At 41.0% G+C, this 72089-nt stretch overlaps 1 protein-coding gene and 1 pseudogene across 2 annotated transcripts; both read left to right on the forward strand.

Moving 5' to 3' along the window:
* Positions 1–9189: 9189 nt before the first annotated feature.
* On the forward strand, positions 9190–38886 carry Stk17b (serine/threonine kinase 17b). 2 transcript variants are annotated; one of them, XM_055616647.1, is made up of 8 exons: positions 9190–9309; positions 17162–17320; positions 21996–22208; positions 27485–27629; positions 29317–29443; positions 30996–31044; positions 32105–32284; positions 36627–38886. In XM_055616647.1, the coding sequence occupies exons 2-8, from the start codon at positions 17199–17201 to the stop codon at positions 36907–36909; spliced, it is 1119 nt and encodes a 372-aa protein (XP_055472622.1). In that variant the 5' UTR covers positions 9190–9309; positions 17162–17198; the 3' UTR covers positions 36910–38886. The 2 variants fall into 2 exon arrangements, with proteins under 2 accessions (XP_055472622.1, XP_055472623.1); XM_055616648.1 differs by lacking the exon at positions 9190–9309 and adding an exon at positions 9761–9829.
* A 20734-nt stretch (positions 38887–59620) lies between these two features.
* LOC129684090 (small nucleolar RNA SNORA17) lies at positions 59621–59740 on the forward strand (annotated as a pseudogene).
* The last annotated feature ends 12349 nt before the right edge of the window (positions 59741–72089 follow it).

Below are 72089 nucleotides of genomic sequence, written 5' to 3' on the forward strand. Positions count from 1 at the left end.
GTTTGGATACCTCCCTTCATTCCTGTCATGCTTTTTCACTAAGGTGGGCTGGACTGAGTCCCCACTGGGTTATTAAAATACTCGTTAGATAACAAAACCAAGAGCTGGACTATTTGTTATTTTATTGAGCTTCTCCCCTCCCCTGCTTTCTCCTTTAATCTTAGAAACTGGTTATTTCTACCTTTAATTCCTGATTCTATAGTTCTCATATTTGGGTGTATTAAAAAAAAATGGTAAATGAGATATTTTAAACAAGCCATTTTGAAAGTCATAGCCCGCTAGACTTATTGCAAATGTAGTATAGCGGTTCTGCATGCTCGTGACCAGTTTCCCTATGGTTGTGTGTGTTTGTTACATCCAACGCACCAACACGAATTCATGGCTATTCACTCTGGCATATTGTTTATTCAGATGCCCTTGTTTTGTTTTTTTTTTTTTCAATCTCATTTTCCCACACCAGGATTCCATGCCAAATGTCACATTCAGTCCTGCCCTCCCAGTTCCTCAGATTCTCCTTACCTGTGGCCATTTCTCAGGTGTTCCCTGCTTTTGATGTCTTTAACTTTTCTGAGGTTCATCACTTGGGTATATTATAAAACACTCTCTCACCAGTCAGGGCTATGACTTTAAAAAAATATATATATACTTTTTTAATTTAAATTTTTATTTTTTATATGAATTACAGTTTATTCACTTTGTATCCCAGATGTAGCCCCCTCCCTTATTCCCTCCCACTCCCACCCTCCATCCCTCATCTCCTCCTATGCCCATCTCCAAGTTCACTGATAGGGGAGGTCCTCCTCCCTTCCATCTGACCCTAGCCTATCAGGTCTCATCAGGACTGGCTGCACTGTCTTCCTCTGTGGCTGCTTCCCCATCATGGGGAGGTGATGATCAAAGAGCCAGCCACTGAGTTAATGTTAGACACAGTCCCTGTTCCCCTTACTAGGGTACCCACTTGGACACTGAGCTGCCATGGGCTACATCTGAGCAGGGGTTCTAGGTTATCTTCATGAATGGTCCTTCACTGGAATATCAGTCTCAAAAAAGACCTCTGGGCCCAGATTTTTTGGTTCTCTTGCTCTCCTTGTGGAGCTCCTGTCCCCTCCAGGTCTTACTATTTCACACTTCTTTCATAAGATTCCCTGCACTCTGCCTAAAGTAGAGCCACAAGTCTCAGCATCTGCCTCGATACCCTATTAAGTAGAGTCCTTCAGAGGCCCTCTGTGGCAGGCTCCTGTCCTGTTCCCTGCTCTCTCACCTTCTGATGTCCATTCCATTTGCCTTTCTGAGTGAGGACTGATCATCTTACCCAAGGTCCTCCCTCTTGCTCAGGGCTATGACTTTTAAGGTGGAAGGCTGTAGAGGGCAAGGACCATAAATATCATGTTGTAATAAGGAACACAAGTTATCACTGTGATTTCACAAGTGTCCTTGACCTTGATACTTACCTGGTTTGACATACTGCTCATCAGTTTTCTCCACTGTACTGTTCTCGCTCTTCTATATATGAAGAAAGTCATGGACAGATCACAGCTAAAGAGTGACAAGTTACATTCTACCAAATTAAAGGTAGAGTAGCTACATATACCACTCCTAATTCTTCTGCCTGGAAAACACTATTTTTCTTTTCCCATTTATTGATTCACTTATTCATTTTTATTAATACCAACCCACAGATATGTATCTTATACGTGGTTGGGTTGCTCAAATTTCGCCAGCCTTGGCCACTCAGAGCACTTTCACTTAGCTCACAGTGCCTTGAACATCCCACTATTGTGCGATGGCACTTGTCTGTCTCTGCTACCTTCTCAGACTACATAATAACTCACTCCCATCCATCTACCTCTGTCCTCTCTACAGGCTAGCCACATCCATCAGGAGCTTTGGCTCTGTTTACTGGAGAATAGAATTAGAAGCCAATGCGATTGGTTCTTGGGTGTAGTATTTTGAGGCATCATTAGCTGACAGTCTGAGGAGAGGCATGTGTATACTAGTCTATTAGTTTGTACACATCACCAGACATTTGTATTTACAGAGGTAAACATCTATCTACATGAAGATAACCATGAATTCATACTGATGTGTCTGCTCCATTGCCACAGGAAATATTCTAACCCCTATCTCTTTCATTTTTGCATAGTTGTAACATTACAGGAACTCCAGGGACAGTTGTGAATTATTTATTTGCAGTGGTAGCAGCTGAACCTGGGGTCTTTCATCCATTAGACCAGCACTGTTTTACCAGCTATACTCACAACACTAAAGAGAGGTTAACACCCAAGCAGTGTGTCTCTGTGTAAGCAGCTACAGTTAGCAGCTATCCCCAGAAAAAGGTGATGGGATTGAATCCTGGATCCATGTAGGAGTACTTGAATTATGTGGGTAGGAGAGGCTCCTCCTCTTCTTTATCTTCAAAGAAGGGGAGGCTAACACTTTAATTCATGAGAACATGTGAGTGGCTAGTGAATTAACACAGGCTGCACATTTAGAATTGCCAGGCTCATTATCTGTGAGTTGTTACACACTGTGGGGCAAGTGTGTTATTACCTTCATTTTACAGATGAAAAGACAGAGGCATAGAAATTTTCTGTCTTGCTCAAGGTTTCTTTCCCAACTTGTAAATTAGAGAGCTACTTACCCATAAACTGTGATCTTTAAAGGGTTGCTGAACATGTCTGAGCTTATTTCTCTTTCTATAAAAATAACGTTATGAACTGCTGCATTCTGTGTCTCAGAGTAGAATTCACCACCGAAAAGATGTGGACTTTCTTCATGTCAGAGAGACCATGACAGTGGCACTAAGGGACACAGTGAGTAGACTGCCTTCCTCAAAAACCAGGTGAGACAAAGGTCACTCCATAAGAAAGGGCTTGGTTAGAGGTGGCTTCACCTCAGCTAAACCTGTTACTGCCTGTTTATGAAAACGTAGCGAAGGAAGCTTGGTTATTATGTACCCCAAGAAACAAACAGGACACCAGGTCATGTCATGGTACATGTGTTGGTAGACAAAGTCTCTTAGGAACATGAAATGGAAGATCTGCAGGGGAGAGCTGGTAGGGCATGATCTAGCATCTCAAATCAAATTGATGACAGCTTTACAATCCACTCTTGCAGCTTTGCTCCACGTGTATTTGCTTCCCTTGAGTCCTGGTGTCTAATTTCTTTATCTCACATAGCCCCTGGGCCTCCCCATTTACTGAGTTTACAGCTTCATTCTGCATATGGTACCTCAGCCAGCCAAACACTAAAAGCAACCCGCTCCCTTGCCCCTTCACTCCCCAGGGACTTACTTGGCTGTTGGCCCACCCAGCCCGCAGCGATCTCTCACAGGTATTAGATGTATATTTATGTAGTACCTCCTATAACTCCAGCATTTCATAGTTACAGGTAGCAATGAGTTGGCAGGGAGCCCTCAGACCTTTGGAAACTATATGACGTGATGTAAGCCTCCATTTAATCTTGTCAGACATTGTTCTGTGTTCATTATCACTCTTAACTTTTGCAGAGGTTAGATGGTTTTATTTCCATTTTAATAAAATGGTTTTATCTCCACTAAAACAAAACAAAACAAAACAAAAAACAAAAAAAAAAACAAAAAACCGAGGACTTTCCAAAATCACACAGAAAATGGTAGATGATGCCACACCCTGACCCATGTCATGTATGGGTCCTCTTCCTTTTTCACACTTCTCATGGGTCCAGTGTATTTGTGGCTGTGATCGCAGCTCTTCTGCAGCTTTGCTGCAGTTTCCAGTAAGCACTTTGGTTTGCAAATAGAAAGAAGGCTCTGAAGCACGACCTTAAGCAAAGTGAGGCTGACAGCTGGGAGATGGACAGCTGCAGAGAGAAAAATGTGGCCGGATGCACTGGGGGTGGGTGGATGCCTATGCAGTCAGGTGACTCCCAGAAGAGGAAGCAGGGACAGGCTGAGGTAAGGGGCCTGCGAGGATCAGCCGCCCTGGCCTCAAACTACAGTGCTAGCAGGTACCGTAAGTGATGGGTCAGTGACCTTTCTCAGGCTATAAAACTGCATTTAGGATATGTACTGCTTTTCTTTGCTCACATTATTTGCTCTGTTGTGCAAACAAACTTCATATTTTCCCCCTGAAGCTTATATCTGATACAAGAAAGATAAAGTATCTTGAGATAAGAAACAGGAGACATAGGACCAGTGTACCCAGCTTGATGGTTCAGTGCTGGTTACAAGGCCCTGAGCTTGATCTTCTCTATCGCAAAATGCAACATAAGTAAAAATAAACAAAAACATTATTTAGAAATTTGTTGAGGTATACAGTAATGATGGGTTTAGGTTTGTGATCCTTTTCAAGCCCACATCTTTTCTTGCTCCATTTTTTTTCCCCCTTTCTCAACCAAGAAAATTGGGCTATTGCACTTAATGATATCTGAAATTTCCAAATTTTTCTAATACTATAATTTATTGAAAGCTTGTTTTACCTTTAGCACTGAATTAGATACTTTGAGATTTAGACCTATTAAAACAGTGCATTTACATTTTTCTAGACCTATGTATTAAAGCAGCCACTAATATGTATCTGCAAAGCAGGGCTAGTGTGACTGAATTTTCATTTTATTTCTCTTGATTTAAATTTTAAATAAAATGTGGATACTACAATCATTTATTTTAAAAATTAATATACTCGAAATAGCTTAAGTATGAGAATCTGTTTTATTCCATGGTAAATATTGTGAGCTAGAAACATATTTAATGGCGGAACTGGAAAGTGCTATTGAGTGTAAAATAAAAACAAAAAGAAAGCAAAATTTCCCAATAATTCATTCCATGTTGAAATGGCGATACATTAGATATACTAAGTTCAAACAATGTAGGATCAAAATTAACTAAATTTATTTTTTCAAAAATGGCTAGTAGAACACTTAGGATTGCTCATGTGCACGGTGTTTCTCTCAGATGGCCTTGGAGGTCCTCCCCCGTAAACTCTAGTGGATGGTTGGATTGGCATAATGGCCCTAGTCCCTCACAGATTGTGTCACCATTTGGAGCAGACTCCTGAATCATCCTGAGTCACACTGTTCTTAGCTAGACAGACTCGTCCCAATTACTTCTGCCAACAGGGTCTAGGAGAGCCAGGGGATCTGATATAGTATCTTTGGTTCTAGGGGCTGTCCCATTTGTGATGTTCGTAAGAATTGTGGATAAAGCACTCTGGTGTCCTCATGTGACATCCTGTGCTTCAGAGGAGGTATGTCTTTGAAGGCCTGTACTCCATCCAACCTCAGTTCCTTTATTGGGTGGAGGTTCATGCCACACCTCTACAGAGTGGTTGAGTCCTCTTATGTCTGGCCACAAATGTCTGGAGTTTTTAGCTGTGAACAGGTGTGGTGGCTAATTTTATGTCGCCTTGATTCAAGCTAGAGTCATTATGAAAGAGGGAACGTCAACTGAGAAAATGCTCCCACCAGACTGGCCTGTGGTCCATTTGCTTGACTGATGATTGAGGTAGGAGGGCCCAGGGCACCTTGTGTGGTATCGTCCTTGGACAGGTGGTCCTGAGTGCTATAAGAGAGCAGGCTGAGCAAGCCATGGGAAAGCAAGCCAGTAAGAAGCACTCCTCAATGGCTTCTCCATCAGTTCCTGCTTCCAGGTTCCTGCCTTGAGTTCCTGCCCTGCCTTCCTTCAGTGATGGAGTATGATATGGAAGTGTAAGATGAAGTAAATCCTTTCTTCTCCAAGTTGCTTCTGGTCATGGTGTTTTATCACAGCAACAGAAACCTTAATTAAGAAACAGTTAAGAGTGATTTTTTTTTCTCTCTTCCCACATATATTGAACTCTAAGCCCTTAATATATAAATACTGGTAGGCATTCTAGGCATTATTTTTATGGAGGATGTGTCAGGAGTTTGAGTTTGCAGCCTTTTCTCTACAGAACACCACTCCCTACCCCATCTGTGGGCTTTAAACGAGATCAGGGAGAATCACTTTCTCTGGTCAATATGTGGTGGCTCACCTGGTCGGACAAAGAAAGATTATCTGTCTTGGTATGGTAGACAGTGGCGTGATCAGAGTAGATGGGCAAACATTTTTGACATGGGCATGATTAACTACAGTGAACAGGAAGGACAGCCTGTTCCTCGTCAGCATGTGAGTTCTCAGCTGGAGTATTCAGGGAACAAAACTCTATTCATTTGCAAGGACTGCCTTGACAGATACCAGAGTGAGTAACTTAAACAACTGAAATTGGCCTTCTACAGTCTAGAGTCTTGGGTTAAGGGGGACTGAGGGTCTTCTGAGGGGTCTCTGCTCAGCTCACAGATGGCTGCCTTCTTACAGTATCTTTACATGATTGTCCCTAGGCTTATCTGTGACCTCTCCTTTTCTAATCAGGACGTGGATCATATTGTATTAAGACCTTCTCATATAACCTCATCTTACGTTAACTGCCTATTTAAAGGTCACATCTCTGAATCGTCCTACTTTAGTATTCATAGAAGGTGCAAACGATTCGAGAGAATCCAATCAGTCTTTCACCACCATTCCTGGTCAGCGGCATCCAAAGATGTCAGCTCCATAGGGCAGAAGTAAAGACAGCAGAACAGCCCAGGAGGATTTCCTCTGCAAAGGAACAGCAGGGAGAACATATGTGGCTATGACTGCACTGACTCCTGAATTTCCCTGAGAGATTACAGTGGTCCAGAACAGGAAACCCCCGTTACACACAGTACCAGAGACCAAGCAGATGCGGAAGTCTCTGGAAGAACATAAGTCGGATCCCAAGCACAGAGTTATAGGACTGCAATGGTTAGCTTTGTTCGTGTGACCCAGAATCCACTAAGAGGTTCACGAGAGACTGTCTACATTGGGTTGGCCAGTGGACATGTGTGTGGGGATTATCTTAATTAAGTTAACTGGTGTGCCAGGCCAGCGTGGGTAGCACCATTCCCTAGGCAAGGGTTCCTAAACTGCTCAAGAGAAACTGAGCCAAGCACAGGCAAACCAGAGTGTGCATTATGTTCTGTTCTTGAGAGCGGATGTGATATTACCAGCAGTTTAAAGTTCCTGCCTTGACTTCCCCTCAATGATGAAATGTATCTGGGGTTGTAATAGAAACAAAACTCTTCTCTAAGCAGCTGTCAGGATCCTTTTTTTTTTTTCTTTCTTTTTTTTTTTAAAGCATAACAACAAAAATGAATCTGGAACAGGAGCATAAAGGCCACACACAGGTCAAATGTCTGCTGCACACCAACGTACACAGGTTGACCACGCTGGAGGTGCAGAGCACAGCCCAACAGTGAGTTCTGATAGTTGGAGGAGGCAACGAGCTCACAGTGGAAAAAGAAATAAAATGTAAGAAGACTGCTTAAAAGCCGGTGACGGGAAGGGGTGGCAGAGAAATGACTCGTTGGTTAAGAGTGCTGGCTGCTTCCGCGGAGGGCGAGAGTTCAGATTTTAGTACCCATGTCAGGCAGCTGACAGCACCTAAGGCCAGCTCTGGGTGGACACCTGGGGCAACACCTCTGGCGCCTGCCCTCTTAGGCACCCCCTCACGGTGCATGAATCATTAAACTGTTTGTTTTTTAATGTTGGCAGTGGGCTGGGGAGATGTCTCAGTTGGTCAGAATGCTTGCCACGCCACCACAAGGACCTCCGCACGGGTCCCCATGTAAGAAGCTGGACACGGCGCCACCTGCACCTGTCAGCTGTAAGCCCAGTGCTGGGCAAGTGCAGACCGGTGGGTGGATCCCAGGACCACACTGGTCAGCCGGGCGAGACCGTCTCAAAAAATAAGGTGGAGAGCTAGTGAGGCTGACGCCTGGGACCTTAGCCTCCAGCTTCCACATACACGCACACAGATGTACACAGCCCCACGCAAACGCACGCAACACACCCTTCCACACACAAAAGCTGGCAACCAAGACATTGTTGAAATTAAAACGGTACAGTTACACACGCATACACCAAGAACCTCAGGAAGGTACCGGCCCAGCCTTGGTGCTGAGATTTTGGGATGCAGCTGCTATTTCCTGGAAGAAAATTCGCAGTCTCATTGGTTTGTAGACACCAGACGAATCTGTGTCAGCGTGCGACTTTGTTTTCACCCTAACATGTACGCTTTCCTGACCAGAAAGAGACATTTGACAAAGCTTAGAGAATCAACATATTATTGAGGCCTGTTTAAATAAGTCAGACTTCAGGAAATGGCTGTGACGCTTTAAATGCATGTATCTTGGGACATAACCTGCTTGGAAGAGCACACAGGTGGCTTGGGGAAATCCTGGCTAGATGTGACAGAGGAAGAACAGATCCCCTTAAAATGTGGCTAAGATCTTTCAAAGGCAAGAGGATCCCACTAACAGCATCTTTCCCCAATTGTTTTTCACGCCTACAAAAAAACAACAACAAAACTCTTCACCAACCCTAGATTCTATGTGTATACATTACAAAGAAGTAGAAACCTTCTGTGTCTAGCAGGAAACTCTCAATTTTTAAGGTGTCTTCAAGAGGTACAGATCCTGGGGGCTGGGAGTAGAACTTAGCCCTTGCTTAGCATGTGAAAGGCCCTGGGGTCTCTTTGGACCCTTAACACTGCCAAAAAGATTAAAAAAAAAAAAAAAAGTTAGCAATGCACTTTGAGCGAATACAGGTTTTCATCTTTTCCCTTAGCACGGTAAACCAACAATTAGTTCGTCTTCAGACTCTCCTACAGTGCCTCGAGCCAGTGTCTCAGGACACCCAGCTGGAGAGATAATCCTGGAGTCGCCGTTTATGGTTCCAAGAACTCCCGAACGAACCGGTAGCAAACTTTCCAGTTTTCTCTATTTGTAGAGTGGGCTCGGCTGGTAAGGAAGGGGACAAGGAAGACTTAAAAAGCAGGACTTGGGTCGTCACGGTGGCAAACAGCCTGGACGCCTCCGGTGTCCCAACACTCACACCTCCCTGGACCACTCGGAAGGTGGAAAACGACGCGCTCGCGGACCCAGCCCACCCCGTCTCCACTGCCAGACTGCCAGCGGCAAAGCCTCCCGGCGCCTGGCGCCCCCGCCCAGGCCCCGCCCACTCCCGCTGCGGCCCCGCCCCGCAGCACGCGCCGCCGGCCGGCGCCCCGCCCCGCCCCCACGTGACGGCCCCACCCTCCAGGAGCGCTCCGACTGGCTGTCCGGCGCGCGGGGGCGGAGCCTCCCGAAGTACAGTGTCCCAGACGCGGCTGCACTTTTCAAACCTCAACTGTAAGAAGCTCGGGTCAGCGTCTGTGCGGTCGCCGCCGGGAGCCGCCTCACCCCGGGCCTGGCTGACGGCGACCGGCCGCGGTGGGCGGGCGGGACAGCGAGGTGAGCTCAGCGCTGTGGAGACGCGGCCCCGTCGGGGGGGCCTAGCCGCGGCCGGGCGTTCCGCGCCGGGGGTCCCGGTGCCCGATCGCCTCCGCGGCGTGCGGACGCGGTCCTCCGTGTGGCTCCGGGGCTCGCGTGCCGTGGGCGCGGGACGCCCTCGCGTCGGCGGGTGGACGCGCCCGGCCGGGAGAGGCTCGCGTGGGGCGCCCCCCGCGCCCCGGAGCCATCCTCAGAATACCCAGCCAGCCGCCTGGGCGCCTCCGGCCCGGCCTCACCGTGGGAAAAAGCGCTGCGTCCTGATGAGCGCGGACGGAGTTGGAGGAAACTTCACGGCCGGGCCGGCTGGGGCTGGGACGAGAGGCGCGCTGCCGTAAGCTTGCAAGTTGAAATTAAGAAATAGGTCTGAGAGCCTGGTAGTTTCAGTCGTACTCGGACCTTAGGTCTGTGTGTGACAGTCGCCGAGGGTTTGGCTGACGTCATGTTTACACATCCATGGCACCGATAACGCCGAACCTTGCCGGTAGGTTTGATACCGGGTGGACTTGTTGAGTTTTCAGGTCGAGGAGAGAGAGACCGTGCCTTTGGCCTCAAGGTCTGCAAAGATAACTAGGCAAGAGGAGGCATGTGAGACCTGGAAGTTGGAGCTCAAGGGGCGCAGGTTTTATTACACAGAGATGGAGACTCGCTTTCTCATTGGTACACCGCTGTACAGCCTTCTCGGTGAAATGCCCAGAAATGGAAGTTACAAGTGTATATATGATTATTTTGCGAGAAAGGTTGCAACTTTGGGCGCATACTTGATTATTCTCTTCTTTTCCCAAGCATTTAATTTATACTTAGTTGTTTTGAGCATGTAAATGAGCCCATTTTTTAATATTTGTTTATAACATGTTATGTTTTGATTGGTCACGTTGTTCTTTCCAGCTAGTTCAGAAGAGGATGTACTTGAGAAATCTGAATGGTAAAATGGTAGGTTTTTTTTTAATCATTTAAGGGTTAGATTCCATTTTACATTGTAATAGTTCCTGGACAAGCAGTACCTTGAGTGGTGCCATTAGTAAACGGTATGATAATTCATTTTACAACAGAGACCCAATTTTCCATTTGATGATTGACAAGCTCAGTGTAATGTTGGCTCGCCATTATTTCCGTTTCTCAATATCTTCTCATCCTACTTCCCAGTTACGGGATTTGTTTCTTGTTCTGAAGGTGGGAAGAGGTGGCGGCGTCCGGCCTTACTGTCTTGGCCCAGTATCAGGCTGGTTCCATCCCTGGGACTGTAACCCTGCTGTAATCGATACTCCAGTGGTTGGACTAGAGTCAGTTGGCTTCCTACTGTGATTTTCAGGGGATTAAGTTATTGAGTTATGCTTGCTGTTGAGTTTTAAAAACAAACATAACAGTGCAGGGCTGTCAGGAGAATACGTAGAACATGGAAATCATCTGTCAGCACCAATGCTGTCTTCCAGTCTCTGGCCAACCGACACAGAATCTTCAACATGACAGAACGTTGTCATTTCTTAGGGATGAGATAAGCACATCTTCAGTTTCTCTGTTTCCTGGACACAACTCAGTCTTGTTGGTGGCCATGTAGAAGAGAGAAATTGCTTCCCAGCCATATTACCTCAAACTTTGTCGTGAAGGTGTAGATTTGTCAGTCTTTGGACAGGACGAGTACGTGGCCTTCAGGGTGTTCTTAGCTAGCACAGATACCTACATGAAAACAGTCTTCATGAAACCTAGTTTGGAGCAATCAGTAAGCGCAGACTGAATGGTTTTTTATTTTAAATTATAAAAGATGCTAAAATAATTTTATTCACATTTCTGAATTATGTGACTACCTTGTTTTGAGCTGAAATTCTATTAGAGCAATTTTAAATATTTATTTAGCCAACTGCTGAAATAAGCAGAGACTGTTGAAAGCTTTGGTACTGCAATTTCAAGATAAATCTCAGGTAGGCTAATCCTTTAGATGTACCTAAAAAGGCAATTGGTTATGTGTTATTACAGCATTTTGTTCAGACATTTTAAATTCTTGCTAAGTACACCATGCTGAGCTGCTTAAGCTGAAGCAAAAGGTCACTGTCCTTTAGACACCAGATAGGACTGCAACCCAGCGTTAGATTTCAGGTAGAGGGCATGTCAGGAGTTCTCTTGTTTGAAGCATAAAGGTAAGGCATTAAGTCAACCTGTGGGTTTGAGGCAAGGCTTCCTGAGGCAGAGCATGAGTAAGAAGTAGCCACGTACAGAAAGCTAGAAAGGATATTTCAAGCAAAGAACTAAAGCAAAGAAGTGGAAATAAAATATGAGATTGAATCATGACAGGAAATGAAGCTAGTGTATACTCAGCTTCCAGGGTCTTTGAGTGTCATGCTACAAAGGATTTTAAGTTATAGTTCCTGGGGCTAATAAAGGAATCAAAGCAGGCAACTTATTTCTTAATGCTTTCATTAATGTACTCTGTAATTTCTACATTCATAAGCTCTTTCACTTGGAAACCTTGAAATGAATATTGCAATGAATAACTTTTAAATGGAGCTAGTTAGAGATTTAAAGGATGTTTATTTAGTGTTCATCACACTTGCTTTCTTCATTCAGTCAAGGCACAGATCAAATCTAACATTTCATTCTTTTCCTTCCTTCATTGATCCGTATCTCAGTCCTTATTGTAATTATTCTAATGGGAGTTAATGAAAAAAATTGGAGAAAGTATGACACCATGCTAATATGATTAAAATCTTACTTGTATCCTCTGTTATGCACTTATGCCTTCTGGCACTGTGCCTGTAATTCTTTACAAACAAAATTTAGTAAGTCCCTGAAGATATTTTTATTAGCATTGTCTGATAAAACATTGTCTTCATAGTGAGTAAGATATTCGTAATTTGTGAATTTAGAATAAATTATATCCTTACTTAGAATTGGTTGTACCTATAAATTGTAGAAGAGAAGATCTATAGATTGTTTATTAGAAGCAAGAGAATTTGGTGGTGGTTTTAGGGCCTACAAGGAGAGACAGAGAACTGATTGGTAGCCCTCATGTGTCTTACATGACAGGCAGCCCTTGTTTGTAAAGACTTTGGTTGACAGAGGTGACATTTATGCTTCATTATATGCAAAATTGACTAGAGGAAGTGAAATGGGAAAACAGACTGACAACTCATTTAAGTGTAGTAAAAAGGCAAACAAGAAAGCTGTATGGATCCTTAAACAGCTTCTGACGCAGGTATATTGGCAATAGGTAGATGTGCCTAAGATTCAGCTTCTTGAAATGTCTTCTGAGACAAAGCTTGCATTTTGGAGATGTAGAGCCACAATGAACTGACTCATAATATCAAAACTCATTTTTGCATTTAAATGTATTTGAAAACTTGCAATTGCTTAACATTTGATTATATCCATTGTCATACAAGTATGGCTTATTCATTCATTATAATGACTGTCAGTTCATATGAGTGTTACAGAATTTGTTAGGATATGAAGTTTATATATGCCAAAGCCCAGTTAGAAAAGTCCTTTAAGTAGGCTGATCAGTAAGATCCAATTTAGGTTGTCATGTTAGGGTTATTTTTATAAAACTATGTTTATTTCTCATTTCTCTCTTAACCTGGCTATCACACAAATAATTGAGACTCAGTTATATTATTTTAACAAGCTTCACAGCACAATCCTGAGCAGTATTAACTCTCTTCTTAGCCCTTTAAACTAATTTGGCTTCCTCCCAGCATGCATCCCAGCCAAACTTGTACTTTGTAGCTTTCTTTGCTGAGCTCTCTCTCTCCTTGTTCCTCCTGGACATCTACCTGTGGCTGCATCTTTGGCTGAATCCTCTAACTCCTCCTCCCTTGGCTGGCAGGATGTCCAGCCTTATTCTCTCCCTTGCTCAGTGATTGGCTGTAAGCTGCTTTATTGACATATCAGGGGACAATTGAGGAGCACTGTTTACACAACATTTAGACAGGAGATTCTCAGAACAAGGATTACAACCAGATATGGGGAATACATCAATATTTGAATTACAATATTTGAATTGTAACCTTATGCCTACACTATCATTACGCATTTTGGTTCCTATTATTTAAAAGAAGAGTATTTTCTCTTCATATAACTGAATTACAGGCTTTGCCAAACAATTCTAATTAGCTTTTGGAGGGTCCCAGTATAAATCTGGACTTACAAATCTCAATAGTCACTATCATTCCTACCTACCTACACAAATATGTGTGCTATTATTTGAAAAATTCATACAGGTATACAATGTGTTATAATCACATTTCCACCCTCTCCCTGCATCTTTTGTTAGAGCTTGCTGCCATCTCCCTCCTAACTTCCTGTCCTTAGTTCTTTGATCTCCCTGAGTCTAGTTGGTGCTGTCCATGCGCACTCATCACCCACATGAGGAATCCTTCAGGGGCCACGCTCCTGAAGACCGGTGGCTCTCCTCCACTAACAGTCTCAGCTACTGTAGGCTCCTCAGCTGGGGCCAGGGCCGTGGGGGCCTCTCCATGCTGGAACTCAGCAGCTGTGAGTTGTGTGCGGCAGCCGTGTCTTGTCTGAAGGACACCACAGTGCTCCTCCCTGTCCTCCAGCTCTTATGTTCTTTTCTCAAATGTTTCCTGGAAAAAAAAAACAAAACATTTTTAATGTTACTGACTAGTCATTATATAGAGTTAAAACTAAGTTTATTCATAAAATGTGAAGTATTTTTATGTACATTTAAACAATGTAATGATTTTTGTTTAGTAAATAGCCTGAAGTTGTCCATGGTCTCTGCATGAGCTCTGACCTGTGATTTGGGTAAAGAACACCATCAGCTATATGTAAATGCAAAGAAAAACCTGACCAGTAATGGCTCTTGAACTTCAGGCAAAGTCAGTTCTTGCTGTGTACATTAACACCTTTGTGTTTTCTGGCCACACATCCACAGCCATTTTCTATAATAAGGAAGACTTTGTGAGTTTTTTCATTGTGTAGTCATATTATTTTAAGTTTAAATATTCGTTCTTAGGAGGTGACATGGCAGCCATCACACTTGTCTATATTAATTATTGAAGTAGTTCTTGAAGTTTATATAAGCTAGAAATAAATTCTAATTACCATAATCTCACTAAGAATGACTGCTATGAATATTTTACTATAATTTTCCAATCTTCTGTTGACTTTAACAGTCTACCTGCAGATTTATCATATTGTTTATACACTTTTATGTCTTTACTTTCATACTTACTGTGTTAAAAAGTAATCTTTGAAAGTACAACTTTCTTGAGTGTTATATATGTTGGATTTTAGAGTTTATGAATTCAACAGGTCTTTGGAGTGTTTTTAAACTTATAAATCATGCGTAACTAAGCATAACTCTTTAATGCAATAAAAGGATCATATTGTCACTTGAAATTTGATAATAGAAAATAGATAATAGAACATTTATGAAATGTTCTAGACTCCAAAATCTATATGAAATAAAAATTAAAACTCATGAGCTTGTCTCTCTGATTATCATGTTCTTCGTTGGTGAAAAGTGTTGGGAAGATAGCCTAGTTATATCAGTGATTAAGCCTGTCCCTTCTCTTTGTAGAACTGAGAATAACATAAGCATAAGCATAAGTGTAGACTTTCAAGTGTAGGTACAGAATTCTAAAGTCCAAAGGTGGTAGAGAAAAGGCTTGCCCTAACTGGCTGACTGAAGATTGGTAGCTGCATTGATTTTTAGACAATGAAAGGTGACCGGGGAAACAATGCCTTTGGAACTAAGAAGGTTATGAAGACGTTAGCTGAGCACCAGGTGTGATAGCACAGGCTGTAATCCTAGCACCTAGAGATAGGATTATAACTAGTTCAAGGTCAGCCTAGATTACACAGAGAGTTCTAGGACTGGACTGCATAGTTGAGACCCTTAAAAAAAGAGAGAGCTGTTTACTTTGGCTATTTTCTGACAGTGTTTTCATATGTCTTTCATGTGTTTTTATGTCTTTTTTTTTCTTATAAGAACACCAGTCGTGCTGGATTAGAGCCCTATCTTAATGGTATCATTTTAACTCAGTCACCACCTTAAAAGCCCTTATCTGAAAAAGCAGTTGCATTGTGAGGTAGTGGGGGTTAATATTTCACTTAACAGACACAGGAAGATGTAGTTTGGCCTATAATGGTAGCTGCTAGGATTTGAATATATTTTACCCTCCAAACTCTTGTTGAATTCCCTTTGTGAGGTGCTTTTTTCCTCCTCTTAAGACAAGGTTCTGTTGTATAGTCCCGGCAGACCTCATGTTCACTGTGTATTTCAGGCTTGCCTCAAACTGTTAGCAGTCCTACCCTAGGCTTTCAGACTGCTTTAGTCTTCTGAGTGCTGGGATTATAGGTGTATGTGCCACCACACCCAGCCATTGTGAGGTGTGAAGAGGGTGAGGACCTCAAGTCTGTGGTTAGAGCCACTGGGAAGTGATTAGGATTAGATAAGGTCCTTATATTGGAGCCCCCGTGGTGTGGTGATGAAGTATGCTAGTGGCTTTCTGAAAGCAGGGAAAGAAACCAGACGTACACACACTTATCCCTTGCAATGTGATTCTGTGATGTCTCTGGACTCTTCAGCAAGAAGGCCAGCATCATTTGAGGCTCCTATGCCTTGTACTCCAGAACTGTAAGCTAAAATAAGCACATTTTTCTTTATTAATAGCCTGCCTTGGGAATTTCAATATAGTAACAAAAACCAGACTGATCCCATGGGGAACTTAGAACTATGTGTATGGCCTTTAGCTGTACTGAAAAGTAAATGGGATTCAGACCCAGCAGCATTTCAGCACAGTTCCCCCAGCATTGGCGTTCCTAGAGATGTATCCCAGCTATTTTCCCCAGAGCCAAAGGTCAGAGAGAGACGATTTACAGATTTGAAAATCAAACAAAATAGGAACAGAAAGGCCGTACTCCAATCACACTGCCTGTTTGCCAAGTAGAAGATAGTAGTTGGCATTTGTATGTAGCAAAAAACAAACAACAAACACAGTTGCTCTCAAGCAGGAAGTGGGGAGGGGGATGTGGCAATGGAAACAGTCTAGAGAGTTTTTATTGGAGAGTCCTAGCAGAATAATTCTTGATCTTTCCCTAGGCAGATGTGGCAGAGAGTCCACCATAATTACACAAACTTGGTTAATATGAAATAGTAATTTCATATTAAAACTGGTTTCATAAAGTACCAAAAGTTGCAGACAGTATGAACTTCAGATATGGATTTGACTCTGAGTTTTATTTATGATGAGTCACTGACCCAGCAAAATGATTAGAGTTTTCACAGATGACACGCTCAGCACTGGGTTCTGCCAAGGGAAGAACTCCTAAGGTCTGGGGAGTTTCTGGATTTAGTTTTGGAAAGTAGCCAATCAGTGAGCAAGTTCTATTTCTTGTCTTTCACAGGACAGTAATAAAACTCAAAAAATCTGAATTTGCTACCAACATTGTTTGGTCATATGAAGTTGAAACAAAGTCATTACATTCGTATATTAAGTTCCAACATCTGTAAGGCTGTACCTTAAAAGAATGATAAGTCATAATCAAATAAAAATGATACCTCATTCTACTTTTATCAAGTATTTTTTGCTGTTTTTATAGCAGTTTCATTGAAATGACGTCGGTAGCTTTGCTTAGGTGCATAGGGGAGAGGTGCCAGTGTTTGTATGTGCTTCTACCATTCTGTTGATGTGAACAGAAGAAGCTCCTGAAATAGGCAGTGTCTGTGTTGTTCTATCTAATACTATATTTGGACTTGTCTAATGTGATGCACATCCTGCCAGCCCGAGATAATGTCTTTTTTTCTCAGTTACATTTAAGTTACATCCTTTCTCTTCCTGTCTCTTTTAACTAGGTGAAGTGCCTAGAGAAGCAGTCTAGCAGTCATCAACATGTCTCGGAGAAGGTTCGATTGCCGGAGTGTCTCAGGCTTGCTAACTACAACCCCTCAAACGCCGATAAAGATGGAGAATTTTAATAATTTCTATACACTTACATCAAAAGAACTCGGGAGGTAAGGAAAATTTGATGTGAGTACTGTCTAGATTCAGATTTCTTATTTGTGTTATAAAACACACTTGGAACCATTATCAGTAATTAGAAAGAAAAGCCATCATCTCTGCTTTCTTAACCGAGCAGAAAATCAGTTCTGTGGAGGAGTTCATATCAAACATCCCTCGCAGCTTCAGATCTCTTTTCTTTCTGCATCTGCGTCTGCATCTGTGAATGGGAAGGGACGGATCAGGCTGCCACGTGCTCATCTGCACTCTGCTGTTGATTGTGTGTGTGACTTCGTTTAGATTATAATACTTCCTAGTGCCAATGTCATCTGAAAAGGAGATGAGGATAATTGCATTTAATTTATTAGGATTTTGTAAGGTTAAATTACTTAATATTTATAAGGTGCTTAGTACAGTATTAAATGTTTTCATTTAATACATTCTTTTTTATTTCTAGCTACTGTGGCTGTCTAAAAGAGAAATAGAGAAATGCTTCTTTATTCCACACATGTGTACTCATAAATATTAAACTCATGTCTGATATCACAAAGAATTGGTGTTTTATATAAGTAGAAGCCTGTATAAAATCTGCCTTGGCTTAACCAAATTACATTTCTATGGCTAAGCTTGCTGTTAATGTTTAGTAGTACAGTAATTTTTAAAATGTATGAGACTTAGAAAAACTATGCCAAGTTATTTATCTGATATGTGTCTTCTTTTTAACTAAATGTGATTATGAAGGGTTAGAAGATAGTAGTCATATAGTTTTTTGTATGTGTGGAGGTAAATGTTTTTGCTTATGGTTTATAAAGTGTTTTTATTGATGGATGAACAAAACAAACAACTTTATGATTAATTTTTACCTGAAGATCTTCAGCATGGGATCTCAAATTGGCTAGACTATGAAAATGAATTCTTTGTGTCTTTTATGTATAAGGTAGAGGCAAGTACTGGCCTTCCCTTGTTCTTTAGGTGTTTCACGCAGCCTTTTTTCATAACATAAAGATGAACCATTTTGCAGACATAGAATATTTTGCTTTCCGCTCTGCTAATCTCTACATGATAGGTAGACATGGCTTTCTTTTGGTAGCTGTAATATACACTTAGATGAGAGTCTTTAAAACAGTTAAACAAAGCTGAACAGAAGTAGAGTCCTTAAGTGCGTATCATGTGATCAGTATGTAGACGGCCTTCCTTGGTCTCTTCTGGACCACCTTCTGCTTTTGATTGTTCCTGTAAAACAAGAGGCTTTGTATTAGACACAGCGTTTTGTTCATAGCTTATTTTTTAGATTATAAGCAGACTGCTGAAGAAGCCCAGTATTCCATTAGATGCTCTTTCGCCTCCTTCAATAATTGTTCCCCTCTCTCCTTTTCTTCTTCCTTTCTTCTATCCATTTTTACCACTAGGGATGCCCAATTTGTGTCTTGTACCATCATATTATTCTGGCCAAGCTACTTACTTGAGTTACCTTTGCTCTGGATCAAAATTTGTGAGATGTTCTTAACTGTGTAGTATTCTTTTTTTTTTTTTTTTTCTTAGTTGAGATGATAGAGTAAATGTGTTCAAGTTGCCTTTATTGTAAAACATTTGGCAACTGCTCTGAACAGATACTTAGACAAAGACATAAGCATTCCTACCTGTTCTTCAAGGTCAGTAATTGGATGAGTAACTTTAGTAGATTAACTAAAAAATAATAGGTATGGAAGCTAAAGATGGTTTTCTTCCTTAACTTTGTAGAGGACTTGACTGTTAGCTTTAAATTGTCTATGGTGAGGTGATGTCACAAGGAACCAGCATGAACTGTAGTTAGTTTGCTTTTAAATGTTTTAAAGCAAAAGCTTATCATAGGGTCTCATTAAAACAGTCAGATTGTGTGTGTCCCAGTGTTGGATGTCTTCATGAAAGAGACTTAATCGCATCTTTGAATTGCTTTGGGCTAGTGACTCACATGGTAAATATTGGTGCATTTAATTTTCAATGTTGGCAATTAAAAATCTTATTTTTAAAATCTTCCATGCACTTTAAAGTCCTGTCAAGCTTGTAACCAGTCTTAGGATGCAGGCCTAAGGTTCTGACCCTGTTTTCTCTGGGAGGCTTGCATAATTTATAATTTAGAAGCATAATTCTAGCCTGTGGAAAACTTACAAGCTGTCTTTCTATATCAGCTGGCTTTAAAATTAATTTTAAAATGTCAGTGTTTGAGAACATATTTCCCTTTTACACCACAAAAGAAAATAGATAATGTAAGTCTAAGTTCATTTTTCACTCTTCTCAAAAACTGCATTGTTCCTGTTTTTTAACATGTTGGGTAAGTTTTTTTTCCACCCCTCCCCCAGCCGGGGCAGAGTTTCCTAGGCCTGTGGTTAGAAGGGAGAGGCAGATTCAGAAATAAACGTCAGCTTCCTTTGTGGCTTCCCTCCCCATCTCTTCATATTTCATTGTGTGTTCTAGCATGCAGAGGGTAACGGTTAGACTTTTCACTGCTGGGAAACCTAGTCAGCCTTGCCCTTTGATGGTGGATGTTGCTGATTATTATTAATCGTTTTAAGATTTTAAGGTTTCTTGGCTATTTCTCTTAAATTTGGTACAGGAACATATACTGAAGATTATTGTTAGACTTCCAAACTACAACTGGCATCTTAGAATATAAAACAGATACTTTTTCCCCCCTTAAAGCCTCTGATAATATTTGTCTTGTTTCACAGTATTCTGAGGAATATAGCATTATAATTATGTGTAAATATATTGATGTAACTTTATTGACATCTCAAATTTTTAAAAATGCAAATGTGGGCCAGGGTAGAGTGGTGGTACATGCTTTTCGTCCCAGCACTCTGGAAGCAGAAGGCAGCTGCAGATCTCAAGCAGAGGCCAGCTTGGTCCTAGATGGGCAGGGCTACACAGAGAAACCCTGTCACAAAAAACAGACAAACAAAAACAAAAAAGAAAAAGAGCACATGTGGACTTAAGAACATAACACAGTGTGTGTATTACAGTAGTCTCAGGTGCTGGCCCAGAAACACTTCAGGTGCTGTTGTGTCAGCTAGCTAAATACAGATTTTACAGACTCGATTAAGTACATCAGATATGTTTGCTGTCCTCATAGAGCTTTTCCTTAGCAGTGAACACTGTCAGGAGAACCATCACCCATGATGTTGGTCAACTTTGCCCTGGATTCACGAATATAAGAGTAGTTTAAGAAAATCTTAGGAAGGCCTGAAACAGTGAGGTAAAAACATAGGAAACTTGTTAATCTTGCTACTTGTTTTCAAAGCAATCTAGCTCACAGACACTGTCAGATAGCTGGAGTGCAGTGATGTCACCCTACTGTGCACAGTGTGTCTCTCAGATATGTAATACCCTTGGCTTACTGGCTTCTTTCCTAAATTTTACAGGGTGAGGCTTTTTCTAAAACCCCAAATCCTCTTTTTGTTTTAGAGAAGTTTTTGTTCTATATCTGAGTAAGAATTGATAGATGTTAAACTTAATAAATAAATCCATTTTAAGGGGAGAAATTATTCCATAGTTGTGAGACAAGAAAGTTAGAAATTCTTGGCACTTGATAGGAAAGGATCAGGTTTGTACATGCAGCATATTTAGTTGAGGTATCTTTTAATAAGTGCAGGCTTCAGTGTAGTTTGTATACTTTATTCCATATTATTGACTCTGATTTTGAGGTGATTGGGAACTAATGAAGAGAAATCTGTCCTTCTGGTTATTGGAAGTGACAATCCAGTTAAGCAGTTTATTCTCCTAACCCCACACATTGTAAACATGGTTAACCTGCTATCAGTTGACCATCTGTGTTAGAAGTATAGTTCTGAGAGTAAGTGTAGCAGTGAAGTTAAAATACCACAGTTTCTGGAGATTTATTTGTTCTTAAGTTAGTAGCAGAAACTACAGTGTGACTTATCCTTTCTTAGTTATTAAATTGGGATTTTTTTAGACTAAAGCCTAGAAGGTTTAGGTTTCAATCTGAAGACCCTCTGGAATTGAATGTAAACATTCCTATTTAAGGACATTTGCACTTTTGAAGTATGCAAATTAATGATTTCTTTAGTTCTTAAATAATAATAATAAGTAATAAATAATCCTTGTTTCAAAATAGCTTTACACTTTGTAAAATAATAGTACATAATAATATGTATACATAATAATAATATCTATAATATAGTAATAATAATGTAATAATAATAATAATACATGCATATACCGGAGAAATAATCCTTTTGCTTTTAGGATTGGGTAAGATGCTAAGTACTTTTATTAAGGAGTTAAAAGCACATATACTTTTCTAAAATGATAAACATGAGATAGTAAACTGGTGATCACCCTTAATTTCTTAGTTGATCATAAAATGCATTTGAATGCCCTCCATAGAATCTGTATCCCCTAGGTATTTTTTAAAGGCATAGAGTTGGTAGGCACATGAAATTATCAAATACACTGAAAATACATTATACCAATAGCAAAAACAGTTTATCTGTTTTACTGATAGTAAAAATAGTTTATCCTGCTATGATAGTTAATCATCTATGTTTTATGTGGTAGCATTGTAGACTTTATAGAAGAGCATATGGTATTTGAATCAGCTTGTAGAGAAAAGAAAATTTCTTAATGCCACAGGTATATGAAAGAGTTCACTTTAAGTTGGTGGTATAAAATTGGCCTTTTCTTTCTCTCTAGAGGAAAGTTTGCTGTGGTTAGACAGTGTATATCAAAATTGACTGGACAGGAGTATGCTGCCAAATTCCTGAAGAAGAGGAGAAGAGGGCAGGATTGCCGGGCAGAGATCGTGCATGAGATAGCCGTGCTGGAGCTGGCCAGGACATGTCCCCATGTGATCAATCTGCATGAGGTCTATGAAAATGCAACTGAAATCATTTTGGTGTTAGAATAGTAAGTATGTGCTTCCATAAGTTTAAGGTGTTTATTTTAATTGATGCAATATGGTGTGAAATGTCGAAGATAATAGCAGTATGACAACATTTATAAAGATGCCGGTTGATAAAATATTAAACATAGTTTACAATCAAACATTTTGACAAGGCTAAATGTATAGCCTCACACATATACACCAAAACTAATTAACAGCAGGTAATAAAAAATAACACAACAGTTTGGGAATATAGTTACAAGAATTTAATTTCATATTAATAGTACATATATTGAGGTTTTCTTCTAGAAATAATCTAATGACAAATAAAATTGAAGTCATTTTTATGTTTTGCTAATCTGTTTTAATAAAACATGTCCAAGGAAATGATTCAAGAAGAGGGCTTGCAGAAAGATGAGTACTACATTGTTCAGACATTTATAGTACATATGATGTAAAAAGCAATATCAGCAACAGCCAAAAGAGAGAAAAAAAGTATCTCTTGTTAGTGAAAAAATTGAAAACATTAAAATACTCAGTAATTGATGAAGTGGTATGCGTATATGGGCTTGCTAACCCATAGATCCACATCTGATACAGTTACAAGTGTTTTAAGATGGGCAACATTTGAAAGAGATTAGTAAATTAATACTGAGTTCACCTCTGGTTTAGATAGGTTTTAGTAAAGTAAATCCAATGTAGCACAAACTCAAAAAGATAATTACTATTTAAAAGAAAATAATGCTACAAACTATAGTAATTCTTTTTATCAGCCAATGTACACAATATATTGCCCTTTGAATTTAAAAGTGTATTTGTCCTATTTTATTTTATTTGTACATGTGTGTATATGGAGTATGTGTGATGTATGTGTTTATATGTGGTATGTGTGTGTAATGCATAGTATGTGGAAGCCGGAGAGAGATTTTAGGTGTCTTCTCAATTGATCTGCACTTTATGTATTGAGTCTGGGTCTTTATATATTGAGTCTGGGTCTTTCGCTGACCCTGAAGCCAGCTCCTTCTGCCAGTCTTGCTGGCTTGTTGGGTCATTGGATTTCCTGTCCCTTCCTCCTGTGCATTAGGATTGTGGGCGGGCTACCAGATGTGCTTGGTGGACAGAACTTGGTCCTCATGCTTGCTGGGCAAGTCCATTACCTCCTGACTCACCTCCCCAGCTCTTACAACTTTTGTTTTAGTATTCATATTGTAAGGAAGTAAAGACTTATTCATGTTTTTTTCAAATCAATTGTTTTGTGCAAGGAAACAGATTTGACTAAAACTAGTTTGAATGAAAGCGCTGATTTTTAACAAGTTAAACTGACATGTAGTTTACTGAACAATGAGTAGTATATACATTTCTCAGAACAAGATGCCATGAAAATGTGTTACAGAAGCTGCAGAGTGAGTTAGAACAGCAGGAAAGATCAGGACACTACCAATGCCATTCCATTTTTCATTTTTGTCAAAGGTTCTTCAGCTGCCTTTCCTCTAATTTCCTGTAAACCGTGGGGAGAGTAGCTAATATTAGGAACTGGTAAGGAAGTATTAGGTGTGGTGATGAATACAGGACACTGACTGTGTTAATAAAATCCTGTTTGGAGTTCATCTGGAGAACTACAACAAAACATGATATATTTTATGTGTAGATTGTGTTCACAGTCTCATAATGGTACCCTACCCAATGAATTAGTAAACCTGATGGTGATCTCACTGCCTCTGACTGAAATATAACCAGCCCTCAACAAGTGTTTGAGTAGATCAGCATATTTAATTTTTTTAAGTGACTAAGACTAGAATTTATTGGTAGGATTGGGGCTTGATCGTGTCTGTCACTTTGTGGTGGCAGTGTCATAGTAGCCATTCATTCTCATTTAGTCCTCACAGTTTGGCTGGAGATGATTTGTTTTAATAAGGAGACATACTTTTTATATGGTTAAAATGAAATACTGGATGGATTTACTCTGATCATTGCAAATTAAATTTTCACCTCAGACCATCCCGTGTACTCATTTCCACTTTACAAAATTTCAAGCCTATGAACACTTGGAAAAATGGTATAATCGGCATGCACGCCTTCTTTCCTTTGATTCCTCAGTTGACATGTTGACTTCTTCACTGAACGTGGTGTTTCTTTTGTGTACTGCAGGATTTGTTGTGAAGAATAAGGCATTCTGCACACCAACATGACTATCAAACGCAAAGTCAGCATACGTTTTAGCTGGGACCGTTATATGTAGTTGTATTTTATTTTTTATGACATTGACTTTTGGGGGTTGTGAATGATCACGTGTCACAGGAAATGTCACGTATTCTAGGTTTGTCTGACTGTATCCCCATCATTAGAGTGTAACATGTTTGGCAAGGACAGTAATGTGGGTGATGTGTGTTTCCTGATGCATCACATCGGGTGGCATTAACGTCAGCTGGTTTTATTACTGGTTTTGTTAAATTTGAAGATGAGTAAGGCAGTCTGCCAGATCTTCATTATAGAGGAAGTTAACTAATCTGAGTGATGCTATTGAGTGCCCTGCTCTTTGACAGATTTCCATCCAGAAATGTCAGTAACCATTGACATACTTGATGAATTGGCATCCCTAGAGGATGTCAGAAAATGGTTCATTATAAATTCATTAAACTGGCATTCTTCGTATAAAAGTGTTTCTTTTCTTTTTTTCCTCCCTTTTTACTATCACTATGTATTCATGGTTTTGTTAAACTATTAAATTGAATTAATTTAAAACAACCCATTATGATCAAATTAGTAGGTCCCAATCAGCTTCTTCCATTATTTTTCCTTTATTCCAAATTTGTCCTGAATTTATCGAAGATTAAAATGTGTCAAGTAGGCTCGAAATCTCCATTCTGTATCTTTCTGATGTGATCAAATCAGTGTCTGCAGCCTTCCTGGCTCTGCACACCAAGGTCTCATTGACTTTTCCATGGCTGAACTGGTCAGCCGCCTCTACACGACTCGCTGGTTTCAGTGGGGTGGCATCCGTCAGTTCAGCATAAACCTGCTAATACCACACCTGGGAGCAAGCAACTGGAGTACCCCTCCATCTCTCTTTTTCTTTTTCTTTCTCTTTCTTTCTTCCTTTTTGTCATTCCTTTAAACTGAAGTATGGCCCACTATGGCATGTATTCAGAGACTCAGAGTTACAGAGTTAGGTTAGATCCATTTGCTTCTATTTATAGTCAGTATTGTATTGGGATTTCACTTTTAGGAACCCCTTAAAAATCATTTCCAACTATAAGAAAGGTTTGCATGATTTAGAACTCAAAGACTTGTAAGAAAGCTTGGTGTGTGTGTGTGTGTGTGTGTGTGTGTGTGCGCGCGCGCACGCGCGCGTGTAAATGGAACCCAGGACCTCATTCATTATAAGCACATGCTGTATCACTGTGTCATGTCTCCAGAACCATATATGGCTAATTTTCAAGAGACTCCATTGCATGGCCTGCTGTTTTATTTGGCCTGTTGTACATAGGTGGAGCTTCAGGGCAAATTCCTGGAAGTTGATTGCTGGCTCAAAGGATAAATGTGTGTCCAACTATACACAATGTCTGAATCCCCCACAGTCATTTAAAAAAGTAGTGTTATGAGTTACTGCATTTGCTAACTTTGCAATAATGTATAAACTTTCTTTAGCAATTAATATGGCTAGGAGTTCTGATAGTTCTATTGTATTTTTATATTTTCCTGTTTTGCCTCAATTAATCTAATTTTTTAGCCAAATTGTTTATTTTTGTAAATGAAGCTGAAGTTCTTATGATCACTTTGTAACTTTTAAATAAAAACCTTTTATTTTTATCGAAATATATAGCTTGCATAAAAATACTTTATTCCAATTATAATGTCTCTGTAACTGTTTTAATCCTTTTTTTGACTGTTTAAATAAATAAATGGCTACTTTTCTAGAAGGTGGTATTGTTACATCTTTTTATAGGTTGAGGAGAGATTTTGAGACTAGTCCAGTCACTGATTTCCACTCCATGAAGTGAACACTTTGTCCATATTAAGTGCTTTAAAAGCATGTGCATGTAATTAAGGAAAATACCTAACCAAAGAGAATATGTTTTCTGAATGAACACATGATATGAAATTTTTAATAATGCTCAATTTTGAGCAAACTAAGATTAATTATGGCATAGACTTACTGACTATGGGACAAAAGCTGCCCTTGAAATAGAATAGCTTGAAAGGGGAACTTGCTTATAGTTTACAAACAGTAATTCTGCAGTTATGTAGGACAGAAATACCTTTTCTTGTAGGAAATTACAAAGTTCTGTCTGTTAAATATGTCATTTGAAAGTCCAGTATATTAGCTAATTTAGCAGCAACCAGACTGACACTTGGGCAGACTTGATTTCTATGACAACCCCCCACACACACACACACACAGTACCCTGCTCACGGTCTTGCTCTATGATTTTCTCCGCTCATGGTGTATTCTGTGCCTTGTAAAGTGCCTAGCAAACACATTTCTGAAAACCTAAAGTGTCATCTCTTTGCTTTCTTAGAATTGTATTCGCGGTGTTATGACTGCTAATCTCATCTTGGTCCCATTACAGGGATGTAGTTAGACCACTCCACTTTTGAGTGGGATTTTTTAGTCACAGTAAAGAGTGTAACTAAAGAGGGAGGGGTGCAGGTGGATTGCCAGCCGACACCATGGACTCCCACTCCTTCCTCAGGAGCCCCTGGGGAAGGGTGTGGAAGGTAAACACTGATGCACAGGTGAAGTTTTCATGAAGACACATTTATTTCTTTGCTTGCAGTTTTTTCCTATCTTGCCTTCCAGTGCCTGCATTTGTAGTTTACTAATATAAAAGCAACAGCCATGTGAAATTTCTGGCACTTAGACCACCTTTATCATGATACCTTGAGTCAGACAATATGTTAGTTCCTCATGAATTTTCAGGTTTTGGATGTGTGGGACAGGAGGAAGTGGAGTGTGTGTCATTGGTACCTTCAAACATGTTCCTCACCAGCTGATAGTTTTTCCTGTGTTGTCATAAACCAGGTGCCAGCATCAAATCTTCATGGCTTTCTATGGCTTGCTATGTACAGATTAATCAGTGACAGCTTACAGCTACAGTGTAAGCTTTGGTGCCTGGAATTTAAGTTTGAGACTATCGAATCCTACACAGAACATGCGTCTTAGTGTCGGCAGGCACTGAAGTGGTTCACACACTGATGTGTACGTGGCCATGTGGCCTCTGCTTAATGGGTGTACAGCATTTAAAGGTTATTTTTCGGTAAATGATTTGTAAAAGGCTCCATTTGAATTTTCTTTCAGTGCTGCAGGTGGAGAAATTTTCAACCTGTGTTTACCTGAGTTGGCTGAAATGATATCTGAAAGTGATGTTATCAGGCTCATTAAACAAATACTTGAAGGAGTTTGTTATCTACATCAGAATAACATTGTCCACCTTGATTTAAAGGTATGGTGGTGTGATTTAAACTGACACAACATTGTGTTCTTTCCGTGCTCTTGGAAGGTGCAGTGTTGGGCTGGTGATAGGGACTGGTTGAGACTGCGGCGGTGCCCTCTGCTCTGTGCGCTGCGTGACTTTACTTTGTGTTGGCAGACCGGCTGCATGTGCGATAAGATTGAATTAGGTCACTTAAACTCCATCACCCTTACACGGAGTTCTGCAGTCCTCCACTCTGCATCGTCTTCCCTAGCACCTCCTCCTTTGAAGTGATTGCTGCTGTTCCCTGTCTGGTACACTCTTTGCTCCTCATTGCTCTGCTGCATATCTCACTCATCTTTCTCTACGGCATCATGGCCTGTCTCAGCAGATTAGTCGGAATCCTTACCAGAACCATGGACACTGGTCACGCTGTCTGTCCATGCTTGTCTTTCCTCTACAGCTGCTCACATGCCTTACAGTCTGAAGGAGCCTGTCATCTTTATAAAACAATGGATTCTGCTCTGCCTATATGGTTTGCCTGCACAAGCCTTTGGGCTCCTTTGCCACTTTCAGAATAAAATTTCAAAATCGCTGTTTATCATGGCCCAGGCCTAGCTCTGATTTCCAATTTTTTTTTCAGCTGTGGATTCAATTTAAATCCATTTGGAAGTTCTGTAAATACTTTGAAATACACGTTGCTTAGATATTTCTCCTATAAATACAAAATAAACAAACAAAACAAAAAAAACCAAGCCCCATCTGTATTTGTTCCCCTGTAGAACAGGAGGAAATGTTTACGGTCTAGCATTCCCACTGTCTCTTCTGTAATCACATGGTTGGGAAAGAGGCAGCAGAGCAAGTGCCTGGGTGATTTTCTCTGATCAGCGACTTTCTGTCCTGATAAAGGCAAAGTGTATTATACCGCATCTCGAGTACTTGAAGTCAGGATGTCCTATAAACTTGGCTTTTCACACCATAGCCATGAAGTTGACAATAGGGTTTGCCTCCTGTAATTGTCTCTTGTCATTTTTTATCAAGCATGGCTGGCATTGTCACCCAGCTTAGTGACTGTTAGGATTTTGCACAGACTTTGAGCAGCACTTGTACATTTATAATGGGCTCTGATAGGGCATCGTCTCTACACCTGTAACCGTAAAGTCAAGTCATGTGGCTCTAGGGGACACTGGAGGATACATGCATCTTACTGACTAAGTGATAAACCTTGGGATAGTCAGGCCCAGCTGTGCAGAACCACTTTCTGCTCTGGACATGGATATGCATGCTGATGTCATGCTTACCTTTCTGTCCCTCAGAGCAGCTTTCTAACTGACATGTTCCTTCTTTTCCTGTAAGACGTAGCTTGAACGTCATCTCTACTGCAGGGCCTTCACAGGTTTGTGTCTGTGTGTGTGTGCCTGTGTGCATCTGTGTGGGTATGTGAGTGTTCGCCACTTGAACTTTTTGGGGGTTAAATTTGGTGCTCTTGCTTTTATTACTAACACATTCCATATCTCATAATCGATCTAACATCCTAAAAACTGAAAATCCTTGACTGCTTTTTAATGTCTTCATTATGAAATGTGTACGCCTTCTAATTGAGAGTCCAACAGACGTTGGGATGAAGTATGCTGAGAAGTGTGTTCTACTCGGTTTACCTGTATCTAGGAGCATCTTTGTTGTCTGTTGCTTATAACCTTTCGTATGCTTTATTTAGCCACAGAACATACTGTTGAGCAGCATTTACCCACTTGGGGACATAAAAATTGTAGACTTTGGAATGTCTCGAAAAATTGGGAATGCATGTGAGCTTCGGGAAATCATGGGAACACCTGAGTACTTAGGTAAGAATTCCATTTTTTATACATTTTAAAATTTATAAAGATACATCTTTAAAAGTATATTTTATGATGGAGTTGTAGCTCATGTGGTGGAGTGCTTGCTTAGCACCAAAAAAACAATACCAGGATTCATTTTATTCAGAAAGTTGAATGCATTCAAATTTAGTTATGACTCATTAGATGACTTATAATGAATATAGAGATATGTAAGCATTTGGAACAACTCACAGGATATTGGCTACGTGTAAAAGTACAGGGCGTGTTTATACTGGCTTTATATGTAGGGAGAAAAGAAAAGCTTAAAAGGGAAATCAGTAGAAAATAGGCAAGAGACAGACTCAATTGGTCCGTGAGCCTCTGAGACCAGCTGAACATGTAGCTCTCATTTCTGCTCCTGTCTAGTCCTGGCCCTGAAGCTGTACGCAGTGCAGTCTTTGGTTTTGCAGGTGCCATTCATTGCTGCTATTGTCTTCAAATGTGAGGGTTTTTAATAGGGCTGTAAAGAGAGGATTCTGGGTAAAAGGGTACCCAAGAAGATGACGAGGCAATCTAGGATAATGTACTAAATCAATACATTTGATTGTGCATACAAAAAATTTTTGTGATATATAAAACAGCATATATGCTGTAATTTTTTATCTTTTTGTTATTGTTCAAATGGACCTTCTGTTGGAAAGATAAAGCTAAGCAGAGGAGGTCCCATGGAAGAGACAGTTATCGCCCGGAAATGAGCAGAGCTCACTGTTGAATGCTCACGTGGCCTGTAGTATCCTAGACGACATAGTTGTAGTTAGTAATGACAGAGCTGCCAGAAGGATGCAGAAAGGTCGTAAATAGTTTGGTGACACTGAAAGCATATCTAATTCAAAGGTGTCAATCATGAGAATGCTAGAGTTGAGACACTGTTTTTTGAAGAGATTATAAAAGCCCATTGAGAAACAGTCCATTCTCAATTGTAAATACTATCTAGAAGTTCACTGCAGGGTTCAGGAAGTATAGATAATTTACTTTCCATTTCATGAGGACAAGGAAAGACACAGGTAGAAATTGCTTAGGGAGTTAGGTTTTTGATAATTTAAGAATATTTAATCTGTTTGAGAATCTTGGCATTTATGAGAAACCTTTTTTTTCCTTACAATGTAATAAGAACATGATCCATTTTACCCTGAAAAGATAAACTTACATGAAGCCAACAAAATAATATACATTAATAACAAAGCAGTTAAACTACAGTTGTAAAGATTGTGGCTCCTACCATTTCATTCCTTCATACTGCTTTTTCTGAGGTCAGCTTGAATGCACTGTTCTCCCGCATAAGAACTGCCAAGCTCCTCTAGGACAGTAGGGACTTGGCCCAATGCCCGCTTCTTCATATGATTTTCAAATATTATATATGTCCTAGTTTCTAATCTCAAAATAATTAAAATTCACTAAATTCCTATTGAGTTCCTATTACTCTGCCTTCCATAAGCAAATCAAGTTCTAATTTAATGCAAGGTGATTATTAGTTTTAAAGTTTACCAATGTTGGGTCTTAATTTAATTTTCTCTTTCAGCTCCAGAAATTCTCAACTATGATCCCATTACCACAGCAACAGATATGTGGTAAGAGTCTATTGTAATCTAAATATCACCTTTCAAAATTGAATAATATATATTAAAATACAGTTTTAATAATAAAAATAAGGCTTTCTTTAAAAGATTTTATTTAAAAGGTATCATTGAAGAATTTTTATCTACCTGTCTTTTTCAGTAAGCTCTTGAGCCAGAGGCACAGAAATGGAAACTCCCTCTCATTGATCACCTCAGTTGAGTAAGAATGAGCCAGCCTATGTCTGACACACACTGTGTAGTCAATGAAATGCTCAAGAAGCCAGGATGATGCCTCAGTCAAAGCGCAATGCCCCGCCTAGCTCTGCGAGTCTAGAGGCATTAAGCATTTGCTGAGTAGAATGAGGTCAGAGGCACACACAGGCTCGGGGTTATAAGGGTTCAGCTCTAGGGAATTGTGGGGTTTGCAGCTTTCTCAAAGAGACCCTCACAGTAAGCAGTACGAGGATGGCACTAGAACTTCTCTTGTGACCACAGATCAACTAACTGACTCTGTAGACCAAGTGAAGAGTTTAGCCTTATTGCCCTGGTTCTTTGAAATTAATGGGTTTGCAACAATACAAAACGTCTGATTGCCAAGTCCACAGTAAAGTATGCCTTGCTCAGTTGTTCTGGCTCCTAATGAGCTTGTCCATAACATATTTGCAGCTCTGAGAAATTTTGCCCATCCAGCTTTGTACTTTTCCTGACTTGCAGACTTGAGTTTTCACAGAGCCCTGGTTACATCACTCAGGGCATTATTGCCATTGGACAGACCAACAAGAGTCTTCAATGAAAGTTGCATAGACTGTAGAGGAAGTGGTGTTTTCAGCAGATTATATTGATGTCATACGTAACATACATATGGCATCCTGTTCTCTTTTTGAGGCAAATGGAAGTGCCACAGCTATTTCAGTTTTTAATGGCACAGCAATCTCTAGAAGCAGCTTAAGTCTTTTTTTTTAAACTGTGCCAGATTTGAGGATATGAATTTTTGGACTACTAATTATATTGCCTATAAATATTGTTAAATTATTGTGCATTTTAAGTTCTTTCTCCCTTATTTGTTTTTCAGGAATATTGGCATAATAGCGTATATGTTGTTAACTCATACATCACCATTTGTAGGAGAAGATAATCAAGAAACATATCTGAACATTTCTCAAGTTAATGTGGATTATTCAGAAGAAACTTTTTCATCAGTTTCACAACTGGCGACAGACTTCATTCAGAGCCTTCTAGTAAAGAATCCAGAGTAAGTAATGACATTAATTAATTGCTGTTACAGAACTAATTGCATGTGCCTATAAAAGATATATTCTGCACAAAAATGTAATTAATGTATGTTTTATATCCCACATTTGGAAACTGCTGGGGATAATGACCTGAAAGTTGAAGGGAACTACTGCGAAAGAGGGTGGCCTAAGGGGAAGGGTGGGTAAGAGACCTCAGTAATAAAAACTGCATTATTGCATGTATAAAATTATTTCAGTGAAATCGTTTTGTAAAACTAAAAATGCTAGTAAAATAACATTATATTAAAGTCACAAGGTACATTCTAAAGTTATATAAATACACAATGGAATACTATTCAGCAATTAAAAACAAGGAAATCATGAAATTTGCAGGCAAATGGTGGTATCTAGAAAAGATCATCCTGAGTGAAGTATCCCAGAAGCAGAAAGACACACATGGTATATACTCACTTGTAAGTGGATATTAGACATATAATATAGGATAAACATACTAAAATCTGTATGTAAAGAAGCTAAGCAAAAAGAACCCTGGGTAAGATGATCAATCCTCGCTCAGAAAGGCAAATGGGATGGACCTCAGAAGAGGGAGAAAACAGGGAACAGGACAGGAGCCTACCGCAGAGGGCCTCTGAAAGGCTCTCCCCAGCAGTGTATCAAAGCAGATGCTGAGACTCATAGCCAAAGTTTGGGCAGAGTGCAGGGAATTTTATGAAAGAAGGGGTGATAGAAAGACCTGGAGAGGACAGAAGCTCCACAAGGAAAGCAAGAAATCTGGGCCCAGGGGTCCTTTCTGAGACTGATACTACAACCAAGGACCATGCATGAAGATAACTTAGAACCTCCAAGGCAGCTCTGTCTCCAAGTGGGTGCCCTACTAAGGGGAACAGGGCCTGTCTCTGACATGAACGGATTAGCCTGCTCTTTGATCACCTCCCCCTGTTGGGGGAGCAGCCTTACCAGGCCATAGAGGAAAAGAATGCAGCCTGATGAGACCTGATAGGCTAGGGTCAGATGGAAGGGGGGGAGGAGGACTTTTCCTATCAGTGGACTGGGAGAGGGCCATGGGAGGGGATGGGGAAGGGAGGGTGGGATTGAGAGGGAATGAGGGAGGGGGGCTACAGCTGGTGAATAAACTGTAATTAATATAAAAAAATTTTAAAGTAATTTCAAAAAAATAGACTATTTGGAAAAAAGTCAATTTGCATTTACAAATTGGCAAAGTGTAATGAGAGTTGATATGAAAAACCATTAAATAACAAATCTGTAACTCTAAGCAAAAAACACAACAGGAAGTTTAGAATGAAGATGATATTTGAGGTAATATTTTCTCAACCAGCTGCTAATCTTTGGCTTACTATGATGGGACTTCAATGTGAATGATTTTTAGTTAAATAAGTCTGTTACATAACAGGCACAAATGATTGCCAAATCTTAAAGGATTAAACGTCTGCTCATGTATGGATTCATTTTATATATATGAATGTTGAAATTTTGATTGCTTAAAGAAAGAAAGCCATGAGCTATAGAGTATCTTTCACTCTGGCATGTGCTAAAAATAAAAATTCAATGCATCATGGTATTTACTGAAAAAAAGACTTGACCTACCTCCAGACACTTGATCACCGGCCACTCAGACACAAGGAGAGGCCCAGCTCTTCTTTAAGAAGGCTTGTGTCCTAGAACTATAGCTTGGGGCCAGTGGCCTCACCTTCCAGACTTCTGTTCAGGGCAGTGAATCTCTTGGAGGACTCAGTTTGTTTATTTATAGTTTGAATCTTGACAGCTCTTTGAACATGTATACCTATTTTATATAAAGAGTAATATTGTGTTTTCTGTTTATAAGCCATTTGTTTTCTTAGTCTTTGCTTTTATTTTAAATATTCTGAAATGAGTATTAATTATAAAAAGACTACACACAAAAACAAAAAAATGGAAATATCTGCCTACCGATGATTCCTGTGTAACTTTGAGCTTATAGGTTTCCCCTTCTTTTGAATAACAGTAATCTATTTATTTATTTTTTCATTTATTATTTATGCAGTATTCTGCTTGCGTGTGTGCCTGCATGCCAGAAAGCACCAGATCTTGTTATAGATGGTTGTGAGCCACCATGCGGTTATTGGGAATTGAACTCAGGACCTTTGGAAGAACAGTCAGTCCTCTTAACCTCTAAGCTGTCTCTCTAGCCCAGAAAGCAATCTTAAGATTCAAAATATTAGATAAATTATCATTGAAGCTATAATTTCAAAAAATTAACAGTTAATGTTTAGAGCATAAACTAAGATAGAAAATAAGTTACTGGTTTATAGTTCCTCCAAAAGCTTTTCAAATTGAAGGGATCTGAAAATAAAGCAAGTGTTTTTTTTTGTGTAATAAAGGATATCTAAAATCAGTGGCAAAACTGATACCTAGTTAGTGGCAAGCAATCATGGTCACTGACTAATGTTTTCTCCAAGTTGTGCTTCCAAGAAGAGATTTATAGAAAGTTTTTTTGTTGTTTTACCTTACGCAAATATGAATTCAAGGCTGAGGGCATAGCTAAATGGTAGATTTGTCCTCTTGTGTGTGAGGCCCTGGTATTTGCTCTTCAGCACTGAAAACTAGGGCATATAACAAAGATTAGAGAAGAAAGGTCTAAGAACAAATAGTTTTCATAGTCTTCTAGAAGATACTGCTATTATTGCAAGTTAAAGGTAATTGGGGGCACCGAAAACCTTATTTAAAATTTCATACTATGAAGAAAACAAGTACATTTTAGAAAGCATCTAGAATGCATCGTCAGTGTTGAACAAGTCATCGCTTGTAACATCTAGAGTTTGGAAGCATCAGTAGGTGTCTGGTTAAATAGATTATGGTATACCGGAATGGGAGCATAATAAATAAATAAAATATTTTTAATCAGTATTGTAGAAGGATACTTAAAATGTATTATCTACTTTGAGTTACCACCTCACCCAGTCAGAGTGGCTGTCATCAAGAAACTTAATAACCCATGTTGGAAAGGATGTGAGGAAAGAGGAATACATATTCCCTGAGTGTGAGAGTGCAAATTAAAATAGTCATTATGGAAATCAACTTGTAGGTTTTCTAAAATTCAAATAAATTATTATATGACCCAGGTATTTTACATAGACCCAGAGGACATAGACCCAGAGGAACGCTATATTCTACCAAAGAGATAATTGTACATCCATGATTATTGGTGCTTTATTTATGATAACAAGGAAACAGAAGCAAACTAGATGTTCATAATAGATAAATAGGTAAGGAAAATGTAGTACATATACAAAATGAAATATTACTCAGTTGTAAAGAAAAATCATGAAATTTACAGGAAAAGGGGTGAACTTGAAAACTATCATATTAAGCATGAGGTGCCTCAAATTAGAATTAAAAAAAAAAAACGTTTCCTTCATATGTGGATCTTAGACATGTAAATATACATGTATATATGGAAACAGCTCAAAGTGTAGATATAATGTTTCATTTACAAAGGAGACCAAGACAGGGTAATAATAGGTGATGAGGAAGGATGGATTGCAGGCCAAAGGACACACGAGTCATGAAGGAGGATATAAAGCTAATTGTTTGTCTAATTTAAACTCTGTCACAGTTTTTTTTCTTTTTTCTGTATGTGTGTGTGTGTTGATGGTGGTAGGTAAGTGCATAAAAAGGTAGCTGACAGTGAAAATGTAAAATCCTAAGCTTCATGTCTTGAGAATGTCATTCTAACTATGCAGAAGTTCACTGAGATGTGTAGTTTGGGACTAGACAATTGTTTGAGTGGCTACTTAATCTAGCTGCAGGATGTTTTTATTTGTGAACTCCTTGCAATAAACTGGTGTTATTTACTGAAAGTTAAATGGTTTATACTCAGGTGGGCAAAGAAAGCAGTGAGTGCTCCTCCAGGAGTTAATGTGACCTAGCTCCACCTGCCCTCAGTAAACCTATTTCCTAAAGCTTCTGCACCTTCCAACATGCCACAGGCTGGTGGCTACAACTTTAACACAGGGCCTTTGGGGACATATTTACTATCCAGACATCACATGCGACACTGATAGCTTGGGAAAATTTGCATCAAATGCAAATGTTCCTCTAATGACGCTGTTAAGTGCCAATAATGGTAACCCACTTCTTAGGTTTCTTGTGATTATTAAATAATCTATTGGAGGCATTTAAAATAGCCCCTGGTATATATCTAAGCATTTAATAACAGCTGTATCTACCATACCATTTGCACTGTATGATGTGTGCTATCATCGTGTTCATTTTAAAATGTAGTTGGAAGATGTCTTCAGCTTGCTTTGAGTCTCATCTTTCCCTTTCTGCTTTCTGCCAAAGGAAACGACCAACAGCAGAATCCTGCCTTTCTCATTCTTGGCTTCAGCAGTGGGACTTTGGAAGCTTGTTCCATCCTGAGGAAACTTCAGGTTCCTCTCAAATTCAGGATCATACCCTCAGGTCCTCTGAAGATAAGGCCCCCAAGTCCTCCTGTAATGGAAGCTGTGGAGACCGGGAAGACAAGGAGAACATCCCTGAGGACGGCAGCATGGTTTCTAAGAGGTTTCGCTTCGACGACTCCCTGCCCAGCCCCCATGAACTCGTTCCAGATTTACTCTGTTAGCACTTTTCTCTGTGACTCATCTGGACTGACTTGGATATTTGAAATCTCTGGTGTGAGATTGAGTTTTTAGCTTCATATATAATGTGTTTATATTATAAATGCACTTTGCTTAGAAGAACTTAAGGAACAGTTTAAATGCTAGATTTCTATTTGCTAGCATATCATTTCCTATCCTGAAATTGTTTTACAGAGAATAATATTTAAATATATGACAAACATGTAAATTGTGCATGTGAGTACACATGCAATTGAAAGAATTCAAGTTCAGTTGAACTTATAAAATGTTTTACATATCAAGAAAAATGGGGTGTATTATGGTTAGTAAAGATTGAACAAAATGAAAACATTAGAATTTAGTAGGTTCTCTCTAAGGTGAGCCTGTACCATAACTGTTGACAGAATTTATTTGGGGAAATACTATCAAGTGTAAACCACAGTATGTACTGCTTTACAAGTACTCCAGAGACATTTTACAATTGAAATGCTTCCCAGCTACCAATAGCTTGAAACCTAGGAATGACTTTCTTTGTGTGCCATATGCCCTGTGAGAGGGCCCAGTCAACAGCATAGAGGAAGCAAGACTGATCCAGGTGTTTCTCTGCAAGCTGAATCAAAGCATGGCATCATTTCTCAGCTCTTGTATCTTGCACATTCATCATACATCAGATCTAATAAGATCTGGAAGATGGGTATGAATGGTATGCAAATAAAAGAGGCCCTCACCTTCTAGAGGAGAATTGGGTAAAACCAAATGTGTTCTAATTTCATTGTCAGGAGTATTCACAAAGGGAAATGTTAAGACTGCACAGCTTGCTTAATCTTGGGTGTCTCCTAAGTCTCTGAAGGCAAGCCCATCACTTGAAGTGATCCATAAAGATCCAGAGAACTTTTAACACCAGAGTCCTTAGTAGGCTTAGACACTTCTGGAGTTCTTGTGTGAAATTCCTGTGAGTGCTTGGCATGCAGCTATCCTCAGGGTCCTGTGTGCGTGTTCTTCTGGGAGCAGCACAGTGAGAGCCTAGTGTTGAGGCAGTGGTCTGAACCACATTCAGTCCTGCTGGGAGGGGCTCGGGAGTGCCTGGCGGTTTCCCACTGGTGTCTGTTTAAAGGTCAGCAATAAGTCGTGTTAAGATACTGGTCTCATAAATAGGCTAGTATATCAAACTTCATTGAAATGGGTATTAATCTAACAACTGTAAATTCTTGAAATTGTTAATAAAATTTCAAATTCTTTAGATAACTTGAAACTGTTTAAAATGGCATTGGTGTGTGTTTGACCAAACGTCGAGTTCTTTTTACATCTTTGTCATTTTTAAAGGAGAAGTCCTTTGTATATGTGTGTATAGGTGTATGTGTACTGGTATAGATATAAATGTATAGATAGATAAAATACATCTTTTAAACAACTTTATCTTAGACATTCTTGGCTTGTGTATTATACTCAACTCAGGTGCCAACGAAACCCTCTTTTTTGGATAATGAAGTGCATATACAATTCTTTAGAAGTAGGCTATTGGCCCAATAAGCCGAACACTGAAGATGCTAAACTTAACTCTTGTGTGTCTAAAATGGATGAGTTGTTGGTAAATTGTTGATTGCTAATCAGATAAAGTCACTAGTCAGTCACTAGGAAATGTGAATACTTTCTCAGAAGATGACACTTTATTGTAAAACTTTAAAAAGCATTATGCCAGACCCCAAAAGTAAACATTTGAAAATTTAATTTTAAGCCACTTGTTAAAAGCCACTTTTATTGCCTTAATTTTTCTCTGAGGGTCCTGAGATAGTTTGTGTGTCCTCTTTAGTTAATGGGCTACCATGTTGTAAATCCCCACACCTTTTTTTGGGTCACTGTTTATTGTAAAACAGTAGTTACTGGTTGCACACATATAAAAAACGATTTCTTTTTCCATAAAAGTGCATTTAAATATTTTCCATGTCGAAATGTGGAAATAAATGTCTTTTTGAGAGAATTTACCCCAAAATGTATTAATTCTTCTCCCCCCCCCCAAGATTGAAGAACAAGTCTGCCTGGAGGAGTCATGTTGCCCAAACAGGATCTGAAGAACACCCCTGTCGGCAGCTCAGATAGCGCTGGCGGAGCAGTTCAAGTGTGGTGGCCCAGGAAACTCACCTTGCCATTTGGATGAATTGGGTGGGTGGGTGGAATTTTGAAATAGGCATTGCGTACAAGGCAATGGGATTGTCATTTTAATTATTTTCCCACATTAGCAGTGGAATTCTAACCACACTGGAGACAAAGCTGCCAGAGCACTGGGTTAGCATTCTGGTGGGTCTTTGAAGGAGTCAGCATTTCTTGTGGAAAATATTGGCTGAACCAGGTGTCTGCTGATAGATTTTTCATTGTGGTATAGCTCCTTCGTTTTGGATGGGTTAAAAGTGATTCATCGGCCATAGTTTAGCCAGGAAAGCAGCATGTCTTGGTACTTTGGTACTGTCTGCTTCTGCTAGTTTGATATTCAACCTAGAATCATGTCCATATTTGAAGTGATTTCATTTCAATTTCAAATTGTGTTAAAATTATCTGACTTCCAATTGTAGGGTCATTACCAATTTTAAATTTTCTAAAGTTAGTTTGAGCAACAATTGTAAAGCTCATGTAAAATTATGATTGCCCTGCAGTCCTAACATTCATTAAATAAAGTGTTTAAGGTATGTAACAAATGTTATAAAAAATTTCAGACTAAAACCCCAAAAAGCTGCAGATTGTCAACCTAACAGTACTTGTTGCTGAGAATTAAAACATTTAAAAAAAAAAATCTGCCTGTGTTTTAAAGCAATTTAAAACCTGCACTTCTCAAATCCTTTCCCAGAAGGTCTAGCTTTGGACACAGGCAGCCTCTGAGCTCTTTCCAGTACAGCTGTGTTGGTTTGGTCCTGTCCATTGCAAAAGCCATGAAACAGGCCTGTCCCCTCGTACTAATATGTCAGCACGTGACAGTGCGCTGTGCCCTGCATAAAAGGCATGCGTTGGAGAGTCTGCTCTGTGACTGAGGTAGCGTTGATCCCATTGTTCGTGGTGTTAACAATTTGTATAAAGTTCCCACTTTGCTTCTTGGGAAATACAAGGCTGTGCTTCTCCGACCTCTTGTAATTTTTTTTGTAAGCCAATCTGTATATAGCCTCACTTAAGTGTTTTGCTGTTTCAAAACTATTTAATCTATATTCCTGGGTCATTAACTTTGAGCTGTCTGGAAATAGTGGTGTATGCTTGTAATGGCAGCACTGGAGAGAAAGAGGCAGATTCAAGGCCAGCTGTACCCGTGAGTGCCAGACTAGTTGGACTACGTACAAGACCCTGTCTCGTAAAAGCCAAAACAAACAAACCCCTGTGCCTAGCGTTAGTGCTGAACTCATGGCTGTAGGTATCAACTCCTAACCTTCTTTGTCTAATTCTCTCCGCAAGGCATATCACAGCCCTCGAGGTTTAGGGACCAAGTACATGGCATCGCACTTCTTTCTGTCAGTATCGTGTTAAATTGAAATCAATAAAGGTATACATTTTTTGAGATAATAAAAGTTCTGTGAAAGTATACTGCTTTAAAGGATGAGGTTTACCTCCGCTGAGAACAAGTTCTGTCAGGTGCATTTTCCTTTGAGAAAACAAGATCATGGGAGAACCCACAAAATATTTTTCTGGCAATTTTGGACTCTGAGGCTTCTCTGTGAGATCAGCCCGTTTGTGAACTGTTCCTAGCAAAGGCAGCAAGTGGCTGAGACTGAAGGCAGTGCTCATGGACACAGGCTTCCCTTGGATAAAGGGAGAAGGCCTATTTTAGTGGGAAATGCTAATTTCAGTTCTAGCCCTCTCCCCCACCCCCACCCCCATCCCCAATAAGAGAAAACAAAACAACAGTATGTAGACTCTCATCTGGATAAAGAAATCAAAGTGACACCAATTCACACCATCTGGAATCTATCTATACTTAGGATATTTAGCAAAGGCAAACTTTGGGATTCAATCCTTGGCACCACCAAAAGCCCCCCAAAACTAACCCCACCCCACCCCAACTCTATACAAAAAGAAGAAAAACAATTAAAAAACCTAAAATCTTTTAACGTTCATTTTTCAGCACTGAAAAAATAAGACCAGTTTTCTCCTTAGGAAGTTTTCAGCCAAATTACAGTAAAGCCAGTTCTGTTGTAAAGTACAAGAAAGGACATGCAAGCCAGTTCCGACACACAGAGAGCAGCCAGCAGAGGCAGAGGTGAAGGGGCTGGAGGCCATCCTAGGCCAACCACAGAGCAAGGAGCCTCTGGGATAGGGCTCAGCCTGGTTTTGTTTTGATCACTGATAGTATTCTGAAAATGCCCAAAGGGCATTTGCTTTTGGAGGAACAAATTTAAAGAATTAGATGAATAATGAAGTCAACTGTACATAATAAACTACAAAGTGTACTGGAAAAAAAGGTGTGTGCTATTTGTCAATTCCACCTGTATGGGGCGCCTTTGAAATTACATGCCTTGCCTTGCAAGGTCCAGACTTTATTGTCTTGTTCTGACACATAAGAAGTTCCTTTTTTTTTTTTTTTTTAGCTCAGATTTTTTTTTTCCTGGGTATTAAATCAAATGCATCATTTCCATTGGGTATAATCTAAGCATCCTCAAATATCTGAAAAATCACAGCTCTCCCCACCCAAGATTACTTTCACATATAAACCCTTGAGTCTGTATCCTGCCTCACTTAAGATAGCATCACTCACCCATGTAGCACAGCTGGGATCTCTAGATGTTATTCCACTTTTTATATTTCCTCGCCTCAGCCCTTTTAATCAACCATTAACTTTTAATTCATAGTTCCTCACTGTACCCTGTGATCCTCTTGATGCCTACCACTCAGTTTTCAGTCCAGATCAAGGTATACTGGGGTCGGCAAAGTTCTTCTCTAAAAGGCCAGCTGCTGGCGCTGGAGAGATGATCAGGGGTTAAGAGTATTTATTTGCTGTTCTTGCCAAGGACCTGAGTCCAGTCTCCAGCATTCATATCAGGTGGCTCACAGCCAGCTCCAGCTTCAAGGGATCCAACCTTGTCTTCTGACCTCCAAGGGCACCTGCACACACACGTGCATTCTAAGCACATAGACACACAAACTGGCATAAGGAACTTTTTAAAAACTTAAAAGTCTTTTAAGGGCTAGTTGTTAAACATGACAAGTTTAATAAGCTAGACGGTTTCTACTATAACTGCTAACTTATCGTCATGAAGTTTCCAGTAAAAATGTATTAAGATAGACAATGGGGCATTTAGTCAATCCCAACCTAGATGTTCATTGCAATGATGCTTTACTTATTTCCCTGGCTATAATGTGATTAAGATGGGAGGAAAGGTCAAAAACAGGGCTGGGGCCGAAGAGATGGCGCAGCATTGAGAGCAGTTACTGCTCTCCCAGAGAACCAGAGCCCACATCAGGTTGTTCACAGAAGCTTCTAACTCCAACTTCAGGAGATCCAATGCCCTCTGGCCTCTGCGGACACTTGAAAGCACGTTGTGCGCGTGAACTCACACAGGCACACATACAGACACGTAAAAATAAGTTTTAAAAGAGCAGTATAATGCCAACAGCTATGTGAGAAATGACTGGTCTGTCCAACAAGTGGACATTTAGGAAGATTAGAAAACAATCGTTTGACCTATCAACTTCAATGCCATGGAGAATTTATAAGTAATTAAGGAGGGAGAAAGTAGGGGTCATAGGTATAGGTCATTTTCCCAAGAAATCTGGAGGAAGAGAATAAAAGTTGGAAGTGTTTCATCAATGCTGCAAGGATGGAGAGGGCTTGCGGGATGTTTGTGGAGGAGAGTCTATTTGCTGCAAGCTGCCAAAACCTGGCATTGTAAGATGTTTGGTGATTAAAGCATGCCAGCAAAAGTGTTGATCACAATTACAGGGGTCAGGCTGGCTAGAAGAATGCTTTTTAGAGATATAAAAAACAAAAACAAAAAACAGTGGAGGATGTGGAGAGGAATGTAACTTGAGTGAAAAGTTTAGGAAAATGTGGGCAACAGATTGTTTTTAAAGTTTTATTATTTCAAACAATTTTTTAAATTTAAATGTATTTTTATTATCTTATCGCCTTCCTCCGAGTTCTTCCAAGGGGAGAGGTCTCCCTCCCTGGTCACCCAACTTTAAGTTCTTTCTCAAAAAAACAAACAAACCAAACCAAAACAAAACAAAAAACAACCCACACAACGTACTTCCCCAAAACAAAACAAAATAAAAAAAATTTCACCCCAAAAGACAACAAAACAAACCAACAAAAACTCCACTATACTATAACCAAATAAACAAACAAAAAAGCTGTGGACTCTGTTACATGATGGTCAGCTCCCCCTGAACATGAGGCCGTCCTGTGGTGTTTGATATACCTACTTTCACTCTACTCTGATTTCCCCTCTCCCAGCAGGTGTAAGTGACAGTGACAGTTCAGTTGTACCTTTATCCTAGTGTCTAGGTTTTCATTCATTAGTTTTTTTTTAAAGTGTAACAATAAGATATAATATCATGAAAACTATCACATCAAAGTCGGACAGCACAAACCACCAGAAAGAGGGCACAGGAATTCTTGAGTGGTGTCAGATGGGTGGACTGTAGGGTCCATCACAAATACCAAACCATCCTAGTCTGTGATTAAGTAGTTTGGTGTGGAGAGTGTGGCTAAGCAATCTTCACGATGCAAATTTGATGTCTACCAGTATTTCCCCTTCATGTTAAAAGACCGCTTCTGCAGCCTAGAGGGGAAGTCACTGATGTCTCCCATTGGAACTTTTGTTTACAAATATCTGAGCATGTTGGGGAAATGGAATTTTAAAAAGTGAGCAAAGAAACAAGGAGAGAGATATTTGCTGTTAGAGTAAGGCCTTGCCTGATTCCATAATTTAAGTTGAGAAAACCTTGGACCTTGCAGACAGTGGTCCACTGGGAGCTTCCAGGACTAACCCATGACCCAAAGGGCTACATGGGGTAGCCATACTTTTTTTAATTGAGGAATACAAGGCACCAAAGAAAGAGGAGAAAGCACTGGTCTAGGAAGAATCAGCAGATCATATTGTGTGTTCCCTCTAGGGCAGAAAGGCCTTCATGGAATTACAGAAAAAAGATTTCATGAAGCCAGGTCTAACAACACAGACACCACCAACACAGGACCGCAGTGCAAGTTCTTGAAGATAAACATTGTTGAAAATGCTATCCTTTGGCTACCCTGTCAGTCATAGGGAGGCCCTTTCTCCCTTCCCCACCTCCAATTCAGGGCTATTCCAGATGACTTAGAATTGAAGGTGAACTGGAAGGCTGTTGGGTGGTCTCTGGCTTATTGAAAAAGCCAGAAAATGGTGCTGATGGCTTCCGACATCTCCTGTGTGGGCTACTGTCATCATCGTATAACTGAAGGGAGGGACCAAGAAATGCTGGAGACGCTGATGCAGCTGAGCCACTGATGTGACTGAAGTGACGGGAGCTGCCAGCGCCTTGCTTTTCCAGAGTGCGATGGAAGTAAAGCCCTGTTTGGTTAAACCATGTTCTTTGAGGCTTCCTGACATCAGCAGTTGAATTTTAATTTACACAATTATCTTTGTTTTCTGAATTCTTATCCCTCTTAATCTGACAGAAGTGTGTGGCACAGCATTCTGCTCCCAAGTACATTCTGCAAGTGCACATTTTCATGTATTTCTACTGCTGTCTTTCTCAGAGGCTTTAATTTACCCTGGGAATTCCCACGAGAGACATATGATGTACGCTGTGTCTCATAGTTACTTTGACCAAGCTAACATCCCTTTGGAAGTCATCCATGGACACTTGTAATGGATAGCAAAGCAACCGTGGTTCAATGATGTTAAAAATCTGGTCAAAGAGCCAGCCATTGAGTTCCTGTCAGAAATAGTCCCTGTTCCCCTTACTATGGGAAACCAATTGGCTACTGAGCTACCATGGGCTACATCCGCGCAGAGGTTCTAGGTTATATCCACACATGGTCCTTGGTGGAGTGTCAGTCTTAGAAAAGACCCCTGTGCCCAGATATATTTGGTCCTTGTGGAGCTCCTACATCATACAAACTCCCCCTTCTTTCATATGATTCTCTGCACTGTGCCGAAGGTTTGGTTATGAGTCTTAGTATCTGCTTGATACACTGCTAGAGCAGTCCTACTAGGCCCCAGAGGAGGACTTTGCAGCCAGTCCTGAAGATACCTGATAAAACAGGGTCAGATGAAAGGGGAGGAGGTCCTCCCCAATCAGTGGACTTGGAAAGGGACAGGAAGGAGCTGAGGAAGGGAGGGGGGAGATTGGGAGGGAATGAGGGAGCGGGATACAGCTGGGATACAGAGTTAATAAAATGTAACTAATAATAATAAAAATAAAAATTTAAAAAAAAGAATAATAGTTCTCAGAAGAAAAAAAAAAATCTGGTTTATCCAGGGATGGAATTTCAACTGTTTTGTGAGAGTCATTGTAGTATGTGCATCAGTCAGTTGTTGCTGTGACAAAATGCCAGGGAAAAAGCAACTTGAGAGAGCAACTTTGGCTGGGCGCAGTGGCGTGCTCCCTTAATCCTAGCACTTGGGAAGGCAGAGGCATGAGCATCTTTGTGAGTTCCAGGCCGGCCTGGCCTACCAAACAAGTTCAGGACAGCCAAGGCTACACGGAGAAGCCCTGTCTGGGAGAGAGAGAGACAGAGCAATTCTGGCTTTACAGTTCTCAGTGGGGAAAGAATGCTGGTCGTGTTTCAGCCATTGGAAGAGAGCAGAGATCAGCCAGGAAGTCTGAGACAGGCTGAGAGCCCTCAGAGACCACCCTCCAGTAACTCATTTCTTACAACCTTCCGGGACCGTCACCAGCTTGGGACCAAATGTCCAAACATGTCAGCCTGTGGGGAGACATTGAAACCACAACAGTTTTAGAGAAAGGAATTGTAGACATAAAGTTATTGTGTGATTCAAAGCTGATTTCTGCACCCGCACCTGTAGTTGCATTCTTGTTCTGAGAATCTCCTGTCACAATGTTGTGTAAACACTGCTCCCCAATTGTCCCCTGATGTGTCAATAAAGCAGGTTACAGCCAGTCACTGAGCAGAGAAGAGAATAGGGCTGGATTTCCTCTGGGGCTGGATTTCCTCTGGGGCTGGATTTCCTGCCAGCCAGAGGAGGGAGCTACAGAGGAAGTAAAGGATTTAGCCATGGGAGAAGTTCAAGTAACTTCAGGAGAGAGAGAGCTGGAACAGAGAAAGCCACAAAGCACAAGTATCCCTGGGATGTATGCTGGGAGGAAACCAGTTTGGCGTAGAGGGTCAGGAGTAGAGTAATAACTACCCAGTTATTGTGTTATGAATCCCACTGTTAAACATATATAAAAGACTCTGTTATCTGTGTGATAGCTAAGTTAAGAGAGAGACTGAGAAACAGTTTTATAAAAATAACTTTAACAAGGCCTTTGACCTGAGAGAGACTACTTTTATCATTCTCTCTAGCTCTGTAATCTTCACATCCATTTTAGAAATCAGTCACAGAGTCTGGTACAATGTGCGCGGCTTCTCATGGTCTCTCCATATTCCAGAGATGTTTCTAGGACAGAAAGTCATTGCCGTGGAGTTTTGCTCAAGACTCACCTTGGCCATGCCAGGGCTTCCAGAACTTTCACTCTCTGCTTGTCCACCACTAGCATTTTGCCTCTTTGTGATATTTCCTGTAACTCAGAGTTAGGATCTTTTTATGTCTTTGCATTCTTCCCACATGCATTTTGTAACAAAAAAAGCTGCAGTAGTTTCCTTTACAGTTTGCTTATGTGTATACATTGCTATTCTCTCGCTTTTCTATCTGCTTATATGGAAACACAAGAGATTTTCTCAGTAGGAAGTAAATCAGTCTTCCAACTTGAAGTATATGGACTCCTTCCTCTTAGAAGGCATTACTAAAGAAGCTTCAAAAGCACCTCCTCGAGACAAAAAGCACAGACGTGGCCAGAATCAAATGAACGATCCTTTACATGTACACCTATGCCAACCTATGCTGCAGTCCACCCTTAGAATAAGGGGGAAAAAAGGCGGGGGGATTATTTTATAATTAGTTCAGAGGATTCCACCCTCTGTGGTTCACCACTGGAATTTAAATTTAGTGATTATAATACCCCTTTGAAAGACCAAAGGAGAGATATATGCTAATTATCCCGATATTTCTAGCCAGATTGTAAAATGCAACTGGGTCACCAAATTATGCGGTTGAACTATACAATCAGCCCAGTTATGTGGAGTGACAAACAGATACAAAATATATTGGTGGAAATCGTAAGACAGACTTACCAAATCAGGCAACAAAGGCTGTCATATAGTGTATTCCCCAACCCCTTCACTCTATAAGCCAATCATCACAAAAGTCTATAAGGCTTTTTGTTTTTCTCTGGTTTCACCCTTGAAACCTAATTATTTTATACCCAATTTTCATAATCCATATGGCTTAATTAACTGTGTGCATTGTCTTGCTCAAAGTCCAGTTTTTTTGGATGAAATATTATAGTTTATTTCTTCCTTTGAAATCAGCTGTTAGCCCAATTTAATAAGAACGTGATTAGGTTTTAAACTGAGATGTGCACAAAAAGGCCTCTGAAGTAAATGAATATTTAAGTAATCACAGACTAAAGGCCATTGAAAACAAGTTTAAAACGAGAGAAAGCAGCCGGCCATTTACTGAGAGGCCTTTTTGGCTGCCGTAACCTGTGCGCACAGCAACTGCTTCTTTCTCTTACAGAGCAGCAGCCATCAGCTGTTGGCTTCTTTGCTTCGTTCTGGTCCTAATTCATTTAACACTAATGATTAAGCATGGGACACAACAAATGAACCTGTCTCCTTTCTTCCCAGAAGCTGAATGATTACACTGGCCAATGGCTGGCACTTTTATACCACTAAATTCGTTAGAGATTTAATTACTTTGGCTTTGCTCCAGTATTCCTGAACAAACATGACAAACAACCCCACAATATTGGATCTAAATAGTCAGCCTCGTTCTGGACTCTCTTTACAGGACGTGTTGTTACTGAATGGGTGTTCGTATGTCTGTGTAAAGCGCATTGCCTGTGGGTGTATATCAGTGTTCTGAGATAGGTAACGCATAAGGTGAAAGAATAAAGTGTGTTAAAGGACCTGCCGTGAGTCAGGAGTTCTAGTTGGCTCTTCTAATCACGCTGTTTCATGTACTTTGCGTGATGAGCCTGCAAACCAAATGCCACTCTCCTCTGGCAGGTGAGGAAGCAGTGACTCACAGTTATCTAACTGCCCTGTGCTGGGATTTGTGCTTAGGTTCTCCTGTCTTCCTGCCATTCTCCCTTCCTCCTCCTATTCCTGTCTGCCTTCAGTAAGTATACTAAATAATGATTCCTTTAAAGACATTTTTTCATCTGTTCTTTGCCCTTTCTGTCATACTGGAATGGAACTAAATTTTCCAGGCTTAATTTTAAAAAGAGAAAGTGCCTGGAGTCTGATTATTCTTTGAAAATGGATAAAATTTTTATTTTTATTTTTTTTACGGTTGAAACCAAAATTATGTCATAGCCAATGAAATGGAGAGTATAATATTCTAAACTGTAACATTTGTTGTGGTCCGCAGTGGGGTAAGTGCTAAGTCGAACAAGTTGCTGTACTATGCCATCTCTGTGGCACACAGTTTAGTGCCGTACCGCCTGCTTCTACTCACGTGTGACTTCCTGCCGTTGAATCAGAGATTGGTGAGGGTTGGTCCTCTTTAATCACAGTGTGTGAGAAGTATCTGATAAGCGTGGTTCTTACTGGAAGATCTACTGCAGGAGGGGTGATCACCATTTGCTCTGAGGCAAGAAATGCCAGACTCATCTGAGGAACTGAGACTCTCCAGAAAGAGGTGAGAGGAGAGGAGAGCCATGTGGGTGGGGATTGACTTAACAAGCTTAGCTCTTCTCTGGGGGTGGAGGAGCAGGAGCTCCTCTTCAGAGAGTTTTACGCCTGAATTTGACATAGTCGTATTTCTAAAGACCGTCACTTGAGCACATTGTCGAGGATGGATTGAGAAGGATTAGATCTAAGAGATGCTGTCTAAGAACATGGTGCTATGTATTCTGGGGAGAAGATAGGGGTGTCAGGCTGAGAGAAAAGGATAGATTCCAACGAACTCAGAGAGACCAAACTGATAAAGTCTCCTAATTCTTTGGGTGTGCCCCATGGGGGAAATGTGTTAAGGATCATGTCCAGGGTTTCCTTTTAAGTGGATTTGCATGGTTGTCAGTTTGCTAACGCAGAGAACATGGATGGAGGAGTGGGTTATGGGCGGGATAGTTCAGTTTGCCTTGCATTGTTGGGAGGCTGGCTTTTAAGAAAGGACGGGTATTCAGCGCAAGACACCGAAAGATCAAGTTCTCAGCACGAAGGTGATTTACTTCTTCCAGAGGGACAAAGGGTAGGGGATAAGAGACAAAGAGAGGAGATAGAGGACTAGGGAGGAGGAGAAGGGAAGAAGGCAGAGAGAAGGCTCATTTGTCCCAGATGGACAAAGGACTGCCTCTGGGTAGAAAGGAGACAGACATGGCCCATAGGCAAATGTGGGAACTCCTGTGTTCATATGTGTTTAATTTTAATTGAGCATGTTCATTAGGACAGCCAAAAAGGGGCTTTTGATTGCTGATCTTTAACACTTTGATAGCTGGACCTTTCCTTCGGAGTCAGCCTCAGGAGGAGGAAGCAGCCAGATAAGGAAATAGACCTTGGTGGCTAGCTTCAGGAATGTAATCTGAGGCAAGGCAGAGGGGATGGGAAAGAAGGGGAAGGCCTGTAAGAGCCATGTTTTCCATGCTCAGGCTGGCTGGCTTCCCTTCAGATGCTCCTACCACCCTCAAACAGCCATAGCAGAAAGTCTTCCTGTGGCCAGATGGTAGCCTTCCCATAGCCACCTACAAAGGGCTGCTGCCCTAGACTTACATAGTCTCACCCCTTCAAGGCCAAGGTGATTAAGACAGCGTGGTAGCAAACAGGTGGTAAAGAGAGGGTCTCATGACCAACCCGTCCTTCTATGAGGGCATGAAACTAGCCAATAAGCTAGAACAATCTTTTGCAAATGGACACAGCTGAGCCTGCCCCCACCCCACGATAGTAGTTGCTTGGTTCAGAGGGTGGCCCTGTACAACATTCACGTATTACAAACTTGTCACCCTTTCTAGCTTTTCTTTAACTTTTCACATGTATTTTGACAGCTCACATACATTACCTGTTTGTGCCGTGACGTATCAGAAATGGTGAAGGGGGTTGGAGAGTGAGTGGTAGGCCGTGAAAGAGCAGGAGAGATCTCAGATATTTCTGCGGCCACCACTTAGGAAAGGTCACCTGTTTCTACCTTCCTGGAAGTGGAATAATAGGCAGGCTGCCCACACCTATTCAGCACCTATGTGGTGGGTTTTGGAGTCTGGATTCTAGTGTGCCTCCTGTCACAGGCACCTGATTCAGTGAGCTAGCTCCTGCCCTCCACCTTATTTTAAGGTCTCTCATCAGACTTGGACTGACTGGCTAATGAACCCCCAAATCCAGAGCTGGGGTACCAGGTGGCCTTACTGGAGTCCTGTGTGGGTGCTGGGAATCTGGACTCAGGTCCTCACTCATGCCGACAGAGGGCACTTCACTGTCTTCTCAACCCAAGATGACAGTTTTATGGAGGTATAACTCACACATCATAAATTGACCCACTTGAAGATTTAACGTTTACGCCAGTATTTTCGTTTATTCACAGGCTTATGTAATCAACCCCACTAATTCCAGAACATTGCATCTTCCTCAATGAGAAATCCAGCATTTACTGTAAACCTTCTCAGCCTATGACAACCACTGATCTATAGTCTGTCGCTGTGGAGCAGCCTGGTCTAGACATCTCCTATAAATGGAATCCTCAGATGGTCTCCGTGACTGGCTTCTTTCACTCAGCATTTTAACACTTACTAATACTGCAGCTTAAATCAACACCTGCTTTCCTTTTTCTTGCTTAGTAATATCCGATACAGTATAGAGATATCTCATACTTTGTTTATCACTTGTTGTTAGATCTTTGACTCATTCCAATGTTTTGGTTAAAAATAAATCCTGATAATCAGAGACATTCGTGTACATGTTTTTGTGGGAATTCATGCTCTCATTTTCCTTTGGTCATATGTAAGAATTGCCAGGTATTATGGTAGCCTACTGACACATTGTTTTTTTGGTTAACATCAGTGCTAGCAGTAAACATAAAAATGCAACATTCTCGTCTGCCCTTGTGACACTGAGGTGTGTGTGTGTGTGTGTGTGTGTGTGTGTGTGTGTGTCCTAGTGAGCGGTACAGTGGAATCTCTGCATAGTTTTGATGTGCCTTTTCAAGATGACTTACCTTCTTGAGTTCTTGAGATTTTTTTTTCATGTGGTTATTGACATATGTATGTTTTCTTTGTAGAAATAACTTTAAATACTTTGCCAAATTTAAAATGGAATGGTTCTTCTTTTTATTATTGCTCTGTGAAAGTTGTGGAAATATTCTACATTCAGGCAAGCCTCCACAGTTTTTTAGGACCTTCATAAAGGAGAAGAAATATCCTACAGAGGAAGATATCCAATTTGGGCAGAAAGAAACAAAGCATGTATGTGTATAAGCTAATGCCTTTCAGGTACAATTTGTTCATATTGTAGCAGGGAAAGCTGCTCATTCCTTGCATCTTAAAAATATGAAAATACACAAACTATAGAAGTCATTTGGCAAAATCTGATATATTCTTGCAATAAAGCACTATTGTCTTCAGAATAAACACTGTGCAGCATCATCAGAAAAAACTCCATATATGCATCTAAAAACTCATGCAGCAAGGTATGGAAAAGATGTATCCAGCAAGGCATGGAAAAGATGTATCCATGCTGTGCTCTGGGAGTGTCCCCACAGGCCCATGTTAAAGGCTTGGTCACCAGCCTGTGGCACTATCAGGTGGCAGAACCTTTAAGAGGTTGGCCTAAAATCAAAACGACCCTGAGATATCACCTTACACCCATCAGAATGGCCAAAATGAAAAACTCAAAAACATGCTGGAGAGGTTGCGGAGAAAGGGGAACCCTCCTCCACTGCTGGTGGGAATGTAAACTGGTACAACCACTCTGGAAATCAATCTGGCGCTTTCTAAGACAATTAGGAATAGTGCTTCCTCAAGACCCAGCTATGCCACTGCTAGGTATATACCCAAAGTTTGCTCAAGTACACAAAAGGGATATTTGCTCAACCATGTTTATAGCAGCTTTATTTGTAATAGCCAGAACCTGGAAACAACCCAGATGTCCATCAACGGAGGAATGGGTACAGAAATTGTGGTATTTTTACACAATGGAATACTACTCAGCAATCAAAAAGGAGGAAATCATGAAATTTGCAGGCAAATGGTGGGATCTAGAAAAGATCATCCTGAGTGAAATATCCCAGAAGGAGAAAGACAAACACAGTATTATACTCACTTATATAGACCTATAAGATATGATAAACATAATGAAATCTATACACCTAAAAAAGATAATCAAGAGAGCGGACATGGGGTAAGATTATCAATCCTCGTTTTGAAAGACAGAGGGGATGCGCATTGAACATTGACAGGAGTCTACTGAGCGCATTTGAAAAACTCTAACTAGCAGTGTTTTCAAAGCAAAGTCTCATGACCAAACCTTTGGCAGAGTACAGGGAATCATAAGAAAGAAGGGGAGTTAGTCTGATGAGGAAAGGATAGGAGCTCCACAAGGACCAAAGATATCTGGGCCCAGGGTCTTTTCTGAGACTGACATGCAACCAAGGACCATGTATGAATGTAACCTAGAACCTCTGCTCAGATGTAGCCTGTGGTAGCTCAGTAACCAATTGGTTTCCCACAGTGAGGGGAACAAGGACTATTTCTAACAGGAACTCAATGACTGGCTCTTTGACCTCCCCACCCCCCAAGGGAGGAGCAGTCCTGTTAGGCCACAGAGGAGAGCTTTGCAGCCAGTCCTGAAGATACCTGATAAAACAGGATCAGATGAATGGGGAGGAGGTCCCCCCTATCAGTGGACTTGGCAAGGGGCAGGGTGGAGATGAGGGAGGGAGGGAGGGACGGGGAGGGAATGAGGGATCGGGACATGGCTGGGATACAGAGTTAATAAAATGTAACTGATAAGAAAAAATAAAATTTAAAAAAAAAATGAAAAATAAAAACACACACAAAAAAAAAGAGGTTGGCCTAGTAGAAGGAAGTTCTGTCACTGGGGGGATGGCCTGGGGCTTAGGGGCCTGGCCCTTTCCCCAGTCCCCACCACTTCTAGCTGTTGTGAGGTGTACAGGCCTCCTCTGCAACATGTCACCATAGACCCAAAGCACAGGGGCAGATGAGACTGCTCTGAACCCCTGAATTAAAGCTACAATATCCCTTCCTCATTTGTAAGCTGCTTATCTCACGATTTTCCTGCAGGAGCAGAAAGCTGACCTTCTGATACAGTTTTCTATTTCTGTGACAAATACTTGGGAGAAACAGTTGCAGTGATCGGGAGGACTTAACTTTGTGTGAGGTTCCAGCCCACTGGGTCACTGGCTAGGATGCTTGAGGTCTGAGGCAAGATGGAATAGCATGGCAACAAGAATGTGGCAGGACATTGGCTCTCCCCATGATGTCCAAAAGGCAGAAAGAGGGAAGAGAGGATGAATCTAGGATATGTCTCTCAAAAACGCATCTCCGAGGGACATACTTTCTCCAAAGAGGCCCCACTTCCCCACACTGCTACCTCCCAATAATGCCACTGAGTTATGAATCTGGCAGTGGACTAATTCACTGAAGAGAGAACTCTTGTGACATGACCAATTTCCTCAAGCCCCCACATCAGACCATTGCTGCATTAGGGACTATGGAGTGACCTTCTCCTGGAGAGATGAATGTCTTTTTACCCTGGATAGAGTACCAACCCAGACAAAAGAAACAGTTGCACCTAACTCTAGCAAGGTGAACCAATGATTTTAATTGAGATTTCCTTCATGTGCATTGGTTGTGGAGTTATTTACAGGGGCATGAGCAATGTATAGGAGGCTACACCACTGAAGAAAACATCTTCCTGCAACCACTAGCTTCTTACATCTCCGCAGGAGTGGGGTCCCTGAGGTGACCCTTGCAGGAGCGGTTATTTATCCCTCTACTCCCTGACGGAACCCAACTGGCCCAGTTATGTACAGGTTTCATGGGGTAATCGCAACTGCTGAGGGCTCAAGCGGGCCATAGTCACAGGGTGCCTGGCAAGCACTGTGGGACCAAGCCTGCAATAGATGGGCCTTTCATATCCAGACCAGAACACGGAAGAGCCCAGTGAATCACTTCAGTCCTATAACCTGGATTCCATGCAGTGGGATCTAGGTTATGTTCTTTCCAAGCTTTACAATGATCTATGCTGAATATGTATTTCTTTTATAATCTGTCATTTTACTAGAGAGGTGGAAAATTGATTTCTCCAAGTGTCTAAGTTGCTTCTTGGAGGGTAGCTTGGAAAACAGATACATTTCCTTGTTCAGAAACAATGCTTTGTGGAACTGAGCACCACTTACATTTTCCAAGATCTGGAAAATCCTGGTCAAAACCCATTTTTGTTTTCTTAGTGTTTATTTCCTTGCTTCATGTGTCTTTGAAAGAGAGGTACATAAGTCTTTGAAAACATTTTGTGTGTGTGTGTGTGTGTGTGTGTGTGTGTGTGTGTGTGCCATAAAATTTCCTGCAGCATGTTTTTCTGAGACTGAGGATATTCCCATGAAGCAGGCAAGCAAAGGATCTTTAGCCACAGTTCTTGCGATTGCTGTCATTTCTAGACAAACCACTAATTGCAGAGGAATTCACTCAGAGCTAAAAAAGATTCTTTGCAGGAGGCTCTTTGAGCCTTCTCCCAGATTTCCCTTGTTCGGAACTCCTTAGGCACTGAGGTTGTCCCCTGTTCTCCGAGTGGATGTATTTTGAGACAAAGCTACTTCTGAAAAACAGAATGTTCTGGCGGGTTTGGCTCTCCAACACCACAGAGATGCTGGCACGGGGCTGTGGACGCACGTCCAGAAGTGCTGTTTGCAATTGTGATGGCAATCTGACTAAAAATAAGGATTTTCTTTTGCAGTTCAGAGAGGTGCGGGTAAAAGACAGGCTGCCGCTGTCCTCCAGGCTCCCAAAGGAAGGCCTTTCATTTCCTGCTGGGTGCTGACGTTTCAAAGCCTCCCCATGAATTACGGGAATGCCCACTTCAGTTTTTGTTCTTAACAGAAAGCATTGTCTGTAGTTATCCTTCTTCTAAATTACATCTTTTTAAAATCTGAAACATGAACTTTCGCAAATTTTTATATTAGAAGGCAGGAAAATCTTTTCTTCCTCTTTTGTTTAAGGCCAGGGAATTTTGTGGAAGGATCATGCAGCTACTTCTTAACGGTTATCTGTATTCGAAGGTGACCTGGTCCTAATGTTCTTCCTTTGAAGTAAGTTTTTCTGCACTATTTCTGTGGGTAGTCATTGTTTTACTGAATGGAAGGGTAGCTTTTCCCTTTGCTCAGTACAAAGAGAACGTCCTGCTGTCCCTTGCATTGAGACAACTCTTTGCTGTGCTTCAGTAATGTTCGTGGATTTGGGTGGAGATTTTCATCCATTTTTTAGAGACTGCTAGTATATGCATAATGGTTAAGGATAAGAAAATATCACACAATTTGAAGTGGGTCCCCTGCTGCCCAACCCTTGTTGGACTCTGGCTTGCATAAAAATGGTAAATGTATCATTTCCCAAGGCTTTGTGAAGTAAAACAATCACACTTTCATGGTTCTCTGCGTTAACTCTGACTGTTACAACAAAATGCCATAAGCTGAATGGTATAAATACCAAAAATTTACTTTCCTCAATTCTGGAGGCTGAATGTCCAAGACCAAAGCTAACGCAGTTCCTGATTTTTAGACAGATGTCTTTCTGTGGCATCCTTACACGGTGGGTGGAGAGAGACAGCCATAGCCAATGGAGAGCTGAGAAGATGCACTGCACGCCTCCTGAGAACCAGGACTACTGTCATGTGGCATAATGACTCACCCTCCTGACTCTGTCTGCAGGTCCCATCGGCCCTCCACACATGCTGACCTCTAGGCATTATTACACAAAGCATCTCAAGAGAAGCACTTTGATGGGCGTGTGCTTTCACAGTGCCTTCAGCAAACACTGCGTTTGCTGCTGTGATGATATTGATAAAAAAATAATAGAATGTATTTCCTAACAAAAATATTCTATTAATAACAGGTTGTAAGGTGAATTTTTGTAATTTTTAAAAGCATTTAGGAGCTTATATTTTAGAAGCATTATGTTTTATGATTTCTTATCGAAGGCATTCTATCATATTTTATTATTTTAATTAAAGCAGAAAATTCACTTATCATAGAAAGTGCAAAAACAAAACAAAACAAAACAAAACAAAAAAAACCCCAAAAAACCTTACAGTTTAAACCTCTATAAGGTATCCATGCAGTTTTAGGTAACACATCACAAGGATATTCTTGCCATAAGATTCTTAAAACACAATTTTTAATAATTCCATTACCTGGCATTTTGTGGGTAGGGAATCTTTTATTTAACCAATCCCCTCACTTTTGAATATTTCATTTTAAAACTATTCTTTATTAAAGACAAGGTAGCTATTATCTTAAAGGTAAATCTGTTTATATATTCGCAATCATTTCCTTAAGCTAACTTCTTGAAAGCTAACTTCATATCAAGGTCAAATAATGTGCAAACTATTTTTTTCCTTTTAGAAAAAATTATGATATTTTGAAGCCCATCAGCTGAGTTCGCATTTTATTTTAAACTCTATAGAAAAACAGTGCTTTTTTTCTATTTATCTTTTAGTGGTTTGTGTGCCTGTTGTCTGTCTCTTTTTATTGCATATTGAGAAATAAGACTTTAAAAATAATTTTAGTTCACCCTAAATGAAGCCAAATCCCAATGATAGATTGAAAAACAGGTTTTAGGGGTTTTGTTGTTGTTGTTGTTTTGTTTTGTTTTCTGTATATGTAGAGGCCAAGGCCTTTGGAAATAGGTACCTTGGTGCTTGATGTCACCGAAGCATGGCCTTCATTGCTGCTTGGGCTTTTCTGCTATGGATGGACACACAGTAGTCACTGGAGGAACTCATGAAGAACTGCGCAGTGGATGGAGACTGTGGCCCACAGTAGGCCCTTTTCTCACTTGACTCAAACCTTAGCACTGAGTAGTCACATTATCTGTGGCTACAAGGCTATTATTATTGGCAAGCAAGCAGTTTAGAACTATCAAATTCGGCTCCACCAGTAATTGAATCAGAGACCTACATTCTCTTCTCCACGGGGACTGATGCCCAGTCTTGTCTTTGACAGTGATCAAAGTTGCTCTTTATGGAAAATGCCAATGAGGATAAACATGAAAAAAAAATAGTATCTTTAATTTCTATCTAATTTAGTAATCAGACATGAAAGTGAGAAAATGTATGCCAGATACTGTTTAGGAGGGATATTCTGGGCTGAAAAGCTAGAGTGAGGTCTGTGGAATTTTCAAACTTTTATGATGTAGACAATTGAAGTTAGAAAATCTAGTGGAAGTATGTTTAGGTCTCAATCGAAAAGAGAGAGAGAGATCTGTTACTGCACCGTTTAGATTAATGCTAGCTACTCTCTCTTTGTGGTTGGTGGCTCTTTCAAAGTTTGAGTTGTCATTTGCAGTTGAGATAGCCACTTCCTTGTCTTGTCTTTGTATCTGCACGTGTGCATGTATTCATGAGCACGTGTGCATGTCTGTGTGTGTGTGTGTGCGCAAGCGTGAGCACTTGCACACGTACCCACGTGGGCACACCATCCGCGCCTACACCTGCACTGATTCTCCCCATCACACAGCCGCTGGCTTAGGAGAGCTTGTCTCTCCTCTGCATATTACTCCAGGTGACAGACTTTGTATGTCCAGCCTCCCTGTGAGCCTAGGACAGAGCAGATACACACGTGGCCGTGTGATGACAAAACAGAACCATGGGAGAGTGCCAAGATAAGCATTGAGGGGGGCAATGCTGCCATCGGCATCTCTACCCGTCAGAGAAGACACCGAGACCGATAAAGCTGACGTTTATTTGGGATAGTGCTGATGATTCCTAGAAATATCTCACTTCAAGTACAAAAGAACATCAGCTTTGTACCATTCTGACTGTTCCATAACATTTAAATGACTCAAATACTATTATAAAGGTTATTTCCCATTTTATATTTGTTCGTATCTTGTTTTATTTCTCAAATAGTTCTGAGAGCCCTATGGACTGTCCGATGAGGGGGATGTGGTATGGCCAGAAAAGAGAGGGGTAGAGAGAATAAAGTCATGGAGATACAGGCTAGGGTTGTGACAGCTGGCACCTGGTGACAGCTGTGCATCAGACATTGGTCCAAGTGTCCCGCAGATGGGAATCTAGTGAATAGACAGCGTCTCCGCAACCTTGGTTTCACAGCCACGGGAATGGAAACCAGGGATCCGGGCCACAGAGCTCAAGGGATGGAAGCCAGGATAAAACCTAAGCAGCTCCAAGGCCTGGACTGTTGCGCCTCCTTGCTCCCTTGGCAAGTGTACGTCTGTCTCTAGCCAGTCTCTGGATGCGCCCTTGGGAAAGTGTGTGGCTAAACACTCTACCTTGTGGTTCTGAGAGCCAGACTCCTCTCCTCTGTGCTGAACAATCATTTACTGGGGAAAGTGATCTTAGACAAGGCATCTCCCTTTGTGTCCCAATTTCCTCATCTGTCAAATTCTGATGATACTAGAAGCTGTTATATGTTCAGTGGAAATGTAAAACCTGACCATGGATAGGAAATACTCAACCTAAGCCCTGATCCAAAGTAAATCTAACTATTATTGAATTGATGTTAGCAATAATATGATAAAATGTAATACTTTGGGATTGTTATGGGACCCAGTTTGATCAGATTCTCAGATGAGGACTGAGAAACTAAAGTCAAGCCTAGATAATATAACCGCTCATTGTTTTAATCTCGGTGTTAACTAAGTCATAGCTTTTGATTTCGGTCTCTGACCTAAATTGGTAAGCCTACCTTCCTTAGTTCTAGGTACTCATATCTACTGATTTTTTTTGAAATCTGTGACTTTCTAGATAAATTTATTTTTTTTATATTTAAAAAATGTAATGTTAATCATAGAGTTTTAGAAATCATTGAAATGGATGAAGCAAGGCCACTCATCTCATGTTGTAATAATACTGAGAATGGAACGAATCATAATTCCTGGCTTATGGCACATTGATGTCACTGGTCCATGGGTGTACATTTTATTACATTTATTCCTTTTTAAGTAACAGAATGAATAGAAAGAATTAGATCAGGTAGGTGGTCCTGTCATGGGCATCTGCTGGAGAAGTACAAAGCTGATGGAGTTGAGAGTCAAAAATATACAGTTGGTGATGCACCCAAGACCAAGAAGAGGAACACTGCAAATCACCACTCTCTATTGTTCACTCCCAGTTTCTACACTGGTCCTGTGTCTTCAATGGAGGTAAGCATCACTCAAAGCTCACACTTCTTGACATTCTTCTTAGTTCCATCACGCACACATAGACATGTATGTGCGCACAGTAATTATTAATGCCCAATACCTTAGTTAGTATAAATACTAATGCTAATACACAGTAATGTTAATATATAGCATAGTCCTGCCCTGAGAGGCTTTGCAGGGGAGGCTTCAGTGTCAGGGGGTGGCAGAGGGGAGAGAGCTATGTCTCTGCTCAGTGTTCTGTCCTGTGAACACCTGAATAATTAGTAGCCTGACATTCCCTGAAAAAAAAAAGCAAACCTGAGATGACCATCAGACTGGGCCCATGGGAACATGGGGCCTGGAGAGGGAGCTAGCTTGAAATGAACACCAGTCAGGTGTTGTGCAGGCCTTGGGGTGCAGGCCATGCCCAAGAAGACTTCTGCCTGGCTTCATAATGCACACGCAGGGCAGAGCATTCCCGAGACCACTCCTGGGACGACCCAGACATTCAGCCACCCTGGGTACTACTAAGAGGAGCAAGTAAGTGGTGGATAAATGGGAGAGAAGGAGAAACAGAAGGATGTGTGCACAGTGAGGAGGGGTGGCATTGGAGACTGGAGGGTAGTGAGGAACAGCCCGATGTGAATAGCCAGCGATGCCACCTAAGGCCATGGTGAGGTCCCAACCTGTGCTGCCACTGCAGTGCTTGGAAAGGAATACATGATGCAGCTAGCATTCTCTTCCACCTTTCGGACATTACTGTGAGGAGCTGACCAGTGCAGCCTTTGGGCTGAGACAGGCTCAGGTGAGATGACAGACTCTGGACCTCATGATGCCATTAGACTACTGAATTAGCTAACCTGGAACACATCGATTCCTGTAAATGTTTTTATCTCCTTAGATGTTAGGATGACATGAGATCATGTGCAACCTCCTCTAGCTCTTTCTGAACTCTTGCTGGCTGGTTCAACTCTGTTGTTGTGGCCCAAACTCCTCTCCAAGCTGACTGATTCAAACTGGCTTTTCTTGCATTCTGACTGAATTGTTCTCCCTGGTCTCAAAAGAAATTCTGGCAATATGTTTTAATCTTCTGGCTCCTCATTCTTTGGCTTGTTCTGTCTCCACCTGCGTCTAGCTTATTCTCTTTGCAACCTGCCTCTGTAAAAAAGTATCCTGGTTAAAAACAAGTTAAAACAAAACAACAACAACAAAACTCTCAGTAAAAAAGACAGAACTCCCTTTTGTCTCCCTCACTGCTCTTAAGTCACCTCTCTTTCCTGTCCTGTTCTTGTGAGAGTTTGGCATATCCTATCTCTGACTCATTCCTTCAAATCTTTCTCTGAGCCATCACTTTGCCCCTCAACTAGACATCACTTTCAAACATGGATGCTTCCTTCTATAAACTAACTTTACCTTCATTGTTTGGGGTTAAAGGTGGCTACTAAAGGTGTGTCTACATTTCAGCCAGATCACATAGAGTTAGAAGGTCTTTGGATGTGATTCCCTTGCCAAAGCAGCCATGCTGCTTGATTATATTTCCTCTACAACCCCTGACGCTTTCTCTTACCTTTCTCTTACTTTTCATGTGTGAGACAGTAGGCCCTAGTTAAGCCATTTTGAGTTGTGGCTTCTGTTCCTTGTGGCAGAACTATCCAAACTGATACTGCAGCATGCCTTGCCTGGTTATCTAGGTATAATGTTTTCCTCTGCTGGTGTAAATAAAGGTTGGCTACAGATGTGGGCTTACAATACAACGTTTACTCTCATACAGTTCTGGAGGCCAGAAGCCTAAATTCTGGAGACTCAGGGAAGAATCTCACTTTTTTTTCTTGTCATGTTCTAGTAACGTAGTGACAGCCTACGTTCCCTGGTTTGTAGCCTGTATTAGTGTGCTTGAATGTCAATCCAAAAATACCTTTGGATATTTTTGAGCAGTTTATTGAGCAATTTATAATCACAAATGGACTGCCTACAGCACAAGAGGTGAAGACATCTAACATCAGGATGATAGCAGATTCTCTTTGCCATAAATGGGTCTTTCTTGTTGGGTCCTTACATGGTAGAAACAGCAACAGGATGATCACAAGCCTTCTAACAGAGCTTTGTACTCAATCCCAGAAGGAGCAGTCTTGCCTGTCATCTCTGCAACAAAACTTGACTGTGTGCTGTTGTAAGCCTTTTACCTGTATGAGACAATCAGGGCACTGCTTTGAAATTATTGCCACTGTTAGATACCCACTTTGCGGAAGGCCAAGATGAACTGTGAATGCTAATTTTTGTCTCCTTATAAATAACTCAAACTTTTAGTACTCTTTCAGGAAAAAAAAAAAAAAAAAAAAAAAAAAGGCAGGCTTCCCCAGCCAGGGCCTGTTAGGGTGCATTTAACTCTGATTTTACTATATCCAGTAGGGCTTTAGACAGCAGAGTGTATCATCTCTCCAGATAGGAAGTCCAGAGGGAGAGCTGGGGGCAAGTTAATTGAGCAACTCCGTCAAGTAAAGCTTCCTTTGAAAGGCTTCCCTGATTTGCGAAGCCCCTATGCACCTTTACTGGCTAGATCCTTGCACCATTTCTTGGCAAAGGGGGAATGGCCAAGCATTACCTCATCTCTCTGGGTGAGATCCCTGAACAAAGCCATCAGTGAAGAGAGAAGACAGGGAGCCTGGGAGCCTCTCTCTCCAGGACATGGCTCCCTGCAGATTGTACAATGGTTAGCATGCTTGGGCAGAAAGACACTGTCCGCCTGGACCGAAGCATCCCCAAAGACTTCTTGCTGTGACTCTGAAGAGATTTCAGAGCTGCTCCCTAGCCACAGCAGGCTGTAGCTGAGCAAAGGGGCAGGGTAAATGGAATTCCACTCTTATCTACCCAGCTCAGAGGGTTTGGGTAGTAACAGTTCCAGATAACTTTGAAGATAATCAGTTATCAGAAGGAAGGAAAAGTTCTCATTGCAGAACCACTGTGTATCTTCTCCGATAGAGAAGATATTGCCACTGTTAGATACCCACTTTGCAGAGGGCCAAGATGAACTGTGAATGCTAATTTTTGTCTCCTTATAAATAACTCAAACTCTTAGTACTCTTTCAGGAAAAAAAAAAAAAAAAAAAAAAAAGGCAGGCTTCCCCGGCCAGGGCCTGTTAGGGTGCATTTAACTCTGATTTTGCTATATTCAGTAGGGCTTGGACAGCAGAGTGTATCATCTCTCCAGATAGGAAGTCCAGAGGGAGAGCTGGGGGCAACCATTTTGAGCACGTAAGATCCTCGCTGGGATCTTAAGCTCCTTTCCGCAAACAACCGCCCAGGTAACCTGTTTCACCAAAAGCAAAGCATGTGACAATTTATCTTCTCCAAGCATAGCAGAGCTGAGGCATCCACACAAGGGACTCAGACATTCCCCGCAGAGCAACCTCCTGAGAGGTTCATGGCAGGACCAACTAGAAATACTTGACACATAGTCCATAGTTACTGAACAGCCTGATTCCGTACTCGTGTTCTGCTGTGATTAGATTATGTCCATGTTTAAGAAAAATAGGATTAGCTGGGCGTAGTGGCGTACACTTTTAATCCCAGCCCTCAGGGTGTCAGAGGCAGGAGGAGCACTGTGAATATGAGGCCAGCCTGTGGCCAGGACAGCCAAACACAGAGAAATACTGCCTAGAAAAACAAAACAAACCAAACACAGAAAGAAAGAGAGAGAGAGAGAGAGAGAGAGAGAGAGAGAGAGAGAAAGAAGAAAGAAAGAAAGAAAGAAAGAAAGAAAGAAAGAAAGAAAGAAAGAAAGAAAGAAAGGAAAAGTTTTGGAGTTTCAATCAAATGAGTGAGCAGGTGAAAACAAACTTTCTAGAGTAATTTAATCACAGCTTCCTGGCCAGAATCAACAGCCAGATACAAAGTTGTGTGTTCAAGGGTACTCTCCTGCCAAGATGGCTGAAAGTGGTTGAAATATTCAAAGTAACAGGGAAACACCTCTTGTTATGATTTCTGCTGCACCGCTGTGCTTTCCTCACTGCTCTTCCATTTTCTCGTGCAGACCAGTCCTTAGAGTCACGGCCCCAGAGAGTTCAGTGGTGCCCTTTGTATAGGAGTCAGTCTTGACTTTGATTGACTGCTTTGAACCAACTGGTGTATGTGTTAATATGTTACATGGAATCCAAGAGGCTTTGCTGACTCCTAAGAAATACCCTTGGGGATTAGCAGATCCAAGGAACAAGCTACCCATGGGGTAGTTTGGGGGACCATTAAGAGCTCTTTGGTCTATTTGGTACCGATTGTCTGCCATAGATGTAGAATATAGTGGCCATGCAGCGTGCTGCCCGCCTCGGTGTTTTCACTGGTCCCTACAGAGACTTAAGACCACCTTCTGGCACTCCGGTCCTGGAGAGGCTAGAGCAGTGTTCCAAGCACTCCAGCTGCCATGTAAATCACTCAATAATCCCCACCCCCACCCAGCTCCGCTCCGCCCCGCCGGAAGTGTAAGATACTTTCTCCGGTTGAAGGCAAAATGCTATCAGATTTGCATCCTGTAGCACGAGTCCTGTGCACCCAGGGAATGCGTTTGCGTCCTCAGCTATTGATGCTGGACGGTGCAGCCCCCAGAGTATAGGGCTCGCATCATGAATTTCATCCGGCGGCCAGGCTTTCGAGAAGGATGGAGCAGGAGTTAAGTCCCTAAGGCAGAGGTTATTGTCAAAGATCTCAGATTTTAACAACGAGGCATTTTGAGCACGTAACATATTGAACTTTAATACCACGCACTTGAAAGAAAAATATTTCTTTTGTAGCAGCAGCTCCTATTATCTTTTGGAGGAATTTTCCAGTAAATCATCTAGCAGCTCTTTACTGTACAGGCCTTGAAATGTTATCCTTTCTTTGCTTACATACACTTTTGCTTTTGGAAACTGTACATGCTTTTCTTTACCAATAATATTTTATTCCCCCCAAATATCAGCTCCTGGGGACGATTTAATAAAGGCTGACCCGACAAGAAATGTTTTTATGCAGGCCTTCTCTTAGATGTCTTTGGCTGATACCAGGCCTTATGGAAATACGTTCTGCGTAACATTATGACTAAAAATCCCCAAGACAATCTAGATATTCCATGACAAAAATAGAGTGTTAGGTTAGTTGTTGTTTCCTATAAAGGTATTTTGTTCATGCTAGTGTGGAAGTAGGGAATACGGTGGTACTAGTAGAGGAATGGTGTGTGTGTGTGTGTGTGTGTGTGTGTTGTTTATGTGTGTGGTGTGTATGTGATATATGTGTGGTGTGTGTGTGTATTGGTGTGTGTAGTATATGTATGTATATGGTGTGTACATATATGGTGTGTGTGCTATGTGTATGTATGTGTGTGCGTGTAGTATGTGTGTAAGAGTGTGTGTGTGTGTGTGTGTGTGTGTGTGTGTGTGTGTGTGGTCTGGGGTAGGTGACTGATAGGACAAACACTAGCAGAACTGGGGCCAGGAGAGATTCCCTTTGCAGAGGAGATGGTGTTAAGTAAGATGCTGTTAAACTCATCTTGCAAGTGTCAAAGGATCTTCCTATGAAAGTTACCTGGAAGGTGCAGGTGAGTATGTCTCAGAAATTTGAGTCCTTGCTTCCCAGTTGGTGATGCTGTTTGGGAGGCTGAGGGGTGTGGACTTGTTGGAGGCCTCACTAAAGGTAGGCTTTGACGATTTAAAGACTAGCCATATTTCTAGTGTGCTCTTTGAGCTTCCTGCTTGCCATTCAAGCTGTGAGTGCTCAGCTAGCTATACCACCCACTGTGCACACCCTTTCCATGCCACGATGGACCCTCATCCCTTTGGAACTGTGGTGCAACTCCTTGTAGAAGTGGCCTTGGTTGGGTGTCTCATCACAGCAATAGAAAGACATTGTCTTTCCAGAACAATTCTTGATGTGATGCTTTCTAGAAGGTGCTTCTAGCTAACTAGCATTGAAAAATAGAAAAGCATGTAGTTTGAAAACTTGGCAACTGTGGCTTGTGTTCACTGGGGCAGACTTGCCACTGAAATCCCTTAAGAAATGAGGGTGTTGCATGCACAGTGTGAGAAAGAAATAGAGAGCTGGGGGAAGAGTGGAACTATCTGCTCTCAGGCTCATCCGACAGCGGTCACGGTACTGGCAGAATATAGCTTAGGTGGCTCAGACTGGAGTCACAATTTGTGGTGATAGTGAGAAAGCCTGGCTAAATAAAAGCCTGACCAACTCTATGACAGGCTTCTTTTTCTTTCTAGACAGAACAGGCCTAAGAGTTGCAGGAAAAGACAGAAAAAAGTCAACCAATCAGAAACAGCCAAGACATCTGTCTTGGGGAAGATAAGGTTGCTTAACTACTGGTTTGAAAACCACCTAAGTCAAACTGACCTGAAAACTGACCTGAGTCCAGTAGCCTCCATGGGTACCAGGCAGCCCCAATCCCAGTTTTGTAGCCACAGTAGGAATTCCCCTTTCTGGCTTTAAAAGGGGCCTTCAGCTCCTCTTGGGGTTGCTACCATGTTGTGAAGGTGGTGATCCCAGCATGCTGGACTTCTGCAGCCTTCTGTTGTCTGCATGCTACTATAGAGTGTGGGGTTGTTCTTTCAGTGAACTCTGGACCCTAACATCAAAAGGAGGAGAGAGGACAGTTTATGAAATGTTTGCATGTCATTGGAGAACCTGGCATTAAGGTTAAATGTCTACTCCAAAAGTCCATTGGTTGGAAACTTAATCCCAGAATTCATGGATTGACAGCATTTTGGTGCAGAGCCTGTGATTCATGATTAGGACCTGATGAAGTGGTAGGGGTCCTGGTATGGCATCCGCAGCTGAATAAGAAAGGGGGCAGAGACCTACCCGAGTTCGCGTCTCGCCTTATGAAGAAGCCCTCTGCTACATGGTGATGTAACATGAAGGCCTTTGCCAGCCCCCTTACACTCCCAGCCTCCAGGATTGTAAGAAACAATTACATTTCCTTTATAAGTTACCCAGCTTTAGGTGGTGGAAAAGAAAAACATTTAAGTTCTATTTTGAATCATCTGAAAATTTTGAGTCACTTTGGAAATTTTCTGCACTGGCAGAAAATGAAACATTTCTTCCCTGTTTAGATTCTGAACCAGTTGGTACATTAGAAATAGAAATGTAAGTCTGATTACTGGAAAAAGTTATATTTGCAGACAAATGACTTGACCGTGATTAATCCCAATTTGATACTTTGACCCAAGAGTCTTAGATCACAGGAGTCCACTTAGTTCAGGGCACAGAGAAAAGATGAGATGACTAGCAGTTATAAATGGATGCATTTTTGAAAAAGTATATAGAATCTACGTAAATGAAGATTGTATAAGTGAAGACAGCATAGTTACTTCTTTGAGTTCAGGTTATTTTAACAAAATCACCACCACCACCACCAACAACAACAAAAAAAACAATTTAACTTCTCACATGACATGCAGTAAGAAAAATGGGTTAGTCTTCCTAAAGTTAGAGAAGCAGGTTAGCCTGCAGATTCTGGCCTTCATGAGACCTCCTGAGGCGTGGCTCACCCGTCACCCATTTGGGGCTTACTGTGTACATTTTCATGGAGTCTGGGCAAGCTGTCATCCAGCTCTACCCTAAAACATCTGCCCTTTTGAGATAACTGTAAAATGTTTCTCTATTAGTATTTTAATCTATTTTTTTCCCACCAACCCTGACACTAACTACCCACATCACAAACTCTACAAACTGGTCAGCCTCATAAAATTACCCTCACTTCAGACACTGGTTGCAAGACCTGACAGTCATGTGTGCTTCTGACTAACTGCCTGTAAATCTGGGGATTCCCATGTTCTTCCTGCAAGTGTAAAACAATAATTTGCAAGGAATGACTCAGCCCCTGGGGAGACTGCAGAGTTATAATTACAGTTTTGTTATAAAGAATGCAACTCAGGGGCAGCCAACTGAAAAAAAATGCATAAGAGAAGAATAAAATAAAAATTCTATAACTGAACAAGACAACACAGCAAACAAAACTATTACAAAGTAAGCTTAACATTACAGAAGAAAACTCTTAAAGATGGGCCACAGGCACTATTAAAACCAAAGCACAAAAATAAAACAACCACAAAAATGAGAGCACAGAAAGCAAACACATACACACACGCACACACACACACACACACACACACACACACACACACACACACACACACGGCAGCCAGGCATGATGCTGCACACTTAAACATTGCCAACACATACGAGCTCAAAGTGGGAGGATTGCATTTCTAAGCCAGTGAGACCATGACTCATAAGAAAAAAGAAAGCAAATAGAATCTTGGTGACCTGTGTGACATAAGCAGTCAGACTACCTTAAATAGTAGGAACACATTGGATCAGATAAAGACTTAAGGAAATACCAGTCAAACCCTTTAAAAAAAAATCACATGACCATCTCAATAGGTTAAAAAAAAAAAGCCTTTGGCAAATTCCAACATGCCTTCATGATAAAAGTCCTAGAGAATGTAGGGCCAGAGGGAACATACCGCAACAAAGTAAAAGTTATATACAAGAAATCCACGCCAACAACACACTAAATGTAAAAAATGATGAAGCAATCCCACTGAAATCAGGAATGAGTCAGGACTGTCTGCTGTCCCCACTCCTTTTCAACACTGAGCTGGAAGTACTAAAGGGAGCAATAAAGCAAGAGAAGGAAATTAAAAGGATACAAATAGGAAAAGTAAAAAAAAAAAAATCCTATTTGCAGATGGCATGATATTGCTCATTAAAGATCTCAAAAATTTTTACCATTCTAGAATCAATAAACAGGTTTAGTAATATGGCAGGATACACAGTCAACTTCTAACAACACCAGCAATAAAGATACAAAGAGATCTTACACACACAGCCCCCTCACAATAGCTTCCAAATTGGATGCTGTCTATAACGCAAGAAAACTGATCAATGTAAAGCAAGACGATATAAACAAAAAGATATCAAACCCTCTTATAACAAAATTAGTACAAGTCAACAGAAAAGAAAATTCTAACAGAAGCCAGAGAAAAAGCATTGCAACATAGGTTTAAGATGTTCAGACTAATGTTCAGATTTCTCAGTAAGAACGTAGGCCAGAATCAATGGAGAGTTTGTCTCATCACTTGACCCCATTTAATCCATATGTACCAATTCTTTGAGGCTGCACAAACATTTTTCAAGGTGTAACTTTTTTCCTCCTTCTCTTTCTTTTCTTCTTTATCTTCCTCATCTTTCTTCTTCTGACAGTAAAGAATCCAGGGCTTCTCATATAAGCAATAATACCAGTGATTTAATTTCCCAAACTAATTTATACACTGTTTGAGACAGGATCTTACCAAGTTTCCAGGGCTTTGAACTCTGTACCCAGGCAGACCTTAAACTTGCAATCCTCCTGCCTCAGCTTCATGAGTAGCTGGGATCAAATTCCTGAGACTCTAGGCCCAGCTTGCATGGTGTTAACTTCTAACCTGCCTCCCTTACCAAGCATTTGGGATGAATGAGCAGTCAGTAAAGCCAAGAAAATGCCCAGATGGTATAGAAATCATGCGTTCATCCAAAAATATTTTATCTGTTGGGAATCCCTTAAAACCACTCTTGGCTAATGATCTAATGTGTTCAGGGAAGAAATGCTAGCACAACAGCAACAACAAAAATCAGTGCAATGAAACCGACACAGGAGAAGTTAATATATATATATATATTCCACAGAACTCACTCTAAACACCTGAGAAAGGAAAATCAAGAACACAAATACATTCACAGTTGTTACAAGCCACGTTCTAACAAAGAGCATGGTATGCACTGACAGGTGAAGAGGCGGGCAGTGGATTGGAAGTACACCAAAAGTCGTTTTTTATCTTCTTCCTTCTACACGTGACAGTACAAAGGGCTTTAAACGGGTTTGACATTTTTCATGACTTTACTATTCAAACCAGTTTTAAGTTCATCGAAAAGCTGAGCAGAAGTTAGAGATTTTTCCTGTACATCTTCCGTTGCTCTCCTCACATGTGCACAACCCCCGCAGTACCATATTTGCGACAATTCATGAGCCTGCATGGACACATTATTATCATCCCAAGCCCCTGAATGGTATTATTTTAGTTGATCTTTCTTAAATACTATTTGCTCTTGCTAAATGGAGGTTTGCAGAATAATCACAATGGAAAATAGAGTTCCCATAGACTGGCAAATGTATATGGACACTTATCCACAATTACAGTAGGAAACCAGGCGGTTATAAACTGATGTTCATTCTGTAAGGCTAAGGGAGTAAGCATTTAATAAACATAAGCTATTTCTTAGCTCCAGTGAAAACGGGACACCACCGAGAGCTCATTTCTGCTTATTGCATATACTAATAACACTAATGGTTCAATCCAGAAACAGACCTTCCGTTCTGAGAAGACAATTAATTTCACTGAAGTCATTATTCTTCAAAATACAGAACTGGGATATTTTATTGGTTCATTTGAACATGTGAAACTACAGTGGTAAGTTTGGCAGTCACAAATGCCTAGAGTGGTCAGAAAGGACTTCATGGAAGAGATCATCTTTCAACTGGGACCTAAAAAACAAGTAAACATTCAAATGATATACATATATATACACATTCAAATATATTTATGAAGAGTAGATTAGCATTCATGCAAAGTTTAACAGTAGATGAGAAAACTCTGCTGTATGAATTCTTATTAAATAACAGACCATTTTGGTAGATGTTTGAGCAGAAAGCTCAACTGAAGGAATATCACTAAAGCAGGTGTGATAAAAATACACAGAAAGAAAGAAATTGAGGGGAAGGAAAGTTTGCCAAAGGTGGAGACCACAGTCTCACTGGAGATTCCGTGATGACCAGTTCAGTCTGCACTGGGAAAGCTTGTGTGAGCTATGGCTGTGTTGGTAAGAAGGAAGGATTGACGAATAGTTTTCTGGATTCAATTATTATTGTGTGGACCAGGGACTAAAAGACACTGAAGGCTCATACGGTTACCTAGGTGCTTATGACCCAGTAGGACTTAGCAAGGAGGGGTGATCTTTAAGGAAAGATCACTAATGCTGGACTGGGATTCGGGGACAGAGAGAAAACAAAGGTGCTCTCAAGATACTGCACTTAGAAGACTGTAAGTAAAATTTCAAAGAAAAAAATAAAAGGAAAAAAGAACACTTTTGGGCTTATAGTTTTGAAGAGTAAGGCAATGAAAGGGAACAGCCATGAAGGCAAGTGGGCACCAGAGACTGCTGTTCAAAGATGAGAGAGTAAGTATGGCATTGGGAGCTTTAGCATGGAGGTGGCAAGTGGAGCTTCCAAAGCAGATGAGCCTTCTGTGTGGGAATGGAGGGAGAGAGCCTGCCAGCAGGGAAGTTGGGAGTATCAGTGAATGTCCAGGGATGGAAAAAGTGACACGAAACAAAATTTCAGGGAGTGAAGGGAACAAGACAAAATAGTTACCAAAGAAGGAGGTAAGGATTGGATCTGCTGACAGCAGTAATGAAATTCTGAAGTCAGATAAAAAACAAAAACAAAACAAAAAAATAAAACAGAAGAAGAGGAGGAGGAAGAAGCAGAAGCAGCAGCAGAAGAAGAAGAGGAAGAAGAAGAATAGGAAGAAGAAGAAGAAAAGAAGAAGAAGAAGGAGAAGGAGAAGGAGAAGAAGAGGAAGCAGCATCGGTGACTGGAGGTCATTAGTGACACAGGTCGTGTATATAGACTATGGAGAGGGAAGTCAGGTGTCAGAGGGTTTTCAGAGACTGTGCTAAGGGAGTGAGTTTTGGGTAAAGACCACCTGTTTGGGGACCTGGGAGAAGCAAATGGGTATATATATTGATTTGGAGACTGCTACTTAGGCATGTATTTCGCAGCTAAGAGAGTCTTCCATCATTCACTAGAGGCAGACGGGGAGTTGGTTTCCACATTCTTTTCTACATCTTTTTTGGTATGTCCTTTTTCTGGCTTTTTTTTTTTTTTCCATCCCTGGCATGGGTACCAGAGGAAACCAGACGAACAGAAGCCTGCCATCGTATGCCTTTCAGCTCTTTTCTCTTAAGACTTTATAATTAGAAGGAAAAGGGTAATTTTCATATGGTGCCAACAACAACAAAATATTCAAACTGCATCTGTGTACTTCCTCCAACAAGTTTTATTGTTGAACATCATGTAGCGGAGAACTGGCATGGAAATACACTCAAGTGTGCATTTGGTGCCTACTTCATATCGGACCCAGTAAAATGTGTTAAATGAAACACTGCAAAATAGAACATGATTTTCTTCCTGGTTGCTGAGACATACAGATGAAGTGGCTGAGTAGGAATTCCGAGCATGTTTTCCCAGATGACTGGACTGTGAGAAGCTATGAGTGTTAGAGAGATGAGTTCAGTTAGAATCCACTAGGGAGTAGAGAACTGGTCTGCACTGGCCCTCTATGGAGATGGGAAGTAGAATTTACATCTGTACAAGCAAAAGAGCAGGTATTTCTTTCAAAGACAACCCCTCTCCTTGCCTGCCTTTCGGTTGCCTCCCTCCTGTCCCCTTCCCAAGGCCATATTTAAGCAAAGTTGGCAGTGTGCCATCTAGGGTCTTGGGGAAGGCCACCATGGGAATAAATGGCATGGAGCCTAGGGCAGCATAATTTTGACCATGTCTATAGTTTTACAAGAG

The sequence above is a fragment of the Psammomys obesus genome, unplaced genomic scaffold, assembly GCF_907164565.1.
Source record: "Psammomys obesus unplaced genomic scaffold, mPsaObe1.curated_primary_1811, whole genome shotgun sequence".
NCBI lineage: Eukaryota > Metazoa > Chordata > Mammalia > Rodentia > Muridae > Psammomys > Psammomys obesus.

Coding starts and splice junctions, on each gene's coding strand:
- Stk17b (XM_055616647.1), top strand. CDS start 17,199: ATGTCTCGGAGAAGGTTCGATTGCCGGAGTGTCTCAGGCTTGCTAACT. Junction 17,321..21,995: donor ACATCAAAAGAACTCGGGAG/GTAAGGAAAATT, acceptor CTTTCTCTCTAG/AGGAAAGTTTGCTGTGGTTA. Junction 22,209..27,484: donor ATCATTTTGGTGTTAGAATA/GTAAGTATGTGC, acceptor ATTTTCTTTCAG/TGCTGCAGGTGGAGAAATTT.